Here is a 72089-nt window from a genome sequence, read left to right as displayed (position 1 = left end):
CCGCTGATGGGTTTCAATAGTTGATATCAAGGGTATTGTTGCCTTTTATTAGGACCAACCTGGTAGGGTTAAGGCTCATCCTGATTGGTTGAATTTTAGGAGATAATTCCAGTGTGTAGGGGCAAGCAATCACGCGCTCTCCCTCACAGCTGTTGCCTGGTTCTGAAAAAACACGAGTAAAATAAAAGATACTGCATAAACTCTGCTGCTGTGTTTATTTAAATATAAGTAGGTGTAGGCAGGTGATTGCAGTATAAGCCTGTATATAGGCAATTACTAGGACTATTGCATACATATGTATAAAATGTATACAGTGATCTCTTTCCATTCCCCATTCTTTCTACAGCCTTTAATTCCAGTTTTCAGGCTGCCAAATAGTACACACGTACTGAAATATCAGGGTTTCAATCTCCACCTCTGAAAAGTGCCTCTTCTCAGCCGGATTACGTCTCGCCATGTTGTAAATTGTAGGGGCGAGGCCTCAAAACCCAGAATATATTAATATATTTGAATTACGATCGTTTCCAGCCGCTGCATTTATCAATGTACGACCAGTTGTAATATGATTTCTGCGCTCATTTCTGTGCTGGTTTCTACGTTAGGTTGATAATTAAGGGCCACTGTTTCCAAATATGCGGTGATTACAATGTATCATCTAAATCTAAATGAAACTTTGATTACATTACACAAATTAACAGGCTAGTATGTGCAAGGGCCAAAAAACTAAAACATTTATTAGAGTAAGTCCCACTTTCCAGGCAATATTCAGTGTTAAAGCTACAGTGTGTAGTTTCTGTCTCCCCCATGAGGAATTCTAAGGCCCATCCACATGATACTGGTATTACATTTGAGCATAACATTTTACTTGTTATACAAATGCGACCGTGTCACAAGCAAGCACAGTTTATTTATATGGCCCCTTTCACAGCAGTCACAAAGTGCTTCACAGTCAGAAATAAAATCACTTAACATCTACAATAAATAATACATAAATAAAAGATAAAACACCAGATAAAAGGGACATGACAGGGAGACAGGTTTTAAACACATGCTACCTAAATGCCTGTCTGTACAGATGGGGTTTTAGCTGCTTTTTTAAAGACTCCACAGAGTCCAACGACCTTAAACTTATTGGGAGACTGTTTCAGAGCTTAGCAGCTGCCGATTGGAAGGCACAGTCCCTCCGAGTCGTAGAAACTGACCGAGGTACACTTAGAAATCGCTGAGCGGATGGGTGCAGAAGGTCCATGCAGGGCTCTATAAGTGCGCACCAACATTGTTGTTTTACAGGTGTGAAATAGAGTGTTACAGTGTGTGCTGTTATTCCTGAGCTAGTCTCGCATTGCCAGACCTTCCTCCACAGCGCTGCGGAGGAAGGTCTGGTTAGTCCACACAGCATTCTGGAATGGGAGAAAAACGTGCTCTGGTTTATTGGCATTTCTTTAAACCAAACATTCATCTTGGGCAGTGCTAAGCGCTGGACGGAGCCACGGTGCCTCTGCAAAATAGTCTCGGGAAGGAACTTGTTTTGGTGGAACATGTCTAAGTTCAAAAGTTGTTTTAGTCGTGCAACAGAAAACTCCGATTGGACAGATAGTCTAGCTAGCTGTCTGGATTTACCCTGCAGAGATCTGAGGAGCAGTTAACCATAGTCCTCACAAATCCACCAGAGGTTAGAACGCCAACACAGAGAAAGAGGAAGGTGATGGACATCCGGCCTAAATGAAGGACATTCGGAGGAATTTCCGGCGGCACTGGAGCAATCCTGGAAGTAAAACGTCGTGGATATAGACTATTCCTGAGCCAATGTCAGCCAATCTTGAAATGACACAGATCAGCACACACGGCCTGTTACTGAGTCCATTCACCTGTTAGTTGCTAACATGCTTTCTTTCTTTTTCCGGTGATATAGAACAAGACAGAACAAACATGTGCTAACAAATAACAATATCAAACAATGACAAGGGAACTAGGGGTCATAGTGGTATAAAGAACAGACAGTAACACTAAAGAATTAAGTTCAATTAAAGAATTATTGGAATTGTGTGGGGAAGACAGTGAAAGAAGAAAAGGAAAAGGAATAAAAAATAAATAAATAACCATACTGAGGTTCAGTTGCTTAAATAAAGAGAAGAAAATAAGGCATAGTATTTACTAATTATAATTTTAGTCAATGTTAATGATTGCCCTAATGTTAATACTCAACTTTTCAATGAAATATTTCAATATTAATAATAATAATAATAATAATAATAATAATAATAATAATAATAATAATAATAATAATAATAGTGACCAAAAAAAAAGGGAGGTGAGCAATGGTTGCTCCACAAGTGCCTATAACCCCAGGCAGCACAAACAGGGGCCCCAGTACAGTCCTCTTTATAATTTATTTATTTGTAAATTATTTTCCCCATTTCACCACTTTTCTTGATCATTCTTTTTCTCCTTTTCGTTCATTGGTTTAGCCTATATATATAATAGCCTTGAGCCACTCCCTGACCCTAAGGAGGGCACTGGCTCAATGCTGAGTCCCTCCGTGTTCAACCATTCCCAGACCGTTTTAGGGAGTCTGTCCATCACAGAGTAGCTCTCTTCATTATAAATTAGATTTTAAATTTCACAAAGGGAAAAGGGATATCCGTGCCAATTGCATCACTTGTCCCCAACAGCTAACATGCTTTCCAATGACAAGGACAGCACTCGATTGTGCAGGACACTAATTTAGGGATTAACCGGTATCTGCCGACTAAAGGATGTAGGTACATTTATAAGCGATTCTCCAGATACCCTTTTAAAACAGTGGTGGGTGTGAGAGAGATGGGCGACCGTACATTGGAGCCAGAGGATTAGCACACTCTGCTGATTCTGTGACAGCAGAACTGAGCGCTCTCATGTGGGAGGACTTGTGTGTTGAACCTGTTTTTGAAATCTTTTTTTCAATCGCTGTATTCAAACCCTTATTTCAGTATGCAGCTGAGAGGGCAGAGTGCACAGGATTGTTTCTTATTGCTTGAGTTGTCTGTTTACATGAAAATAAAGGATAACCACCAGACAGGAAGAGCTGAGTATAAACCTATATCAGGGATTTCAGATATCAGTATGCATTTACTACATACCAGGTAACAATGAGGATATAGCCTGGGAACCAGACTGATCTGTGAGCTCATGTTTTTATTTGGTCTAGCAGGTACAATACATCTGGTCACCCTCCCGTTCAGATGGCCATATTCTGGTCGGGCCAATTACAAGTGTTTATCTCATATGGGGCGGGTTTTAGACGATGACTGACAACCTGCAGAGCTTTACGTAAACTACGTGATGACGTCATTTTTGACTTGCGCACCCTCGCGCCAACACTATGGCGAGCATAGAGACAGAGCACATTTAAGTCCCACCCCCACCGAACAGGAAGACAACTCAGCTCTCCATTGACTTTAATTGTGTGAAGTCTCTCCTAGTCAATTTTGTCTGCTAGCAAATAACAGAAAAAAGCCTAAAAGCTGCTGTGTGGTGGGATGCACTAGAAACAATGTAAAGAACCCAGAACTTAAGTTTTTATAAGCTGCCATCCCGAAAAACTGTGCATTTATGAAGACAAAAGTGGATACAGATGCGAGGAATCAGCAGAGAGAATGGGGAGACTGTGGGATCCTAACATTAAGATAACGTTATGTCCGACATTACATGTGTTTGCTAAACTTACAGACATATAGTTAGCCTAAAACTGACATTTGGATATTTAACTTGGTAAGAAAATGTTTGCTGCAAATGTAACATCGGACATAACATTATCTTAGTGTCAGGATCCCACAGTATTCCCATTCTTTCTGCTGATTCCCCACATCTGTATCCACGTTTGTCTTCATAAAGCTCAGTTTTTTGGGTCATACCCACTGTTGGTAGTGCATCCCACCACACAGCAGCTTTTCGGCATTTTTCTGTTGTTTGCTAGCAGACGGAATTGACGAAGAGGAAACCACGCATACAAGTCAATGGAGAGCAGAGAGTTGTTTTCCCCTCCAGTGGGCATGGCTTTCAGAATATGACACAATGCACTCTGTCTAGATAAACGTAGTTTAGCAAAGAGGAGCACTGTTGGGGCATTTTTGAAAAAAACTACCAAGATGGCTGCAGCTGACTATTTTCAAATTCTGATGGCAAAAACGGCAACAGTCTGCAACAGTCGCTTTAGTCTGTTAACATTTGTCTGTTGCTCAGCGCCATGTCACATGTTTCATTGCTCTGTATGGCTGAAGGTATCCCATCGCATCTAGCGGTATTTTGATCCGCGGCTAGTGATGGCCAAATGAAGCTTCATGAATCTCTGTGAAGCATTTTCTTTATTTTCTGAGCCCACTAGATGGTGCTCTCTGTTCATTAAATGGTTGAAATGTAATTGTCATTCCTTGAGCTATTTTCTTTAAACCAAGAGCGTTATCTAGTGGGCTCAGAAAATAAAGAAAATGCTTCACGAAGCTTCATGAAGCTTCATTTGGCCATCACTAGCGGTAGACCAAAATGCCTCTAGATGTGATGTGATGGTGTAGCATCTCCATGCCTTTGAGCGACTGTTGCCGTTTTCGCCATCAGAATTTGAAAAAAGTTCTTCAACAGAAAGTTCCACAAAATGGTTCACGAAGCTTCATGAGGCTTCATTTGGTTCGCCATCTGCAGCCTTTGATAATCGAAAGTTATCTGAGAGGTTCCAGACTAACCCACATTTGGGATTTGGTCTGGCAATGTCAGGCTAAAAACAGAGCAGAGACATTTCCTTGCAGTGGTGAGTTTATAAGAATAACATTTGACATTACACTCAATTTTAGCAACAAGGGCAAATGTTCCTATTTAGAAGAAAACATGTTGTGTAAATTGGGAACTTTTCACTTCAACAATAATGTAATTAAAAAAAAGGTTCTTTAAAACTTAAAAACCACAGCCGCCTGCTGACCTGTGATACCAGGATGCTGTGTACTTCTCAATTAAGATCACTAAGTGGATTTACACTCCAGCCTGTACCTTCCAATATACTGTAAGATCAAGAGTAATTGCATTTGGTAACTGGATCAAATTATGCTTAGTCTTCTCTGAAAGCAAGCTGGCAGTCTGCAAATAGCATCTGTCCTCATAAAACACCCCGAAGAGGAAACAGGAGCGTGTATCAGTTCGGAGCAGAAATCATTTTTTACTGTATACAGTAACTACAACAACTACAACACAGAGTAGTGAGCAAGTGCATTTGTAAAGAGAATTCCATAATGAGACACAGGTTAAGTTTTTGTTCCGCCAAGCTCCACTCTCAATGCTAAATATTTTTTGTTTTCTTTCATTTGTCAGTGCTAAATAAGCTAAAAATGTTATGACCCTAACCCTATTAACTTTAACCTTTATCCAGGGAGCTGAGTGAACACAGGTGTGCTCACTCAGCAATCACCAGCAATCAACCTGGAGAAGAGAGGGGAGGCACACACAACACACGCAACAAACAAAACACAAATCCCTATGTAACATTGAGCACTTAGATAAAATATTGAAATTCAATGCTTTGCCGTCGGGTTAGGTTTAGGGTTGACAAACTTCATTAACAATAATAATAATAATAATAATTATACATTTCTTTTTTAATAGCGCTTTAAAAGGTACTCAAAGTACGGAAGATGATTAGGGCCACGTGTGAAAATATGTATTGCGTTCTGAGTTTAAAGTCAGAATTCTGACTTTAAAAAACAATTATTTGGACTTAAAGCAACACTAGAGCTCTTTTCCCTCTTTGGTCCCCCTACAGGTTGGAAGTGGAACTGTCCATTACATTACATTACATTGTCCAGTTCATTCCAACTACAGATCCGCTACCTGATCTGGCAAACTTGCATAATGTAATGTAATGTAATGGACAATTCCACTTCCAACCTGTAGGGGGACCGAAGCGGGAAAAGTTCTCTAGTGTTGCTTTAAAAAAAGTCAGAACTCAAATACATTTTTCACATGTGGCCCTAATCCTCTTCCGTATTATTTACGGAAAGAAACGAGAAAAACCATAACAAGATCAGTATAAAAACAATAACAACTAGAGATGAATATTATATATATTATATATAATATAGGTGCAGCAAAACCACACAGAAACAAATGGAAACAGCTAAGTTGTTTACAGGTTAAAAGCAGCTTAGAACAGATGGGTATTGAGTGCGGTTTTGAAGTTAGGAAGTGATGTGGAAAGTCTGAGGTGTTGGAGGAGAGAGTTCCAGAGGGAGGGGGCAGCAACGGAGAAGGCCCTTTAAACCATCAACCATTTCAATCTGTTTCAGATGATCTCAGCTGATACGTCCATTGACTGATGCTGTGTGTTGAGAGACCGACCTGCCTCACTGTTGCTTAGCTGGGTGATTAGAAGCCACGCTGGCCAGAAAATAAACAGACCGATTAGATTTAGTAACACAACTGCTCCACAGATGAATCACAGCAACAACCTTTTGCACTATTTTTGCAAGTATTTAGAATTTCCTCCAGGCTGTTTCATTATTCCTCCTGGCTGTAATATTCTTTGTGTGCCTTCCCAGAATGCATTTGATTGATGGTAATGTGCAGGAGGCAGCCAAGTTCAACTTGAACACTTCTGATGTAACTAATGTAACTTTTAGACAATCATTATTTGATCAGCTTACTTTCTTCAAAGTCTTTGTGAGCTCATGACACATACACATTTTCACCTCATCTTTTCATCATGCAGGTAGCTGCTATGGAAACCTTATTTTCATGCTGTATGTACACAAGAGTCCATTGCTGGTGCCATCTGTCACATCGGCTCAATGTCAACATATTTACTGCTTGCTATAACAACAAGCTGTCACATTCCACAGCTATTATAAAGGGGAGCACAAAATCAGATTTTGTCTTTCTTTCTTTGTGTATAAGTATCTCTGCTATGCAGGAATAACAGTGGACAGAAAGTCTTCCATCTTGGAATCTGTGGCATTTTGATCATAAATTCATTCTCAGCTTTTGTAGATGTTAATGAAATGCAACATAGCAAAGTCTGTGTGATGAGTATGGACGGTCTTCATGTTCATTTGTGTTTGCACTGCTTATATTCTTCACACTGTGCTCACTCCTCCATGTGCCCATTGTTCTGAAGTCCTTGACTGTAAATGAAATGATTATATAATAATGATGTTTCTACAACTTTTGCTGTTTAATGCCTTTATGAAATGACTTTTTTCATGGTGAAGGAGTTAATTCAATTTAATTTTATTCATAGTATGAAATCATAACAAGAGTTATGTCAAGACACTTTACAGATAGAGTAGGTCTAGACCACACTCTATAATTTACAAAGACCCAACAATTCCAGTAATTCCCCCAAGAGGAAGCATTTAGTGCAACAGTGGTGAGAAAAACTCCCTTTTAGGAAGAAACCTGGGACAGACCCAGGCTCTTGGTAGGCGGTGTCTGACGGCGCCGGTTGGGGGTGTGATGAACAGTTGCAATAATAGTCACAATAAAAGATAATGGAACTATGACTAGAAATAGTAGTTGTAGTAATTGAGTTAGTGAGCTTCAACTCAAAGATGCAGCCTTCAAGTTCTGCAGTGAAGTCACCCTGTCACATGCTGCTCTGAGTTGCCTCTCCAACTCTGCTCCAGTGATGTATTATGCTGGATATTAAGCTAATATCATGCACCACCAGAGAAACGTGTTTTGTGGCTCACTCGGCAGACTTTGGTGCTTTAACGTTTGTATGCAAGAGAAAATACAAGATGGCAGAATGAGTTAGCATGGTCCTTAGAGTGTGGACTGATGTTTATTTCGTTCCTTTTCCACTCCTTGAAACAGTAACTGTTGTAGAGGAGAGAAATGAATGAGTGCACTTTCTGAACTATTGGTTACACTAATGGATCAATTTAGCTCTTAGGAGAAGTGAAAAGCAAGCCACAGCTGATACAGGTTCACTGCAAAAGTGCTGACAAATTCTGAGGTGATCACAGTATAACAAGAAAAAGCTTCTCTGTAACTCCAGAGAGGCTTTTAATAGCCACGTGTGTGTGTGTGTGTGTGTGTGTGTGTGTGTGTGTATATATATGATCAGCCCATCTTAGCTTTTATCCTCTTACAATGTAATGCTTTCTTTCAGTCTCAGTAAACTTTTACTCAAGCTGTTTTTATTCAAGCTGATCCCTTTAAAGGACATTAATTTTCATCCATTTCTGTATGTACTGTAGGTTATAGATGACCACGGAGCATAGTCAAAACTGAGGCAACATTTTGCAAAGGCAGGAGTTAAGCCCTTTCTGCACTGGAGGACCTCCTAGTGTGTTTTATTCGGTGCATTTGCAGAATTTTTTGCTTTGCTCAGATTTTCTGATTTGCTCCTTCTCTGACTGGGTCTCCATGCTGAGTGGCTAGATGAGCCCCTGGAAGGCAAAATGCTATCAAAGCTCACATTAGTATTTTCCACTGCGGGCATTATCTCAATTGAAAAAAAAAAATGCAGGGAAATCAAGTCATTATGGAAAACTAAAGACACCAAATTACTGACATGTTGATTCATATTAGCATATGCTCAATGTAAAATATGGTTATTTACAGGAATAATTACTCGACAGACAACAGACCTGGTAGATCTGCATGGAATTAAAAACACAGAGGACCTCCGCGATTACAAATGACAGTGGGACACCATGCAGCCCCCTGCACTCAGGCCTTCAGCGGGACCTAACAATGATAAAGAGTAAAAACGTTCCACTTCCGGGATTGCTCCGGTGCTGCCAGAAAATCCGCCGGATCCGTCACCCTTTTCGACCGGATGTCCATCACCTTCCTCTTTCTTAGTGTTGGCATTCTAAACTCCGGTGGATTTGTGAGGACTATGGTTAACTGCTCCTCAGATCTCTGCAGGGTAAATCCAGACAGCTAGCTGGACTATCTGTCCAATCTGAGTTTTCTGTTGCACGAGTAAAACTACTTTTGAACGTCCACACGTTCCACCAAAACAAGTTCCTTCCCGAGGCTATTTTGCAACGGCACCATGGCTCCAACCGGCGCCTTAGCACCGCCCAAGACGATTGTGATTGGTTTAAAGAAATGCCAATAAACCAGAGCACGTTTTTCTCCCATCCCAGAACGCTGTGTGGACTAGACAGACCTTCCTTCGCAGCACTGTGGAGGAAGGTCTGGCAATGCGAGACTAGAATTATAGTGAATTATTTCCCTTTGCCCCTGGAACTCCCTCAAGGACTGCTGGGGGTCCTCCGGACCCCACTTTGGGAACCACTGGTCTAGCATGCATACCATGAAATGGCAATGCTTTGGGTTTGATTCCAGCTAGGGATAATGACAAGCCAGGCTCACTTGCATAATGACAATACATTTCCCAAGCTGTAGCAGTTGAGGGACAATGTTGTGTTGTTCCAGATGCATATTTCAATCAGGGACTGTTTATTATACTGTGTTATTATGGGTGAGGGGAGGCTTATGTGTTTTTTTCTTTTCTTTTCTTTTTTTATTGTTTCTCATCCCAGATTTGAATTAGCCTTATTGTGCTTCATCCCAATCAAGCAAGAAGCTAATTTGACTAAAATGTCCATTTTAATCACCACTATGCATATGCATCTAATTAGTGATTAGTGATTAAAAAGGTTACACGCCTCATTATTTCACAATGGCTCCGTCCCTCTGCATCATAACAGAGAGCAGAACAGCAGTACAGATAAACGTGTCACACGCTTTGCCTCTTTAGTTATTTGGTTAAAGGAGTTGTATCAATAATGTTGTATATAGTTGATGCCTGATTTTATTCAATTTATGGTTAAAAAATGGTATGGGCAGAAATGCATGTCAATCATATAGGCAGTCAGAGTGGGAATAATGGAATGTCGTGTTGATTGCCAGCTCATCATCATGCCAAACGCTCAATCATCACATTGTCTACGCGGAGCTCCTTGATCTCCAATTAACATGTGAATATGTCATTCTTGTATTCATGGATTGGTGGGAGTGAGGGCTGCCAAGGAACAAGATCTTGGTTTGTTTGCCTTTGGCCCATGTGCGGCTCTAAATTCGCCCTTTGTACTAAACAACAGATCACACTGTACTGTATGTCAGTGATTTATGTCACACACACATACAACACAAGTCATCCTGAGGTCCACACACAGCACTGCACTCATTTATCTGCATTTCTGAGAACCCTCTAAATTCTTGGTGACTAGATCTGCCCATGAAATAAAGTCGGATTTTAAAAATGTATAAGTAAAGGAAAATGGATAAAAGACAAAAGTTGACAGGTTCCATTTATTTATCTGCAGGTAATGAAGGATTCATTTCTGCTTATTTGAATGTTATCACAGTTTTTGATGCAAATGACTTTGCCTGCGTTGTCTGGTCTTGCGAGAATGACTAAGTGAGCACAGGTGGCCACATTTGACAGGCATTAGGAGGGAGCTCCAGCAGATTTGGCACATCAACGCAGACAGTTTAGTTGTCTCAGGAAAGCTTTTCATTTTATGCAAAATGCAGGGTAGCCAAACAGATATGAATAGGTAGTAAATGGCCAATGAATAACGAGCAACTTTCAACATTATTTTCTATATTCTTATATATTTTCAGTATTACTGTCTAATATATTATATAATCGAATATGACTATATTTGTATCTAACAATTATCAAATGCCATCATCTAACTATGCTACAGCACCTAACCTATACTGATCTGTTCTGTATTTGGCGACTGAGAAAATCAGCCATGCCTCAGCGGTGGCTCATTTTTAAACTAAGACATACAATAGGGATAAATTACTGCTTGACTCCACTTAAAAGCTAAATATTATTTGGTTATTCTAAGTCAGATTTTCATGTCAAAATTTGAAGTTTGATGAATAGTGCCAAACTGGATTATATAATGTGAATAAAGTAATTGTACTAAATTCAGATTCAGTCTTATAACTCGTGTTTTTTTCCACTCCACTTCATTCCTCATTGGAGTTTTCAACCCTGTTACATATAATAATATGTTTCTTACTCCCGGACATAATGGCAGACATCAGAAAAGTATGGCACATTACAGGAGGACATTGAACAATCTCTACAGGGTGGATATGTAATATATATTACACATTCGGTGGATTTAGCCTAACGGTTACAGAAACCTATAGAGTACACAGTAACACTGTAAACAAGGTGAAGAAGAAGTCGAATACAAGCTCTGTAGTCGTTCAACAGCTGCTGCCATTGTGTCCTTGAGCAAAGCATCAGAATACCAACAGTGACTGTGCAGGGCAGCTTCTACTACTCTATCCCACTGAGATCATTTACTTATTAATCATTTATGTTCCTGATTGAGATTCTGTATTTTGAGCACTGACCACTCAAACAACTCTAAACAGATGTCATTACCAATATTTCCCTCTTTGTTTTCTACCTATCCTACTGAATACCATATTATCTTCATACTAGAAGTAACAGTCTTGAATACAAAACTTTACCTAACTAAAAGTCAACATTGGTACCAACCAACCAATTAAAATATCAAAAAGTACTCATTATGCAGAATCAGAATCAGAAAGGGTTTTATTGCCAAGTACGTTTTTTAACACATACAAGGAATTTGTTTTGGTGTTGTTGGTGCACGTCACACATTCTCTAGATGGAATATTAAAAAATATAAGTATAGGTACAAACAGTATAAGTATAAGTATATTTACACAGTATGTATTAAGTTAAAAATAAAGAATAAATAAAGATATAAATAAAAAATAAAGAGCAAAGAGCATTACAGCAGAGAGAGTGGCATGAAGGTGGAGAGTCAGGGTGGTTTCGGGGCCTTGTTAATAAGGCTAGTGGCGGAGGGGAAAAAGCTGTTCATGTGACGTGAGGTTTTGGTCCTGATGGACCTCAGCCTCCTGCCAGAGGGGAGTGTCTCAAAGAGTTTGTGTCCGGGGTGGGAGGGGTCAGCCACGATCTTTCCAGCACGCTTCAGAGTCCTGGTGGCGTATAGGTCCTGGAGCGGTGGCAGATTGCAGCCAATCACCTTCTCTGCTGACTGAATGACACGCTGCAGTCTGCCCTTGTCCTTGGCTGTGCTAGCAGCGTACCAGATGGTGATGGAGGATGTGAGGATGGACTCAATGATGGCTGTGTAGAAGTGCACCATCATTGTCTTTGGCAGGTTGAATTTCTTTCAGCTGCCGCAGGAAGTACATCCTCTGTTGTGCTTTCTTCACGAGGGAGCTGATGTTCAGCTCCCACTTGAGGTCCTGGGAGATGATAGTTCCCAGGAAGTGGAAAGACTCCACAGTGTCAATTGTGGAGCCACAGAGGGTGATGGGGGCAGGTGGGGCTGGGTTCTTTCTGAAGTCCACAACCATCTCCACTGTCTTTAGAGCGTTGAGCTCTAGATTGTTTTGCTTGCACCAGGTCACCAGGTGGTCAGCCTCCCACCTGTAGGCGGACTCGTCTCCATCAGAGATGAGTCCGATGAGGGAGGTGTCGTCCGCAAACTTCAGAAGCTTGACAGACTGGTGACTGGAGGTGCAGCTGTTGGTGTACAGGGAGAAGAGCAGAGGAGAAAGAACGCAGCCCTGAGGGGGATCCGGTGCTGATGGTCTGTGAGTCGGAGAAGTCTTTCCCCAGCTTCACATGCTGCTTCCTGTCAGACAGGAAGTCAGTGATCCACCTGCAGGTGGAGTCAGGCACACCTAGCTGGGAGAGTTTCTCCTGGAGCAGAGCCGGGATGATGGTGTTAAAGGCAGAGCTGAAGTCCACAAACAGGATCCTGGCGTAGGTTCCTGTGGAGTCCAGGTGCCGGAGGATGTAGTGGAGGGCCAGGTTGACTGCATCGTCTACAGACCTATTGGATCTGTAGGCAAACTGCAGGGGGGTCCAGGAGGGGGTCAGTGATGGCTTTGAGGTGAGAAAGCACAAGGCGCTCAAAGGACTTCATACCCACAGAGGTCAGGGCGACGGGTCTGAAGTCATTAAGTCCTGTGGTCCTTGGCTTCTAGGGGACAGGGATAATGGTTGAGGTCTTGAAGCAGGCTGGCACGTGACATGTCTCCAGTGAGGTGTTGAAAATGTCTGTGAACACTGGAGACAGCTGATCAGCGCAGTGCTTCAAGCTGGATGGGGAGACAGCATCCGGTCCAGCAGCTTTCCTGGGGTTCTGTCTCCTAAAGAGTCTGTTGATGTCCCTCTCATGGATGGAGAGAGTCGTCACTGAGGTGGGTGGGGGGGTGGAGGGGGGGACCTTTATGGAGGGCATTGGTGGGGAGGCCCAGGACCCTGCTGAGGTGGGGGAGGTGGAGGTGAAGCACAGTGGCTGTAGCTGTAGGGAGGTGTCGTGAGGGATGGTGTCAGGACTGTCCTTTTGTCTTTCAAATCGACAGTAGAACTCGTTCAGGTCGTTGGCCTGTCAGTGTTATTATATTATAGCCTTTTCTGAATAAACAGTTCTTGGGTAATCAAAGATGAAAAAGGGGTGAACAACATGTAGGTCCACATCCTGTAGCAGGGCACTGCCGACATGTCCCAGCTGCCTTTTCAAACTCTGTGAAAGTTTCCGGGCTGTGAGACTCTCTCTGTGGCCTTTGGAGTCAGTGCATGATGGTCTCATGCTGATAATGGTTAATTTTCTTCCATATTGCACATTTCCTGCATTTATCAGACAACGAAATGGAAATTTGTGTTACTCCTCTATTTCTATTCAAAAATCTCAGCAGTGGAAGGCATTGATAAATCACGAGCCATCCATTAACTTCATTTTAATAAGATATCCAATCAACAGGGCATGAGGCCATGCACATGGACCTGGTGTTGCTAATGAAAACGGTAGTTTGCATTGGCCCGGACTGAGCCTGGATAACAAACAAATCTCAGCAATTGCATTCTGCTGGAGTAGAGAATGGCTTTTAAATGGAAGAGTAATTTGGGTGTGCATCTTGGCAGCACCAATCACTCAGTGTGGAAACATGGTGAAATTACAAGAGGAGAGAAGGTACATAAACCGCACCTAGTCAACACAAATCAATGACAGTTAATTAAATGGGGAGATGGGGTAAACAGCATATTGAAACACCTTTTAATGGCAACCCACACAGATTTGGCCATTCAGGCTGATAGTTGTAAATAAAGAATCACAAGCATTACAGTAAAGCCTCACCTCCAGGCAGCTTCATTGTTTACCATGATTTATAATTCTTATCTTGAGCCACAAGTCCAGGGTATTGTGGCACAAGAAAAACAAGTCAATGAGCTTATAAATTGAACTGAATTCTGAGTTTGCTCAGCGTGGAGAGTAAACACAGCTTTCAGTAGCTTATCTATAGGGTTTGATGACATTGCAGTCTGTTTTAAAGGAGGCCTGTACTACAAAGCAGGATGTGGGGTTAGCGAGGTAACTTCTGGGTAGATCCTGGGTATTTTTTAGAGCTACGAAGCTGGTTCACTTTTTACCGGGATAAATTGCTTCGTAACAGATAATGTTCAAGATAACAGATCAACCCATGACCACCACCTACTGACCAATCAATTCTCTTTGAAAATTACATCACCATTCTCAGGAGATCCCAAGATCGAGAAGTGGGCAGACACACACAAATATATATATATGAAAGATTGTCATCGGAAGGTCAGATTATCTGTGTCAGCTTCTTGAGCCGTATGTTGCCAGTGTGCACTGTGCAGTGAAGTTGTGGCTTAAGCTGCTGACACACGGTTGGCCGTCAGTTCAAGTTGGGCCAACGATGAGCACCCGTCGCCTCGGTTCAGACGATGTGTCCCACATCGTCGCCGCTAGTAGACCCTCGTCGGCTCTTTTTCGGCTGTGGGTGAGAGGAATCTCTCTGATTGGCTGTTCAGTTTAAGCAAATTAGTGCACAACAAGAGAAACGGAAGTGAGGAAAGCAAACAAACGAAATAAAGACAATTTAAGTCTTTTTAAGAGTTTTTTCTTCTTTTGTAAGTGCACCCAATAAACTGTTCTATTTGGAGCGGTGCAAGCTACTAATTTCCATTATACAGTGATATCATAAGCCTATTAATTTGCTGCAGCTTCAACTGTAGTCATGTTTCCATCTAATTGTCAAGTGAATTTTAAGCAAACTTTTAAAGAAAAAGAAAAAAAAGAAACTGCGAATTAGAAGCGTTTTCATCAACTGGTTTAGAGCGAATAAACTAGACTACGCAAAGCGTAGTTTCGTCACAAGTTGACGTTACGTGTGGTTGTAGAATGCAAACCGTGTATACGTGGTGTGCAGGGCCACACGATTCAAGCTGTTGAACCAATTCGGCAATATACCCGACGTGGCTGAGGCACAGGCTACAGCGAACCGTAACTCCACTATGCACCTTGTGCCACAAGTGTACGGCACACTGCATGGGACCAGTATCCCGATCCTTCCCCCATCCGATGGATACCGGGACTATAGTCATGTTCGCTACGTCACAACTTTTTCGGCAAAGCTGTTTCCATCTCCAACTCTTTTTGAAAAAGGCAAAAACCACCTCAAGCGAGCGTAAAAACTTTGTATGCGAATTTGAGGAAGTTTTTCAGAATTTTTCCGTTTCCATCAACATTTTCCAATGCGATATTTCAAAATGCGCATACAAATACGTTGATGGAAACATGACTTGTGTTGCTTTTCGCCTGGTTTAACATAATTTTACTTGCCTAATATCATAGTTTGCTCTTTGCTCTGCTGCCAGTAGAATTGTCCATGATTGGTCACATGCTGCAAAGCCGGCCCCTTTTTCTAACGCACTAATGGCTAAATTGGGGAAGTTTGACTTATGGGATTGATAACCGAACTTGCTTCGTAGAGGTCTGCTGTTGGGTTCACAGGAGAAGATGGTCTAACCCTTTTTGAATGTTAAATGTTGCAACACTATCTTACTATTTAGAAATGCCCCCAGCCTATAGTACTGTATATCTTCATAACAGCAGCACATAACTGCTAATGGATCACTGAGTACCTAAGTGAGCTGAGTGCGAAGAAAATAGTATTTAATTACCCTGAAACAATTAAACTTACTGCCACTGGCCCACATACTGTCAACAGCCTGTTAGCATTTTCCAAATGAATGAACCGGTTACCCTTAAGAAATACAGGTAGTGCCACTCATGCTGTAAATTAGCCATTCCAGGGTTCCTACTTTAAAGATAAGAGGGTAACATAACATCAGAGTTGATTTAGTTCAGTAATTCCATTCAAAAGGTGAAATGTGTATATTATATTCATTCATCACACACAGTATGAGCATGTTGGGGCTCCTTTTGCCTGAATTACTGCAGCAATGCGCCGTGGCATGGAGTGGATCAGTCTGTGGCACTGCTCAGGTGTTATGAGAGCCCAGGTTGCTCTGATAGTGGCCTTCAGCTCTTCTGCATTGTTGGGTCTGGAGCATCGCATCATCCTCGTCACAATACCCCATAGATTTTCTATAGGGTTAAGGTCAGGGGAGTTTGCTGGCCAATTAAGAACAGGGACACCATTGTCCTTAAACCAGGTACTGGTAGCTTTGGCACTGTGTACAGGTGCCAAGTCCTGTTGGAAAATGAAATCTGCATCTCCATAAAGTTGGTCAGCAGCAGGAAGCATGAAGTGCTCTAAAACTTCCTGGTAGACGGCTGCGTTGACCCTGGACCTCAGAAAACACAGTGGACCAACACCAGCAGATGACATGGCACCCCAAACCATCACTGACTGTGAAAACTTTACACTGGACTTCAAGCAACGTGGATTCTGTGCCTCTCCTCTCTTCCTCCAGACTCTGGGACCTTGATTTCCAAAGGAAATGCAAAGTTTACTTTCATCAGAGAACATAACTTTGGACCACTCAGCAGCAGTCCAGTCCTTTTAGTCTTTAGCCCAGGCGAGACGCTTCTGACGCTGTGTCTTGTTCAGGAGTGACTTGACACAAGGAATGCGACAGCTGAAACCCATGTCTTGCTTACGTCTGTGCGTGGTGGTTCTTGAAGCTCTGACTCCAGCTGCAGTCCACTCTTTGTGAATCTCCCCACATTTTTGAATGGGTTTTGTTTCACAATCCTCTCCAGGGTGCGGTTATCCCTATAGCTTGTACACTTTTTTCTACCACATCTTTTCCTTCCCTTGGCCTCTCTATCAATGTGCTTGGACACGGAGCTCTGTGAACAGCCAGCCTCTTTAGCAATGACCTTTTGTGTCTTGTCCTCCTTGTGCAAGTTGTCAATGGTCATCTTTTGGACAGCTGTCCAGTCAGCAGTCTTCCCCATGATTGTGTAGCCTACAGAACTAGACTGAGAGACCATTTAAAGGCCTTTGCAGGTGTTTTGAGTTCATTAGCTGATTAGTGTGTGGCACCAGGTGTCTTCAATATTCAACCTTTTCACAATATTCTAATTTTCTGAGATACTGAATTTGGGGTTTTCATTAGTTGTCAGTTATTATCATCAAAATTAAAAGAAATAAACACTTAAAATATATCAGTCTGTGTGGAATGAATGTATACATTATACAAGTTTCACTTTTTGAATGGAATTACTGAAATAAATCAACTTTTTCATGATATTCTAATTATATGACCAATACGTGTTCTAATTATCATCCACTGTTGAGTTGGAGACCTTTTGTAAACAGTTTGGAGTGTATTGTATTTTCTCACATGACACATTGAAAATGACAGCGTGGTATGGGTTGGACCGCTGTGTCTATACGCTACCTCCTAGGCATTCATGTTTTAATGCACTATTGTTGACAATGAGCTTTTTTAGCCATCGCAGTGATGCTGTACTTTATTGTTTTGTACAAATACTAAATTATAAGAGCATTGCACGGAAGGAAATTCATCAAAGGTATTTCTATTTCAATTTTTTTAGCTAAATGTTTTTCCAAGGATGCATTTGTTCATTTTTTTGGTTGTCTGAGCGGTTATTGGAGCTATCACACCACAATCTTTTTCAAGCTGTGAGTAGCTCTCCTTTGTATTTTTCACTGTGGGACCAAAGTGTCCATCAACCACAGCTCGCTCTACATTCACGTTTGTGGTTAAGCCCTACCCTCTCAACCCCTGCCATCAGATTTAGCTACTGTTGCCTGTAACTGCAACACAGCCCAGTATCATTAACAGTAGGAATTACATCAACATTGGAAGTTTTCGCTCCTCTTTATTTATATCCGCTGCCACTGCAAGAAATAGTGTGCCATATACTGTATGTAGCAAGGTGGAACTTGAGGGTGTGCATGTCAGGGTCGAGGATAGATGTGCTGAGCATCAGGACACCAGAGTTCATGTCCTGTCACAGACCAGTAATTAATGTTGGCCTTTTAGTTAACCACAATCTTATCACAAAAAATGATGTATAGTTCCATGAGAACATATGGTAGAAAGTGGGGCGTTGGTCACCTGGGTAGCTTAACTGGTAAAGCGCGTGCCCATATAGAGGTTCACTTCTCGATGCAGTGGCCGCGGGTTTGACTCCAACCTGCGGCCCTTTGCTGTGTGTCATTCCCCCCCCTCCCCTTTCATGTCTTCAGCTGTCCTATAAAAATACAAGCCTACAATGCTCAAAAAACAATCTTAAAAAGAAAGTGGGGATTTGTAACAATATACAGAATCATCGGACTTGTGATGTGGTTGCTGCAACGACATTCAACAATCACATTTGTTTTCCGTTAGAAGCTGACTTTTGAAAGGCAGAAATCGCAGCACATCAGATATTGGTATTCACCAAGAGCTCAATCACCCTTTACAGACATACTGCAGTCATTTTTAAATTAGATTTTATTGCTTTAGGGCACTCCAAATCTTGGTTATTTCACATTCAAATGATTTGCCACAAATAAGTACCAGCTAAAGGATGATGATGATGATGATGATGATGATGTTTAAGAATCTTAATTTTTCTGTGAAGAAGCTGAGACTTGCCTCCTTGAAACTGCACTGCCTCGCTGCTCTCCACCACAGAACCCGGTCTCACGCCAGTTCGTGAAATAGTCACGTTATTTTGATTTATTGATTTGTGTACAGGTCATGATTTTCGAACGTTACCATTTCACGAACTGCCATGACACTGGACTGCTCTGGGGGAACGGGGAAATGAAACGCCACACGCCAGCGACAATAATGGGACGGACCACCACACGCGGGATGCAATCCCAGGGCACAGGGACACGATCCCTCTGTGGCACGCAACAACGGGGAAAGGAACCGTCATACGCAGGAGACGCCGACAACAACGGGACGGTTGTTGTTAGGAAGAGAATAACGGGGAAAGGAACTGCAACACCTGGGACGCGATCCCCGGTCTCCTGGGTGAAAGTCCTGTGTTGTTTGACCCATCCACCACCACAACCAACCACCCTGCGCGGATTTTCGCCTTATCAATACTACTCGCTACTGTAATAGTTCTGTGATTACGAAATATGCTTCCCATTGAAATACATTACTTTAAAATGTGTGCTCATCACACGAAAATAACGACATGAACGTGTTCAGTACACATATCAATAGATTCAATAATGTGACCATTTCACGAACTGCCATGAGACTGGGCTGAACCACGACAATTCTACATCAGGGTTTCTCAACGGCTCCATTCAGGATGAGGCTTGCTTTTATCAGAGTGGGGCTTGGAGTGGTCCCCACGCGGTGCACTGAAACAGTGGATAAGATAACTTGCTGCAGTTGATGATGCAATTACACCAGGCCCCTGAGGAAGCTGCCCTGACGGAGCACTGGCATAACTTGGTTTGGAATTACTGCAGCAGAGTTTTATAATGAATACACCGGTAGCATATGCCATTTGATGATGTGATGTTTTATCAGCTGCCGCAAAATTATTATGTCCTAATGCTTAGCTTGGCTTTTATAGGGGGCAAGAAAGACAACACAGTAGACTTGTTTTTTCTGGAAGTGCGCCATAAAAGCTCTGAAAAATGGGAATTTGTCTGAGGACAGAGTGAATGGAACTCTAATATTCACCCATTTTCCTGTCTGAAGGATTAGCTATGGGGTGATCATCACGTTATATCAGTGATCAATAATAAACAGAGTGCTTTGTCCCTCTCAGATTCATAAATTGCACTTTTTGGAGTCTCATTACTCGGAACAACCACGGCAACATGTGATTAATTACCATCTTCTAATTAGACTTGCAGTAGGAATATTTATCACATTTTCATACTGGTATTCAGATAATTCTCTCTCCCCATCTGCTTTCACACACAAACACACACACACACACACACACACACACACACACACACACACACACACACACACACACACACACACACACACACAGGGAGTGTGAGAGAGAGGGAGAAATCTGAAAAATCTGTTGAATTGAAAATAGATGGGCCACCAGCCAGAGGAAAATCAGTATTTAGGGCTGGATACTGGCTGAAGAGGGACATCAGAGTTTATGAGACATCTTCACATATAAGTCAATAACCTTACCAGCGCTGTGGGGCTGAAGGTTAGAGTCATAAAATGTACCCAAATATATGTGCCATAAAAATGAGGCGACCCTCTTCAGGGCTCCTTAATGTGCCACTTTAAAGTGAAACACAGTGGAGCAGAAGGCATTGGGTTCTCAGCAGGCGTGTCCTTCACCTAGCTCTGTGTTGACATTGCTGCTTTGTTGGAGGAGATGGAGTGTTGCACGCAGCCATTTCATGACCTCACTCCGGCAAACATTCTTTTTTATTCAGTCTTTTGTGTTCTGCGAGCAAAGCCTTTAGCACAGTGTGGACATCTGAATCTTTTTCTGAGCCCATTTTGACTGCTTGCAACACTTTTATGAATACTCTGGCAATCCTCAGCCCGCCACTGATAACACATTTTTCTTTATTTCAAATGTCACTGACAACAGCTACTTCAGGGGCTATTGTTTGGTCCTGAAAATGTATTCAATTCTCAATCTGGATCAGATAATGAGGAGAGCTAGAGGTAGGCTGCATGGTATCATAAACAGAGATTGCAATTTAAAAAAAAATTTTTTAGTTTACTGCATCTGTGACATCAGTGATAGCAAATAAAACAAGTCACGGGTATGCAGAGACATGTTGATGTATTTAAGTGTTACCACCCACGTAGTCTATATCCACAAAGTTCCACTTCCAGGATTGCTCAGTCCTGACGGAAATTCCGCTGGATTTCACTCATTTAGGCCTGATATCCGTTGCCTTGGCCATTGTGTTGACGTTCTAACCTCTGGTGGATTTGTGAGGACTATGGTTAACTGCTCCTCAGATCTCTGCAGGGTAAATCCAGACAGCTAGCTAGACTATCTGTCCAATCGGAGTTTTCTGTTGCACGACTAAAACTACTTTTGAACGTACACATGTTCCACCAAAGTTCCTTCCTGAGGCTATTTTGCAGAGGCACCGTGGCTCCGTTCACCGCTTAGCGCCGCCCAAGACGATTGTGATTGGTTAAAAGAGATGCTAATAAACCAGAGCATGTTTTTCTCCCATCCAGGAATGCTGTGTGGACTAGCCAGACCCTCCTCCGCAGCGCTGTGGAGGAAGGTCTGGCAATGCGAGACTACCACCCACGCAACCAAAAGCTATGTGTCCCATGAATCCAGGTGAATCCAGCACATCATAATTACACATGAACCTCCAGGATGTGACCAGCAGTTTCCATGTTCCCACTCAGTGATCTTCTGATCCATCCTCTCGTCTGATATTGGCATCTTGTTGCTGAGATACAATGCCAGACGTGTAGTAATTAAAGGTGTTAAAATGTCTTCCGAAAAGAATTGAATCAATACATGCAAGCTATAATTTGGTCCCGAGTGAATGGCTGTATAGCTGAGGTGTTTCTTGAGTGCGTTTGAAGTGAAAACAAGCTCCAATGTAAGCCCTGCTCTGTAGTTGATTGAGAAATAACATACAAATACCCTGAATGATTCCTCAGTCCTCACGTATTTCTTTTATCATTCTTCAGATGACACGCTAGTAGCTCAGATTTATTACAGTAACTGTGCTAGTAACATTTTAATCATGCAATGTTTCTTTGTTTTTAATGGAAAGGCAAACAGACATGTTGTGAAGAAAACATCTGTTCCACTTTTTGCAGCTGTATTAATCTCGAGTTTGTTCGAGCGTAGGCATACTCTAAACCTCTTTATGATTTTAGTTCTGTCTCAGAGTTTACGTTGTCCCAGATATGATGGTTCTATAGCTCAGATCACTGGAATTAAAAGCTGAATGCTTCTGGAAAAACATAATTGATTTAATGACAGCTCAGAGGAATCAACGCTTCCCGTGTCATTTCAGTTCTCAGTCGTTGTTGTGTGTGGTCTCGTCTTAACACACATTTGAGAGCAAAGCGAGTTTCTTTTCTGGACGTTCTGACTGTTTTTTATTCAGTGAGCACTGCAGGAGGACAGACTCACACCAGGTGAGTCTGTCCTCCTGCAGTGCCTCTGACAGGTACAGATTTGAAAAATGCACAACGACAATCTGGCAGCTTGTTGTCTTTCTGCTTGACTTCGCTGTTGGCTGAGTTTACCATGGCCCTGAACCTGACACCTACTGGATTAAAGAGTTTCTAACTTCTTGCTCTAAGCAAAACAATACCCTGATAAATAAAGGTAGAGTCATCTGTTTTCTTAACCCTTTAAATCCTAGCCTAGTTCTAACTTATTCTTTATTTACAGGCTTGTGGCTAATGTATGTCTGAGCCAGGCAGGCCACATACTACTATCAGGAAAAAAAGCTGCTTTTCAACCTATTCAATAATACCATCAATGGACATGGGAGTGGCAGCATACATGTTTTTAAGGCACCTTTTATAAAAGAAAAGTTTTATGCAATTTCAAATATTGTTTTTGCCTGTATATTCATAATTTCAACACATGGCAAATGTATATTCTGTATATGTAAAGGAGAGTGTCAGTGTTCCAGGGCCAATATAGTGTATCAGAACCATGCTAATGGGACGCAAAATGGGCAAAAATATATATGTTGATAGTTTAAAGCAAAAAAATAAAATAAAAATGTAATGGTTGTTGTCACTCATAGTTTTTATTTGTCTTATTTCAATTTGGAATGTTGTGGGTCCCATAATGCATTGCAAGATGTGAACAGAAGTACAGCAATATTACGAGCCATTTTTTCTTAGCTTATACCTAGCCCCTTTCAGCCATGCACCTCTTTACGTAAACCTGGTCACTTTCATGTAAAAACTGGTACCAGTCTTATAGGTTGGATCTGTAACATTTCCATAACACTTGGCACAAGTCTGAAGTGAATAGCATCTGATTAATGTAAAGGCTGCAGCATCACAAGATAAAACACGCACAGAGCGAGAGATTAAATGCACATCTTGTTCCGCCATTAGACATGTATTATCTGTTCATGTCTTGTGCACAAAAAAAGAAAAGAAAATCAATTAAATAAAATATGAAACACAGTGAAAGTTGACTTTTTAAGGTGTGTAGGTGATTTCTTACACATCACAGCAATAAGAACTAAAATACACCCAAACACAGTGAGCAACAGTGTCTCCCTACATCTTCAACCTTCATTGATGCCAACTACATGGGCAGAAGAACAGAGTTTACGAGTAGTGTGCTTTGACAGACAATGCAGAGCAGGACACCCAGAGGGCAATAACAGCACAGAGAGCCAAACAGTAAAGGCAAATTAAAATAAGAAAACAAAAGACGCAGAAACATAGTAGAGAGCATACAAGTGATGATAAAAAATAAGAAGGGTAAAAACATGTCAATAAAAATAAAGATAAAAATAATAAAAAATAATACAAAGACATCACATGGAAGCAAGTCTATAAAAATGGGTTTTAAGAAGTGATTTTAAAGAGGTCACTGGTGACCTGCAAGCCTGCGAGTCTTATCTCCTGAGGCAGCTCGTTCCAAAGCTAAGGGGTCCTGATGGCAAAATCACAGCCACCTTTAGATTTTAGCCTCGACTTTGAAACGGCCAGAAAGGCCGCAGCTAAGGATCTAAGGTTGCCAACTGGCTCCTATGGGTCAACATTACTGCTACAGGGAATAGTGTTTAGCGAGAAGCCGCTGCTGACGGGCGCAGAGCTTCGCCAGAGCTCCAACTGCTGTCTGTCCGCGCAACTGTCTAACGGCATCAGTATGAAATTGACAGTTGGTTTTAACACCTGATGCGAAGTGTAGGCCTATAGGAGTACACATGAAAACCCTGGACAAACAGTGTAGTTCTGCTCCGTCTTTCTGCTGTGCCCCATTCACGTAGTGTTTAGTTTTACACTATGTAGGTTAAACTCTGCAATTAATCACATGTATGCATGAACTGTGGTGGTCCATTACACTGTAGTCTCAACATCACTGATCATTTTTGATCAATAGAAGGTAGAAAACATTACACTTCACAATGTTTTGTATCCATAACATGATTGTGTTATTGTACATATTAGCAGTAAAAGCAGTAGCCTCTGTAAGTCAATCCTACATTTTTCAACTTGGGAGCAAAATGTGCTCCTTGGGGGAAAAAAAGTGACCATAAAGCCCTGTTCATGCTAATTAAACAACTGGACTTTGTCGTATCCGGCCCATGTCCCGGATGTGTGGGCCCCTTAATGGACTACTGAATATAATAATATTCCATTATATTTTGTATTTTAAATTGTTACCTGCCACCAGAATTTTGTGATTTCCTTGCCATAAATATAGATGTTTTTACCATAAATCGGTGTGTATAAAAGTCTTTTACCCTCAAAAGTTCCTGGGGGAGACCAGACCCCCTGACCCCCCCTGCTTTATGTGTTCCCCCAAAGGCCAAGTCTGAGCAAGGAAAAACCCTGCAGTATAATTACAGACAGCCATAAAAACATATTAAAATTGATTGAGTTAGAAAATTTAAACAGATAAAAAGATGGCGAACCAGACGGACAATATGTACAGTGTGAACAGAGAGAAACACGGACAACCGAACAGACAGACAGTGACAACAAAGAACAACATACTGTAGAGAATGACAGTAACAGCATACAAACAGCATAAACAGACAGACAGTAAGTGTACATTTGTTATAAACCTGTGCTCTTTAAAAAGTAGTAAGCATTGTTTGCCAGTTTCTTAAATTAAATGTTTAAAAATCTGTTACATAAGGTACTGCTTATATTATTTCACCATCTGTACACAAATGTAATTAGTGAATGCACGTGTCCGTGGGTGGGGCTGCATGGTAATGTGGGCTGGTGTAACTACGGTGCCAGGGCTGAATTTTTGTCCCAGTCCGCCCCTGCGTCCCGCTCCCATTTGGTTCCCTATGTTGTCTAAAGTTATCAGACTCTGCTGCCCCCCCCTGTAGCATGTTTGGTTAATTGCGGTCAAATCACTGAGGTTGCCTCGGAAATTTAGGCTACACTATACACGCATTACCTGCAGGCCTAGGCCATTTCATTATGTAATTCCTAACGAAGATCTTCTCACACTCAAAACACACATTTATTGATTTAGGGTAGGTTAGAAGAATCGCTGCCTTCTGCATACTAAGTAGCCTAGGAATGCCTCGCAATCTATGTCCACACTCACTGCATTGCAGCATCATTTTTTTATTTCATCTCCGGCTCCGTACCGCTCCCGTTGATTTCCACGCTCTCTTCCGTCCCTATCACGTTACCTACAGTGCAATTGACGGGACTCCCGCGGGAATACCATGACCCGCGGGAGTCCCGAAAAATTGTCACCCTCTAGTGATGAGTGTCTCTCACTCTTAATAGTCTATTATTTAAGGCTTCAATGGCAAAATACGTTTTAAAATCCATTGGTGATACATCCTGGGAAAGAACAGAACACACTCTGATTCCTTTCCATCAGAACATTTATAACTCCACTGCTATCTCTCTCTGTCTCTCTCTCTCTCTCTCTCTCTCCCTCTCTCTCTGTCTCTCTCTCTCTCTCTCTCTCTCTCTCTCTCTCTCTCTGTCTCTCTCTCTCTCTGTCTCTCTCTCTCTGCTCTCTCTCTGTCTCTCTCTCTCTCTCTCTCTGTCTCTCTCTCTCTGTCTCTCTCTCTCTCTCTCTCTCTCTGTCTCTCTCTGTCTCTCTCTCGTCTCTCTCTCTCTCTCTGTCTCTCTCTCTCTCTCTCTGTCTCTCTCTGTCTCTCTCTCTGTCTCTCTCTCTCTCTGTCTCTCTCTCTCTGTCTCTCTCTCTGCTCTCTCTCTCTCTCTCTCTGCTCTCTCTCTGGCTCTCTCTCTCTCTCTCTCTCTCTCTCTGTCTCTCTCTCTCTGTCTCTCTCTCTCTCTCTCTCTCTGTCTCTCTGTCTCTCTCTCTCTCTCTCTCTCTCTCTCTCTCTCTCTCTCTCTCTCTCTCTCTCTCTCTCTCTCTCTCTCTCTCTCTCTCTCTCTCTCTCTCTGTCTGCTCCCTCACCAGGTGCCAGTACCACATGAGCGGTGTGTCTCTTTCTGTAAATGTCCTGTCATGTCTGACTGAAGCCTTGAGGAACAATGATGTAAAAGATACCCACTCACCCTGTCTGAATGACAAAAACATCATTTTAACAGATAGCTGGAGCCAGCAATGCTACAGTCTGTCTCTGAAAATGGCTTACATTTACATATACATCTAACACGTTGTTATCTCATGTATAAAGATGCAGCTGTAATTGAAAGGTGAGGGTTTTATTTTAGAATAACTAACATTCAGCACATGGATAAGTTGAATATATCTCGTTATGTTTTTTTTCCTCAGCAAGGGGACTCCTCTGACCTTAACATGACATAAGTCAAGCTCCTCTAATGACACTGTTAATGGTGCACACACACACACACACACACACACACACACACACACACACACACACACACACACACACACACAGGTGAAGTGCTGCAAAGTGCTAATGCAATGCAAGGCACAGGCCAGACTGCTAAGCTCAGGGCCCTGCTGGCTGGGAGGGAGGGAGAGGGGAAGTCTGCTTCCTGACACAGTCATTCATTCCCGTTTACCATTGCTCCGGAGTGAGCAGCCCCGGCAATAGGGGAGGCATAAATCCAGGCTGGAATCTCTCAGATTGCATTGGAATGGCCCTTGAAACAACCTGCACGGCTGTCACCATAACTCCATTGGAGCGATCTATCGTCTAACGGGAGCCACTTGAGCCTCCTTTGCAATCGAGATAACGCCCAAGGCAGGTCGACCTGGCAAATGATGTGAGGGGTTCTTTTCCTCTTTTGCCTTATAGGCGTAATACATGTATACAAGGAAATGAATTGATACACATACACCCACCTCCACTCTACTCTAGCTCATTTGCTTGTCATGCATCTGAGTGAAAGATTTGTCAAGGGCACAACCAAAGGGAACGTGGCAGGGTGTATCTCATGTAACAGGGAAGCAGAGCAGATGACAAAGTCTGGTAATGTTTTGCATGTATCCACGGCTGCATCCCAGTCTCACTGACTCCCAGCCTCCAGTTCAATTCAGTTTATTTTATCAAAGAGGACAGTGCAAGTTAATAAAACACATACTTTCCCATGGGTTCAAAAAGCCAGAATTAGCCAAAAGGCTATCTTTCATCTGTAGTCCCCTGGCCTCGATGTTAAAAAAGGCTTTTTAAAATACAAAGAAACAAAATGAAGACAACACAAGCAAAATAAAACTAAGCACAAAACATCACAGAAACAGAAAACAACAACCCAGTGTCTATTTATGCAGCGCACACTTGTCTGAGTGTTTGAGTTGTCGCCATATTTGGGAAGTTCACAGGAGCAGCAAAATGTTTTCTTGTTTGCATGTGATTTCAGCTGAAGCACATAACACCTTAATTAGGAATTCTCCAGCACGCATTTGCTGACTTCACAGCAAATGGCACGAAAGTGCACTGTTTGAGAATATCTTCTATTGCAGTTTAAGAGGCACTAATTGAAATTTGAAAGCAACCGATAAACTGAATTAAATAGCTCTATTCTTAGCAGGTTGGATTGCAAAAGAAACCTATTAAAGAAAAGGTAAATTGCAAGCAGGCAGATTTTCTGGAAAGAACTCCAAACACCACGATCACTGACTAAAGGCACTAGTGCTGTGGCAGCTTGGCTGTTTTGTCATTATGCCCACATGTTCAGTGGTTCAAATAGGTCTGGTGTTGTGTTAACTGATGTGTCCCCGAAAAAATCCCGAACCAATAAGAACTTTGCTGTCGAGATTGCGAATGGGGTTGTCATCTTCCTGAACCAGAGCCAGAAAAATAGCTACATCCATGAAAAATAACGACAACACAAAGACAAATGGCCACACAAGTGGCAACAAGAGTGGATGAGATCAACACAGCTGGAAGTAATAACTCTTACATCACCATATTTCTCTGATTATTGTGCAAAATGTTACCTGCTCTTAGCAACCATTACGGACACACACATCTGTGGGAGCATTGCGTCACACGGTTAGGCCAAAACAAAGACACTATCCTCCCCCGAAAAACGCCCACAAAAGTCGTTTGTTCAAGCGGCAATTATGACTTTCATTTACGTTTATAATGAGTGGCCGGGAGCAAAGCACAACGAAGGGTAAAGTATAAGAGCGCCAAATTTCCCATGCTGTTCTCATGAACCATTCATACATATAGACACCAAGTATAGCACTGTAATCGGTAAGCATTCCACATATTTGTTTCTGTATGCCCCACAAGGACTGCTGCTGTATGGGCGTGGATGGGTGGGTCATGGAACACTGGGCTTTCAAGCCTGGGAGCAGAGTTAATTTCCCAGGGAAAAAAACTAAATAACCCAGGACACACGTGTTTGTTCCTCAGAAGTGTTTTAATCCCAACGATCTTTTACTAGTTGTTTTGGTGTCTAAACTTAAAGCTATGGTGCGTAGTTTCTGTGTCCCCCATGAGGAATTCTAAGTAATGACAACAAAACTGTGATATGTGACATGAGTCCCCCACCCCTCCTCCACACAGCTGCTAGTAGCCAAGGATTAAAAAAACTAAAAAGTCTTCAGAAGAGGTAATTAACTTTGCTTGATTTTCTGCACGGGAAAGTCACCAAACGCCACAATCTTCTGAACATAGTCATACTCATTAAGTCAAGAACATCTAAAAAGCTTCTTGCTCTTGAGTTCCCTGTAAGTATAATATGAGAGCCATGTGTCAGGAAAGGAGACATGCAACCTGTGTGCCTGATAATATTATTTCAACAAAATAACATTCAACTTGGCTTGTTTTGTTAAAAATGTCCCTATTTCAATTAATAATTCATCAAAATGAAACAGCTTAGAGAGGGATGGAGTATGACATTCTTTATGCTTCTCAAGGGTGGCATAACAAAGAAGATATAGAACCCCTGGTATATCCTGTAGTTTTTCTTTTTGAGTAACAACACTGTATTAGTGTTAACATATTCATATAACATGCATACAAGTAATAACTGAGGCATTTACTGTATTTGATAGATAATAAGAATAAAAATAGAATTAATTAGAAATAACATAAAATGTAACTTAATATTTACCCCCGAAGACAAATAAAACATTGAAACTTAAACATCAGAAATACACCAAAACATCGACTGTAAAGGAGAAACACAGCCAAACATCTGAGCACCCCCACAGTCACACACTTGCATTTTAGAGCAAATGAAACCCATCCATGTAGCCATCAGGGGGAAGCAGCCAGGTATGCTTCTGCATTCTTACTCGAACAGCTGTGTGTCTACTGTGGCTGTGCGCTTCATGTCACACGATTCCCAACTGCCATATGGCACAGACTCTGCCCCTCCCACCATAGGGCCCATTTAATAGGGATAAATTGGACTCATTTGTCTGCCCAGTTGGCATGGCCTAACAAAGAGCATACATTCTTTAACAGAAAATTAATGATGGGGACATTTGGGGCTAATTTTTCCTGTTCGGTGATGAATCTTTGCTGCTGTAGCTGCCGCTAATGGATGAGGCAACACCTTCTCTAATGAGCTACTCCTCGCCTCATCCTTTCAACTTGCTTTGCTTTTGTACAGATTGTGTAATTGCGAAGCATGACGTACATAGATTGTGGATATGATTTGGATCTATGAAATGTGTGAACAGGGGGAAATTATGGCTTGTGTTCTACAATTGTGCTGGCCTGTTACAATTGCTTGTTGCCAGCTAGGTGATCAGGGACCTGACTTTATTCTTGAATGTGGAGTCTGTGTTACTTGTTTTTGCCTCTTGCTAAGAGGTTTGTTCACATACTCATTACTGTCAAAATCTTTTTTTGATGCCAAAATGAATGCCAAATACCCATTGTGTTTTCCCTATACATTCATTCTGCATCGCAAACCACCATGAACTGCAGCGACACACCATGAACGAGGCAACTGTCTCTGGTTAGTTCATGTCTGTAACGGCAGGACAGTCGAGTGTGTTAGCTAAACTGCTACAGCAGTTGAAACATTACCAGTAGCGGTTATAAACAGGCTCTGTGGGAATGGACACACTAACACACTTTCAACATGGCGCCGACGCATGGTGACACGCTACGAGCCTCTCTCACGCCACGCTTAGTGTTTGTTTTAACTTTACTTATAAGTTGGATAATTCAGCCTACGTCCTCCTTCATCACTTATGACCGCCAGACTTCATTGGACATCAGACAAAATGCTCCAAAATTGTCTACAACATCTATGATACCTGTGGATATCATTAAAACATCAAAGACCTGGCGCACTGGTTACCGAAGGCGATATGGGCAGAAGACGCGGGGGACTGCCGGTGAGGCTACGGAACTGACCTACACGGCCTGCAATACCAAGCATGCTGCTGGCAAACTTGCAATCCATCAGCAACAAGATGGATGAGCTCCGCTGCCGGGTCACTGTACAGCGAGATCTGGGGAATTGCTGTTTGTTCTGTTTTACACAGACGTGGCTAACATCGGACTATCCGGACAGTGCCATAGACTTGGACGGCTTCTCCGTATTTCGTATGAACCGGGTCAAGGACACGACTGGAAAGTCGAAAGGTGGGGGTGTGTGCTTTTTGGTGAACAACTCGTGGTGCAATGATGTGGAAGTGAACTCCCACTGCTGTTTGCTGGTCCTCGAACATCTTATTATCAAATGTCAGCCGTTCTACTCACCTCTAGAATTTCCATCAGTCCTACTCACTGTGGTATACATCCCTCCCCAAGCCAACGCCAAGGCAGCCCTGGAGGAGCTCTGCGACGCTGTCAACAGGTGTGAGAGGCTGCACCCGCAAGCCCTCTCTGTCGTAGCCCGCGACTTCAATCACTGCAATCTAAAGTCAGTGCTACCGAAATACTACTAACACATCAGCTGTGTCACCAGAGGAAACAAAGCTCTCGATCACTGCTATTCAACTGTCAAGGGAGCTTATAAATCTGTCTCCCGGCCTCGTATCATTCCTTTGTACTGCTACTCCCTGTGTACAAGCAGGAGATAAAGAGGGAGAAACTCATTGTGAGGACAGTACAGCGCTGGACTGCTGAAGGTGAGCTCATGTCGCAAGGCTGTTTTGAATCTACTGACTGGTCAGTTTTTAGTGATTCTGCTACCTTGCATGAGTACACTGAGGCAGTTACTGACTATGTTAAATTCTGTGTGGACAGCTGTAATCCCACATGTATTTTCAAATGAAAAACCGTGGGTAAACAGTGATGTACGCGTGAAATTGTATTGTATTGTATGTATACAAACCTAGTGGCGTCACAACAACTTCTGCTTCCTTCCCAGACGACTTGAACATTTTTTTATGCTCATTTTGAATGTGCTGCTGAGACACTGGCGCTGGGTCCATCTCCAACTGGGAATGTGCATGTCAAAGCACCTCCAATTAGGAACACACACACAGACACATCATCTCCAACTGTACATCTGTTCAGCAGGCAAGCACATCAGGTCTCAATCATTGACACACGTAAAGTTTTTAAATCTGTGAAAATAGAGAAGGCTGCTGGGCCTGATGGCATTACTCCACGAGTCTTAAGGACATGTTATAGCCAACTTGCCTCTGTTTTCACTGACATTTTTAATTTGTCACTCTCTCTTTGTGTGGTTCTGAATTGTTTTAAAAACTCAATCATAATTCCTGTACCTAAGAAAACAACTGCCACCTGTATGAATGATTTTAGACCTGTAGCATTGACTTCTGTGATTATGAAGTGTTTTGAACAGCTTGTGAAGGCATATACAGTGGGGAGAACAAGTATTTGATACACTGCCGATTTTGCAGGTTTTCCTACTTACAAAGCATGTAGAGGTCTGTAATCTTTATCATAGGTACACATCAACTGTGAGAGATGGAATCTAAAAAAAATCCAGAAAATCACATTGTATGATTTTTAAATAATTAATTTGCATTTTATTGCATGACATAAGTATTTGATCACCTACCAACCAGTAAGAATTCCGGCTCTCACAGACCTGTTAGTTTTTCTTTAAGAAGCCCTCCTGTTCTCCACTCATTACCTGTATTAACTGCACCTGTTTGAACTTGTTACCTGTATAAAAGACACCTGTCCACACACTCAATCAAACCACAATGGCCAAGACCAGAAAGGGACATCAGGGATAAAATTTTAGACCTGCACAAGGCTGAGATGGGCTACAGGACAATAGGCAAGCAGCTTGGTGAGAAGGCAACAACTGCTGGTGCAATTATTAGAAAATGGAAGACGTTCAAGATGATGGTCAATCTCCCTCGGTCTGGGGCTCCATGCAAGATCTCACCTCGTGGGGCATCAATGATCATGAGGAAGGTGAGGGATCAGCCCAAAACTACATGGCAGGACCTGGTCAATGACCTGAAGCTATGTGAGCTGGGACCACAGTCTCAAAAATAACCATTAATAACACACTACGCCATCATGGATTAAAATCCTGCAGCGCACGCAAGGTCCCCCTGCTCAAGCCAGCGCATGTCCAGGTCCATCTGAAGTTTGCCAATGACCATCTGGATGATCCAGAGGAGGAATGGGAGAAGGTCATGTGGTCTGATGAGACAAAAATAGAGCTTTTTGGTCTAAACTCCACTCGCCATGTTTGGAGGAAGAAGAAGGATGAGTACAACCCCAAGAACACCATCCCAACCGTGAAGCATGGAGGTGGAATCCTCATTCTTTGGGGATGCTTTTCTGCAAAGGGGACAGGACGACTGCACTATATTGAGGGGAGGATGGATGGGGCCATGTATTGCGAGATCTTGGCCAACAACCTCCTTCCCTCAGTAAGAGAATTGAAGATGAGTCGTGGCTGGGAATTCCAGCATGACAACGACCCGAAACACACAGCCAGGGCAACTAAGGAGTGGCTCCGTAAGAAGCGTCTCAAGGTCCTGGAGTGGCCTAGCCAGTCTCCAGACCTGAACCCAATAGAAAATCTTTGGAGGGAGCTGAAAGTCCGTATTGCCCAGCGACAGCCCCGAAACCTGAAGGATCTGGAGAAGGTCTGTATGGAGGAGTGGGCCAAAATCCCTGCTGCAGTGTGTGCAAACCTGGTCAAGAACTACAGGAAACGTATGATCTCTGTAATTGCAAACAAAGGTTTCTGTACCAAATATTAAGTTTTGCTTTTCTGATGTATCAAATACTTATGACATGCAATAAAATGCAAATTAATTACTTAAAAATCATACAATGTGATTTTCTGGATTTTTGTTTTAGATTCCGTCACTCACAGTTGAAGAGTACCTATGATAAAACGTGATACATATTGCTTTGTAAGTGGGAAAACCTGCCAAATCGGCATTGTATCAAATACTTGTTCTCCCCACTGTATCAACAACAGCATACCTGTCTCAACTGATCCATTACAATTTGCATATAGATCAAATAGAGCTGTGAATGATGCCGTATCCCTGGCTTTACATATACTGTGCTTCAACATCTAGAGGGCAGGGATAAGTATGTCAGGATGTTATTTGTTGATTATCACAGTGCCTTTAATACTATTAGACCTTCTATTGTAATACCTAAGCTGTTAGACCTGGGCCTCTGCAATTCCATCTGCAGGTGGATACAGGACTGGATACAGGCCTCCCCCAGACAGTTAGAGTTGGCACTACATCCTCAGCCTCGATAGTGTTAAACACTGGAGCACTTCAAGGCTGCTGTCTCAGTCCTCTGTTATACAGTCTGTATACCTATGATTGTATTGAAAAATCCCACTAATAGTATTGTGAATTTTGCAGACGATACTACTGTGATAGGACTCATTGACAGCAATAACGAAACTGACTACAGGGATGAGGTGAGTAATTTGATCATGTGGTGTCAAAGAAATAATTTGTCTCTTAATGTGGGGAAAACTAAGGAGGTCATCATAGATTTTAGAAAGACCAAACCCACACATACACCTGTCTTTATTAACAACTCTCCAGTTGAAATTGTCAACACCTTTAAGTTCTTAGGCATCCACATCTCAGACTCCCTCTCATGGTCCTTCCATATCAGCTGTGCCATTAAGAAGGCACATCAGAGGCTTTATTTTCTGAGGCGTCTCAAGAAATATGGTATGTCCTTTAACATTCTACAGAACTTTTACCGCTGTACAATTGAGAGTATATTGACAGGCGATATTGTAGTGTGGTTTGGCAGGGTTACTTCACATGACCTTAATCTTTTGACAAAAGTAGTCAAGACTGCATCTAAAATCATTGCGGTTCCACTTGAACCGCTCCAACACATTTACTGGAAACGCAGCACTAAGAAGGCACGACGTATTATGCAGGATTCTAGTCATCCTGCACAGAATCTCTTCTCCCATCTTCCATCAGGGAGACGTTTGCAGAGCATCCCAACACGCACAACACGTTTTAGGAATAGTTTTTACCCCCAGGTAATAAGGTTATTGCATGATAGCACAACAGGAAGGAGGGCTGTCGTCTGAATTTAGTCACTATGTCTATTGTGCTTGGATATTTCTAGATTTCTTTAAATGCCATTTATGTTTTTAAAATTGTTATTATTGACTGGTGCTGAGAGAGTGCCAAGGCACATTGTATTTCATTGCTGTGGTACTTCGTACTAATATGCATATGACAATAAACTTGAACCGAACTGAACTGAACTTATAGATTCAATGTTTTTAGCTGAGCTGGACCAGAGAATATTCAGTTAACACAGGTCGGTGATGCTGTTTTGCCCTCATTGTTCTCCGTGAAGTTTGCAGGAAGTGATGTAACGTAGCTGTGGACTTTGTAAAAAAAGAGCCTTTTGATTGCTTGTAAGAAAATAACAGGAGAAACAGGCGAACCAGCTATAAAGTGACATTTAAAAAAAAAAAAAAAGAGCTTTGCAGTGGATCCAATTCATGCCGATGTGAAGAGTGGTACCTGATAAATATTCAAAACTTGAAAGTGTTAAATTGAGAACAACCCATCCGCCAGGCTAAAGCAGTCAAACTAGAGTAAAACACTGACTGTCAAGTAATCAATGAAGATTAGTTTCGCATTGCCTGACCTTCCTCCACAGCACTGCATAGTCCACACAGCATTCTGGTATGGGAGAAAAACGTGCTCTGGTTTAGTGGCATTTCTTTCAACCAATCACAATGGTCATGGGTGGTGCTAAGCGCTGGACGGAGCCACGGTGCCTCTGCAAAATAGTCTAGGTAAGGAACTTGTTTTGGTGGAACATGTGGACGTTCAAAAGTTGTTTTAGTCGTGCGAGAGAAAACTCAGATTGGACAGATAGTCTAGCTAGCTGTCTGGATTTACCCTGCAGAGATCTGAGGAGCAGTTAACCATAGTCCTCACAAATCCACCAGAGTTTAGAATTACAACACAAAGAAAGAGGAAGGTGTCAGACAACCGGCCGAAATTAGTGAATTTCTGGCAGCAACGGAGCAATCCCAGAAGTGGAACGTCGTGGATATAGAATAATAAAGATGGACAGTGCTATGGCAGGACTGAGCACACAGAGGTTGTTTTGTTTTTATCTTTAAAGGTCAAACCAATTCCTTCTTCAAAACTAATATCAGTATAATGGCAAACACATGATTATGGCAACATGTGCTCTTAGCTGGGCACTCTACACCTTTACCTTCTTTATCATTGGCCAAAGAAGGCTATTCTATTTTCAGCCTATTAACCTTTATTTGAGTACTCAAAGAAAGCCTGGCTGAGTCCTTCGTCGAGCTATAAGGACATTGCAATAAATAGACCATAGGAAGAAGCTAGGGAGTTGAAAAGAGCAATCTTTGCCTACCAGGACACAGTGGGTTGTTGAGGATCTATGTGAAAAAGTCTCAGATGGGAATTCAATTTGTGCTAATGCTGTTGGCTCCGGCATGCTCTATTATTCACAGATTGCTTTATTCTGATGGGGAGAGCCGAGTGGTATTGTAGGTTGCAGTGGGAGATTATGTTCCATTAGTTCTTATGTTTTATCTAGATGGCCTCCGCACACATCAAAGTAGCTTAATTCCAGTTTGATACTTGTCAACCTGAATAAACCATGAATAGCCAGCATTGCAGAAAATCTCTTCAGCCAATAATAACCCATTTAAGGTTTTGTTTTAATGATCAAGCCCATGTTTTATACAGAAGATATGCCTGCTGATGAGGTTGAGGCGTGCAGGTTAACATTTCTTTCATCTCATTCCTTGGGTGGATTTTCCAATAGCTTTCACGGAGCAAATAGCTCTAATACTCATGCTCTCAATTTTATCTGCCAGACAAGGACATATTGATCTCTGTTTGCTTCTGAATCTAAGTAGCACAAGAAAGGTATTACAGTTGAATATATTCAGCCGCCATGCAACAGCACAGGGTGCACAGTGGGTAGCTTCAAAAGCACGGCCGTTATTTTGGGCTAAACTGTTAGCAATGGTTGGAAAAAAGAGCGCGCTGTCACTCTTCCATCACTTTGAAACATGGTTAAAAATACAATAAAAACTGAAACCGTCAAAAAGGCAATTTGAAAAAGTCTCCCCATTTCCTTCTGCTGCTCACACTGCACCTGTACGTTACCTGAGGGTAGTGATTACAGCTGTGCTCATGACAGCTTGTGGATGAAGCAGCTCTGTGTTTATTGCTGTGCTCCCTGTTAGTGTGTTATTGAGCAGCAGCTGGTCCTCTAAAGAGCGCCTCCCTCTGACTTGGTTAGGTTCTGGAGAGCCATCCGCAGCACTGGGCCTCCACTGCTCGGCCCTGAGACACTCACCATGTGATTAGCCTGAAAATCACACGCACTTTTGCAGGGCAAACAGTAGACTTGCCATCAACAGGCGAGGAATGTGTATTCCATGTGATGCTGGAGGTTTAAACTCAGGGATCAAGGTTTCCCCGAGGATAGTCTACTGTATTTTTACGACGTTTCCCTTCCAGGAATGTTCAGGTGCCGCCGAAATTCTGCCGGATTTCACTTGGCCGGATGTGTTACCTTACGCTTTTTGGGTGCCTGGGTAGCTCACCTGGTAGAGCGCGCGCCCCTATATCGAGGTTTTCTCTTTGACGCAGCGGCCGTGGGTTCTACTCTGACCTGTGGCCCGTTGCTGTCAATCACAGTGGACATCGCTTCTTATTCATTTTTATTTGAGATTGAGTTTAAAAGTCTGCATGGCATTACCTCATGATAATGTAGCCTACCTTTGACAAAAATGGATTGATGTAGATTATGACGGATAAGGATAAGTTTCTAGAGTCTGACAATTGATCTTCATTCTTGAAAGAAAGGCACACAATTATTTAAATTTATATTGGATGTGCTATTTTTGTTTGTTCTTTCTTGAAAGATTATTAATTGATTATATTGATTTAAAAGAAAACATTTTCTTCAAAACATGGAAACTAGATGAGTGCCATTTTCTATAGGCAGTATTAGTACGGAATGCAATTAGATGCCAATCGTACAGTAGAGTGGATCAGAAAGAGAATGAATCTGCTTGAGGATGGAGCTCTTTAGTTTTATTTCAGGTATAATGTAGCATCGCTCAAAAACTGTCATTATTTATGTTATTTGCTGTGGTGATACCACCTGTCCCCTTCCAGAGAACATTTGTCTGCTTACATTTTCTGGTGATGAAATGTGCCATGGTAGCCATCACTGGCCATCACAGAGAAACATATTGGGGATATTTTCTTCCCATTTTGCCTGATTCCAGTTGAATTCTTTCTATGCAACCTGGTTCTCAGGGATGGACTGGGAATAAAATGGGCCCTGGACCTATGACCACCCCAATAAAACTCACCTGCAGATATGTCATCCATCCATCCATCCATTAAGACTAATCCAAAGTCTTGCGTTGTCCCCTCAACTTCTTCCGGGACACGAAGTCCGCTCCCCGGCTTGAAGCCTTGTGTTTTAGGACTGGCACCCGACCTCCTCCCTATGCAGATCTTTGCTGTCTTATACAGTGACAGTTAATATCAGGCATACTGGAATCAAATACGTAAAATACATATAACCTACAGTGCATTACTTTTCGTAGCTATATGGTTGATGAAAAGAGCCTGGCAGGTCAGTAAGCACTCACACACACATCACACAGTCTTTGAAACCATTTCTCTGAAAACGCAATTTTGTAGTTAGATGTTAGAAATAGTATAATTGAGGGGAGATTAATGTGATTTGCCTCCTGAGGCCTTGAATCCCTGCGCGATGGCGGAAAAAGAAGCCCTGCCACGTGGCACAATGTTCTTTACTTATCAAAGGAGTTCATTTTACTTCTTTGTTGGACTGAAAAAGCATTTCTAGGTTGCCTGTACTTAAAGACTACCTCAGATATAAAAAATGAAACATATCTCTGAAATGTTCGCTGACTAGCGTCCCTGTCTGCAGACTATCTGGATGGAAAAGGATAAAAAAAACGAAAATCTCAAAACCACAACTCAATCGATGGTTAAATCACCTGAGCGATGGATGTGGAATTGATCGAAGGTGCATAACTGGGGATGGCCTGCTGCTGCAGACAGGTATGACCGTAGCAGCAGCTCTGTTGGAGGTGACTCTGTCCATCTCGAGGGGGAACAACACAAATAAATAGATTGTTTTCCCTCGCGCTCTGGCGCTGGGTTCCCAGGGCTGAGATGTTCCCTGTCGCGCTCTGACAGATTTCCACAGCTGACACCAACAATCTGTCTTCCCCCAGATTTGAATTGATGTAACGGTCCCTCATCTGTTTCATTGCAGGGGGATGCCATAGCTCTGAGTTATTTAATTTACCATGCATTGATTGGGTGTGACACAAATCTTAGCATTCATTGTCTTATATAACATGACAAGACATATTGTTGCAGAGGAGTCTGGTAAATTTGCAACATTTAAACAGCTTTATTTCACTGGCAGCTCCCAGAAGGCTGTGGATTGATAAAGAGGTCCAGTCCTCTCTGCTACTGCTGTGACATAAAATGAGCTTCTCTCAGGGATGGACTCTGCATTGCCAAGAAAGGTGGAAAAAACACATTCAACAGTCAGCATCAGCACAAGGCAACCTAAATGAGTTTGTCAGTAATTGGTTTGAAATTTACTGTAGATTTGTCATTTATCTTTAAATAAATTGGTGCTATGGCCCATCAGAGTGTGATAAAGACATATGTGCTGTTGCGACACTGAATGAATTCCAGTCCATTTAGAAATGCCAAATGTTTCTCCTCCTGCTCTCAGTGCCTCACTTAGCCGTCGCTGGAATCAGTTCAAATCTCCATTTCCACGTTTTACTACTGTATAAGAGATCAGAGGTCTGTCTACAGCATGTTTAAAACTCAAGGCCCGCAGGCCAAATCCTGCCCCTCACAAATTTTGATCCGGCCCACATGTCAATTCAGGTTTACGATAGATTTTGGCCCGCCTAGTTGTGCGCCAAACAAAAAAGACTGGAAACGGTTTTCAAACTGAAATTACACCACACTTAAAGCAGATTTTGGCAGATTTACCTACTTCCGAGTCTCAGAAATTCACACACAAGTTGAAGAGTTTTCATATTCAGGGTGTGAAACAGGTTGTTGTGAGTCGGCTGTGTAGTTGCCTGAATTTAAAAATGTAATGAAAAATGCATTTTTTTATTTCTACGATGGCTAAGGAACTTTTTTCCTGACTTTTTTAGGGCTTTATGTGGACCAAACTGTAAATAAAATAAATAAAATCATGTCAATAAACATCACATGTCTGGCCCTTAACGTTTTTCTGATTTACCAGTGTGGCCCTTAGTGAAATTAAGTTTGACACCCCTGATCTACAGTGTGACCGTTTTAGACAATGGAAACATTCAAACTAAATGCTCACTGGAGCTGTTAGACAGCTGTTAGTTCCAATGTCCCCCAAGTAAATAACAAATTAAATGCAGGAAATATTTAAAACAGAAACTATATTACAAAAAGATACAACTTTATATGATAGATGAAACAGAGTCTCCGGTAGTCATTATGACAGCATTTTAAGAGTCTGAGTTATAAATATGCATTGCAATTAATGGGCGGCTTTGTTCTTTCATTATCTGCTTCTCTCAGTGTTAACATAAGATTTCCATAGTTGTTCATGAAAATAATTGTTTTACTGCCTGTGCACAAACGGTCACGTCTCTCAGTGGGCACATACCGCTGATTCAGAGACAATCTCTTGTTTGAATTAAACTAGTGACAATTCAGTACAGTAATAATGACATGTTTCAGGTTTTGTAAGAACAGGTCTTTTTACTTTTAGTTTTTAGCAACACATTTGGGTGAAATCCTGTGCATCCCTATGTTTATTTCCACTGTAAGCTCTTAGCTTTAACTTGTCATATGAAGGGGAGCTCGCCATGGTAACATTGGTCTGTGATTACTTAAATGTTGAGATCAATGGGCTCCATCCACTGTCTTTATATTTATAGCCCGTTTAATATTTAGATGGGAAATGACTTTCATTTCAGTAAGCTGATCTGTGCACCCTGGCCTCGGGATGCAGTGTTCACTGTTGGATCTATAACGTGCTTTGCAGAAAACTGTCTCCACTTCCATTGTACTTGAAATTCAATCAGTGTTTACACCACACACTCCATTTCAATTGTACAGAGTGTTGCATAATATACTAATTAAAGCCACTTCACTCATGATGATAACATTTCTAGATTAAGGCACAATTCAAATGCACCAAAGTCAATCTTCTATATAGACTTTCATGATATTTATAACTTGCACGTTGCTTACATAAACTGCAATTCCTTTTGGTTCCATTATAATAATAAGGCTGCAGTACAGTAAGTCATATTGGAGTGGTGCAATCCTCCCCTTCTCCATCTAGTTACACACAGCAACCGCAATGGGATTCATTTATCAAGGTCCACAGACATTTAAACAAACACATTGTGAATGTGTGCAATCAAACATGTTTCAACAGCAAAGCAGCCCACATTTTGATTAAACAAACATTTGGCATCTACATTATGTCCTGTCATTAGATTATGTCCCTGGTTTGACTCAGTGTTTGGTTGTCTTTATATGATGGAACTATCCAAGGCCTATTATTAAAAGATGGCATTGACATTTGTGGAGTTTGGCCCACCCGTCACCTTATGCAATATCAAATGTAAGTCTTGACAACCAATCTGTATGTGTTTATTATTAAGATGCAAACACTTGAGTCATTTAAAGATAAGGCTGTCTTTGTTCTGTATTTATTTTGTTTTAACAAATCTCATTAAAAAAGACAAAACCAAAGATGTCAGTGGGCTCAAATCAGCCTACGTTAAAACAGCGCTGTCTGTGGCTCTCAGCCCAAACACCATTGGTTCCAACTGAAGACATACCTTTAAAAACGACTAATACATATATAGTTTCAATTAAAAAAGGCTCAGCCATTTCTTTAAACAGCCGGTCCCTATAGTTTTTATCAAGTGTTACTCAAACAGGAGGAAGTAGTGCATTTGTTAGGGACCTATTTTCAGCTGAGGATGCTACACATTTGGTGCTGTAGTGAGTATTGTGGCAGCAGGATGGTGTGTGTGTGTGTGTGTGTGTGTGTGTGTGTGTGTGTGTGTGTGTGTGTGTGTGTGTGTGTGTGTGGAGGGGGTGGGTGGTTGTTGAGTAAAAATAAACTCCAGTGTGTGTGTTCATGGTAATTATGGAACATGTCAGCCAGTGCAACAGTGTGGCTCATTGATTTAGTTTTAGGACAACAATGGAGCTCTATGGCAGTGACTCTATGGCAAAGATATGTCAGGCTTTGATACACACGATACTGGTTAGTAGATACATTCACTGCTGGTTTGGTGTTTTCATGGGATTAGTTGACAATAACAAAACCATAGAATATCACCAGACTTTTCGTTTATATCCAATATATATCCAGATTTCTAAGACCCTTTCTAGTATAGTTTTTCTACAATGTACTGTATATATGGAAGAAATATTTTTTTAAAGCGAAATGGCAATCAAACAACATTGTTTTAATTGAATATTATTCCATTTTACCATTTGTTTGAGTGACATATCATTAATTAACCTGCATCCTCATCTACACTTACGTATGCTAAACGATTAACACAGGCTATCAGAAAGTCTGTGTATTCCTTCAACTGCCAACAACCCTGCTTTCTTTTTGTGTCATACTTGCAAATCTTCACTTTATGTTCTGTGCTTAATTCACTTTTACATCACAAGGTGCTGGAGTATGGAGTGGGAGATAATCCGCAGGGACAGGAAGCAAAGTGCGGGGCTTTCGGAGCTCTGAATATTTGTGAGATCGCTGTTTAACATAAAGACATCAGACACAGATAATCTCCATGCTGATGTGCCATTTCAAAGATTACTATCTCGGAGCCTGTGCCTCGTGCCAATGCAGAGCAGAACATTGTTGTTAAGACAACACTGGGCATGTGTGCTGCTGCAGAAGTCAGTTTGCATTAGTGGAGCTCAAGTACATCAGCGAGAACCTCTTAATAGAACTTTGCCTGACAGTAGCCATTTGCAGGTGGTTCTCATGAACAATTCATACATATAGCTACGAAAAGTAATGCACTGTAATTCTTATGTAATACAAGTACTTTGTATTTAGTAATGTATGACTTTCACCCAGGAAATGGGTGTTCATATCCAGGAAGTACTAACAAAGAGTATAGAAGTACCAAGAGGCGAAACTCAATAGAACGTTGTGTTGCATTGGTACTTCTATACTCTCTGGTACTAATTAAGGGAAGCAGTGTTTTAACCCAAATCACAATTATTTTCTGATCTTAACTAGACGTTTTGGTGCCTAAACTTAACTGTAGTTGCTGTACAACGGTCACCTTTTGTCAGCTAAAGTCAACTGCGACGGCTGCTTAACGTAACTGTCATGTGACTGGCGGTCGCTTTAATTCCGTGGGATATTATATACAAATTATTTAATTATTCAATTAAAATAAATTAATAGGTAACTTCTTTCTAAATAAACACTTCCACTGATCCTTGATGTGAAGACTGCATAGATGATTGATTGATTGATTCATTCATTCATTCATTGGATGATTGATTGATTGATACCAATGCTGATATTAAACCTCGGCAAGCACAAGGCAGCAACCCTGTCTGTCTGATGGTTCCCCCAGCCCTACAATAGTGGTCTGGTCTTTGAGATACTCGGTTGTTATAGATATTAAGCCTGTTCTCATTAACCATTCGTTCAAAAAGCTAAAAAAAGTAAAGCACTGTAATTCGTAAGCATTCCATGTCTTTTTTGCTGTATTATTATTATTATTATTATTATTATTATTATTATAAGAACACGGCTGGCCCCGTAGGGAGAAGGTTGGGGGTGATGGGTGATGGGTATTAAAACACAGGACTTTCAAGCCAGAGAGCCAGTTCGCTTCCCGGGGAAAACTAAAGTCTTTCACCCAGGAAATGTGTGTTCCTTAGGAGAGTTTTAATCCAAAACGCGATATTTTTCCTAATCTTAACTAGTCGTTTTGGTGCCTAATCTTAACTTTTGTCGTGGCAAAACACTCATTATTTGTGGACTAAATTTAACCGTAATGTCTGCTGAAACGACCAACAGCTCACGGTGCTCTGTACCCGGCTCACAGTCACCTATTCTTGGGTAACTGAACCACCACTGCTGATACAACGGAGGTCTGTAGCCAGTGTCACGAAGCTCTGTAGCGGCTTAAACAACTAGCAACTGCCACTCGGCGTCATGGAGCTTGTAGCCAGCTGGCGTCAAAATAACCAGCCGGCATCTTATAATTTTATAAGATATCATACGTTTTGGTGTGCATACATTTTCGTATATATATTTCGTAATATCATACGGACCCGTTCATGAGAATGCAATGAGATATTATGAACCACACTGAGTTGTAGTTGTATGGTTTTGTCCTTCAAACCAGCCCGGCTGTTTTACGAATTGTTGTTTGCCAGTGTGTGCTCTTGAGTTCAAGTCCGACACAACTCTCAACTATGAGCATGATGCAGAGAAGGAATCGGTAGGCCTGATGCACGTGAGGAGAGCAAAGGGATGAAACTGCAGGTCAGCTGTTCGAGGATTTCTATAAATGTAATTATGAGATGTGAGGGACCTTGGTGCCTGAAAAGAGCTGAATGATGTTTGATTCTTGTTCTGGCTGCATCCAGCACAAATTAAGCCCTTGCTTATGTCATCTACTCCACGGCTTTTGAGGCAAATATCCATACTTAAGCTGCAACAGCCCCTTCCATCTAGCTCTTCTTCAGATAGTAAAATACAGCTCTTCCGACCTTCCACTCTAACAATCTTTCCGCATTTTAGCTGGGGACACGACACAAGTCCTTAGGGGAGAAAATTGATCCCCTTGCTTATAGTCTTCTAGCCTTTCTCCACTGTCATTGAACAATCCCATTTTCTTGTCTTTAAAAGGAATAAAACTGACTTGGCAGGCTGCTTTTTTCTTTTTTGTCCTTCTGTGTTGTCATTGTTATGTGGCCTGGTGTTGGCTGAACCTTTGCAGAGCTCACTGCAACCACTGCATTAATCCTCTCAGTTTGTAGGGGGCAGAGGCACAGAATCAGAAAGAATTCAGACTGGTGCCCTTGCTCTGCTATTGTGGAGTGGATTAATAGAAAACTGGTGGCACAACATTAGCAACTAGGCTAATGCTGCCGGGTGTGTTGCCATGAATAGGAGACAACACAGACTCTTAGAAGCTGTGGTGAAAATGAGTCATTCTCCGTCTTCCTCTTTGCTCTTTTTGATCTCCTCATACACTGTGCCAGCATGACTTGGGGTTTGTGCAATAAGCTGCTTCGTGGGTGGGATGATTTCTCATGCGCCGTCAATGTCAATGAAGAAAGGATGGCAGAAAGATAAAAAAAATAAATATATATATATATATACAAGCTCAATCTTCCTGATGGATAATTTGGAAATGGGTAAATGTAGCATGTGGGGATGAGAAAACAAAAAAGAAACAAGCGATAGCCACTTGATAGAACAATCAGTCTTAGCTGTTGAATTATTTGCAGCTCTACTGTCCTCTAGAGGAAAATGAAGCACATCACAACTTGTCTCCTTGATAGCAAAACTGTATGGCAGCCAAAGGACGTTTGTAGAGGAGGGGGGCAGAATGCCTGAACACTGATAGATGACTCCTTTGCATTCGTTTATTCCAATGTTTTCATTGCAGCTCTCATTCATTTCCCTTTATTCAAGTTTTACAGATATTCAGAGTCTTTCGTAAGCTCTGGGATTTCTATCAAACAGACAGCAAAATGCAGGGTAAGATGTGTTGATACATATTTTACGATAAGATACAGAATGTACAGCATCACTCACTTTGTTCTCTCTGCCCACCCTGAGGGTGCAGACTCTGTTTACCTGAGCACAAAGCACAGCTCACTGACCTTTTGGACACATATCAGGGGAGTTTTTTTGTGGAGTTAATACTGCATTTGCTGTCTATGCAAGCTGCTCTGTAAATTGTAAATAAAATGCTACCACTGGCCCATTTTACTGCAAAACATCTGCGGTGGAATGTAACTAAGTACATTTACTCAAGTACTGTACTTAAAGCTTTAGTGCATAACTTTTTCATATTAATGAACGTCCGTTACATTTAAGCCATTGCCAAATGAGTTGCTACAAAGCTAATTAAGACTATCAGCTCCACACAACTCTCTCTGTGTTTCTCAGTATGACTATGTTCAGAAGATTGTGGCGTCTGGTGACTTTCCCGCTCTGAAACTTGAGTGAAGATAATAAGCTCTTCTGAAGAGTCCACCATGTTTTAATCCTCTGTGTCCTCCTTGGCTACTAATAACTGCGTGGAGGAGGGGGGGGGGAGCGGTGCACGGTCACAGAAGGCTTGTATCATGTGGACGCGCCGACAGTTTTGTTGTCATTACTTAGAATTCCTCATGAGGGAGACAGAAACTACACGCTATAGCTTTAAATCCAAATGTTGAGGTACTATCTTTTCTTTTCATGCCACTTTCTACTTCTACTCCGCTACATTTCAGAGAGAAATATTGTACTTTTTACATCTGACAGCTTTAGTTACTAGTTACTTTACACATTAAGATTCCTGCACACAAAACACATGTAGTTTATAAAATCTGATGTTTTATTCTAAAGTAAACTAACCAATAATATAACGGCCTACAAGTCCAGCTGAAATGATTAGACCATTAAACACACGACCGTTCGACTTCCAGCTGGTCATTTCCAGTTTCTAAAAGGGAGGATTTTTCTGCACTGAGTACTTTTAATACCTTAAGTACATTTTCCTGATGATACTTACATATTTTTACTTAATTTAAATGCAGGAATTTTACTTGTAACAGAGGACCGAAGTACGGAGGTGGACTGGTAGCTGGAGAGGTGCCAGTTCACCTCCTGGGCACTGCCAAGGTGCTCTTGAGCAAGGCACCAAAACCTTCCCCAACCGCTCAGGGTGCCTGTTCAGCAGTCACAGCCCACTCACTCTATAATCTCTCCATTAATACATGAAAAGGACCTGACCATGTGTGTATGTACTTCAGGCCTGTGTGTAGTGTGTAATAACAACAGAGTGTAAATTGTAATTTCCCCATTGGGGATCAATAAGGAGTATTTAAATAAAATAAAATGAAGCCTACTGTATGTATGTGTATTAGGAGTTCGTTACAGCATGTTTCTAACATTTGTTACTGCAGGAAAAGTGACTAGACAGGAAAAATCCACAGTATCTTCTTGCTGGATATTATAAAACTAAAACAGGACATATCTAGCCTAGCTTCCACTCCATTCCTCAATACAACAACTTACACTGAAATAAATGTGCAAGAGGGCGCTCTCTTAAAGTAACAGTATGCAATTACCAAAGACGTTCTGGACATAAAACACTACATCACAATACAATACAATACATCTTCTAGGAAAAGATTTTTTTAAAAACTATGAGAAAAATAACGGGCTCATCTTTGCCTCATAAGGAACTAAATGTTTTCTGGGTACTCCTTGCCTGCAGTGTTGATGTGGACAAGATGCACATTGTTGCTTAACCACTGGAGAATCTTTAGAAAGACATGTTTATAATAAGGCATCTCATCTCATTTTAATGCCACAGGCCTCAATTATTGTTGTTTTTCCTCATGGATCCCAAGATAGTTAGACTTTTAGTTTGGACTGAAGAGACTCATAGAACTCACAATGGCGACAGTAATGTATTTGTGATTCCAACAGTGATGGACCCTCTCCAGAGCTTCCACCTGTCCAACCATCCCGCTCTGAGAACAGTCATATAGCAAAGTGGCTATATCATCGGCTGCCTTGTAGATGCTCAAGGTTCTATTGCCTGTGGTTTTGAACTGAGCCCTCTGGGTATTTTGCATGTTAATTGGGATGTTAAATCCACAAAAGGCCTGTATGTGCAGTATAGTACGTGGTTTGAATATAGCGTGTGGGAAGCATTGCTACACACTCATAGTGTTAAACTATAATTACTATGAGCATGTCCAACCTGCTAAATTGACAAGCAAAGGCTGCTTTCAATATAATACATTGGGGAATTTCCATTCATCTGCCTATCATGAAATGTGGCATGGATTTGATGGGTTTGGTGCGGATAATGGATATAGACAGCTACGAAAATTCAAATGCAAATTAATACGTCTAGTCATGTATCATAAAATATAATGCTATATAAGGGCAGAATCAGTCATGGATATGAGATTCAACATGTAAGAAGACAAAGTTACATTAACTTCTCTTTGCAGGTCATTGCAAAGACAGTGAGTGATGGATGCAGCAGCCGTCTTTTTGCTATAAATGGGTCAGTAAACAAGTAAGACTCATGAGCTGTATTGTAAGTGACACGCGGATTATACGTAGAAGACAGTAATTTGAAATATTGGCTAGAGAAGTATATTTTCCACATATACGGTATTATTTGTTTGCATATATATATATATATATCAACCCAGTCTCATGGCAGTTCGTGTGTGTATATATATATATATATATATATATATATATATATATATATATATATATATATATTTGGCCAGGATTTGGGGATCCTATCCATGTTGGTATGAAGAAACTCCAGTTTTGACTTGTATTTTGGGTCTCTACTGAAACATGTTTACATGCTTTAATGTTCCAAAAATACATTATTTTTCTCATACTATCTGAAACGCTCCGTTTTAGTGCCTGCCTCTTTAAGCCCCCCCTCCTTAAAAAAAGCCCAGTCTGCTCTGATTGGTCAGCGTTTCCGTGTCTTCTGCATCTGCGCTCTCTGAGTCTCTGCACCGCCATTGCAGCCGGGGAATGATTGTAATGGCATTTTAGCGCCACTTTAGCGCCACTTTCTACCTATATATATATATATATATATATATATATATATATATATATATATATATATATATATATAGTATAGTTGTGACATCTCAACCGTACAGAAGTCCTGACGGCTCGTTTAAAGGCACAGTTTCTGAATATGGGCTGTGTACATTTCTCTGTGGTTTGAGCGTTTTGATACTTTCACAGTATTTATATAGACCCTTGACCTGCTTTATAATCAATAAAGACATGGAAATCTCACTTTTTATGTATTGGAGCTAACATAACCTTACTAGACAGGGTGTTTCAATGTTCTCTCTGGTTGAAAGTTCCAAATTTGTGGATGTGGATTTGGTTGAGCAGCAAGTATCCTCTGTTACCCTGTAACCACACCCAACAGCAGTACACTTGTACATCACTGCGACAAGCTAAACCACCAGAAGTCAGCAAAGACAAGATTTCAAGGGGGTGTTAAGCTACTCTTTAATGATTGGAGGAAATATGTCCGTCATCAAATCATTAAGAGTAAGAATAGGAAGGAACGCTTTTTCAAACCCCACTCTTTGTTAGCAAATGTTATTTCCTGAAATATAGCTTATTGGGTGTAGTATTGGGCACGTATTTCGTACAATACTACAGACTTGGTCAGGCCTGCTTGGATTGTAGACTTCTGTTAAATAATGTTTTCATGCTTTGGCACTATAATCAATATATTAATGCTTTATGGAGGCTGCTGTCCCATTGGTTGAGGATCAAGAGGTAGTGTAATTTACATTGTATAATCCTACACTTGTCATCGCAGTCTTGTTCTTGACATTGAGCTTGGATGAATCTCTATTGGCAGAGTTCAGCACAATAACTGGTACCTTGCAAGTAGTTGTTTTTTGAAAACGAACCTTATGTAAGTATGAGTAATGTAAAACTAAAGATAGGACATGCACAGTATATTCTGCAGGAGCTTGGTGAAAATGTCACAGCAATCTTGCCTTACAGTTCATGCTCCTTTCACAATGTTTCCTTTAAAATTTCTCTATATACCCGGTTGTGTTTCAAACAATAGCTCTATGACTCAGTAAGACATTTATCTTTCCTCAACTTTGCATTAAGACACATTGTAGGTATTTACACTTTAAATTCCACAAAAAGATCAGTGAATGCGACTTTACAGAACAATCCTCCTTACCGCCTCTGCCACAAAGACTCTCCCCTGTTTTTATAGCTTTTGTAGCTTAGCAACAGCTTGGGTAAGTGGCTTGGAGCTGGACCGTAGAGGAAGGAGGGTTAATGGACCAGCATGTAGAGTCTCTTGCTCCCACGTGCTTCCCATTGTTATTGTCTCTCTCATTTTAATTGTGTATTTGTGTCTTAATGACACACATCTTCACACATCATCCTGTCAGTGAGCAAATACACATGTGAGCATCGCCTTCAGTGCTGCTCAGCAGAAAAGGGGGGAGGGACTGAGAAGTTGTCGATGTTCAAATTTTTTGGCTAAGTCCTGGATCTTGACAATCCTACCTACAGCACCTTTACCTGGTACAGACATTTATGTTACATGCATATACATATACATGTATATTCAGTTCTGTCCTGTAACTAGCCTCTACCACTACAGTACGTTTGTAAGCAATAGCTCACAACAGGCCGTGGTGTGTTGTGATTATATCACAGCTACAGTACACAGCTAAAATAGATTTTTATTAATAAAAAAGTTTTTACAATAAAATAAGTCCTCCATATGACTGGCATGGTTGCCTGCACATACCAAGGTGGTTGCTATGGAACATAGGTAAGTTAACGCTACAGCTACACTAGCAGCTAGGCTATTGCTGTTGCTTAACGCTAAAGGGTTAGTTCGGATTCCCGTAAAGTCGCACAATAACACAAAGAAACTCACCGATCCAGGCAGCGGTAGAACAGCAACTTCCATGTTCTGTGAGGTAAAACAACTGTTTTTGTCAAGGGAGTCTGGTGGCGTTGAAGACAGCAGAGATAACGCCTAAAGGAGTACTTTGCCGATTTTACACCAGCTCCGTGTCAAGGCTGTGTGTGTGCAGATAAACAGCTTCCCTCCATGGCACCAGCTATCAGTTGTTTTTTTTCTCAGACGCAGACTGATACTTACTGTGCAAAGGAATTAGAGGTCATAGCTGTGTTATGTGGTTATTATATCACGGCTATGAACCAATAGCTTGATTTTAGCTCCCCGTTTTTATAACATTTTTCAACTTATTTCACACTTATTTTCACATTAATATCTAAATTTGGTAATTGACTGCATGAGGAGGGAGTGGTTTCAACATGACAAAATGACTTCTCTTATGGAGCGTGCAGGGGGAAGAAAAACCACTTACCAGCACACAGACCCGGATCCAGCTCTCAGCTGTTGTACATCCAGCAGTCTGCTGTGTTTGGAGGGGAGAAGCCAGTCAGAGACCTGGTTCCTGATGCTGCTGTAGGAACTGCTCTCATTTGGCCAGGGTGCTTGCTCAGTAGGGGAACTTCTGCATGAATTAGGCTCTACAATGAGACAAGGAGCAACTGGGCAGTCCGAGTGTACCAGGGGAAAATAGTGATTAACATAATCCATGGTGTAACAGTGAGATCTACAGACTAATAGTGAGGCCAGAAATGATGGTGACTGTGGTTCACAGTGGGAGTTGGCAATGAATAATCACGTTATCACAACCCCGTTCTCACTCCCAACTCGTAAAATACGGACGCTTGGTCAGTGTCTCTCAGCGTCAGATACCAACGCAAAAATCCCCCTTCAGCGTCTGTATGGAACGCACCGGGCAGAGCAGCAGCTCGACCGCGGCGCTGTAAGATGACGTAGTGTTAAGACAGACAACGGTAGAGAGTAGTATGAAAGACCGAAAATCTGTGTGAGGAGGTAGGTTGGGGTGGTGGATGGGTCAAACACAGGACCGGGGTTCATGTCCCGTTCTTGTCCCGCATGTCACTGAAATGTACATTTTGTAACCCCACCCACCATCTTTTCCTGAACATAACTGTCCCATTCTCGTGCCGCATGTCAGTTAAACCTACGTCCTGACGCAGAGCATCAAAAAGTGACGCCAAAAGTCCCAACCAAGCGCGTCTACATATGATGCTAAAAGAGACTTTTTGGGTCAATAACAAATGACAAAGGCACCTGACCAAGGGACGCTATTTGATGCGATGGGAGTGAGAATGTTGGTTATCACCTGACATCTGTATGTTTTCATCATCAGTCATTAGATCAGTCAATTTTTTCAGGATACTGTCTGTCTGCTTTCTATCTGTCTGTCTGTCTGGCAGTGATTCTGCCACCTGTGAATAGGACATAACACATATTGTTGCACAAGAGTGCAGTGCAAGAGATTCATGGTGGAACAACTCTTTGTTTTAGCATCGCACTGTCACTTCTCAAGTAGTGTGTGATTGCATTAAAAATATATATTGATAATGTGTCTTACAATTACATTCAGCCTGAACACTTTCGCTCAACACAGCACAAATCTGGTCACTGAGCCAGAGCGAGGCCTTCGATCCTGCTCACACCAGTCTTTGGAAGGCAGCAATGTGCCTCTTGAAATTATGCAGCGAATCTTGAGTGTGTTGATAAGCCGCAAGATCACCGGGAGATGAATCGAAGTCAACAGTACGCTCCGTGGCTGTGTGAATATAATAGAAATCAAATGTGGCTGAGGCCATGCAAGAATGTTGACAAACGCATAAATCCATTTCAGTGTTCTCAGGAATTGTACAAAAAGAAAAGAGATATTGAGTTTGGTGGCATTTAATGTAACTTCAAAAGATTCAATGCTGTGTAGTGCTGTAAATCCAAAGTATTTATACCTGCAGCAGTAGACCTTGGAAGAGAGCAGTGAATGCAGAGTGCACTCTTCTTATTCATTTATATGTATTAGTCTTTGCCTACTTCCCAGAGTGAATCACATCCCTACTTCAAGTGTATTCCCTTTTTCACTGTATCAGTCATAATTGACTTTTTTCTACTTTTTAAAAACACATTATCCTCTTCAGTGCAGCATCATTGCTTTGGAGACATGAGAGTGTACAGCGAAGGCTAAAAGCATGAAAAGATGCATTACTGTTGGCAAGCCTGTATTACTTCAAAAAAGGTGTGCATCTTTATGAAGCCAGATGCCAGGATGAAGTGAGGCGGCAATTTTTCATACAATAAAATTTACAAATAAAAACACTGTAAGATGAAAAAGTTTGAAACGTCCTCCAAACCATACATAATCGTCAACAAAATAATGAAAACTAGGTGGGAAAAAACATTGTCGTTAACTGAAATAAAAATAAAAACAAGGCATTACAAAAAAACAATAACTATCGAAAACTGTAATGTACGACGGAGCATTAGGGCCACATCAAAGGAAAAAAAATAAGGAGGAAGATATTTTTTGAATTTATTTGGCATTTCGAGAATAAAGTCGAAATGTCGAGAATAAAGTCAACTCCTTTATCACTTCATTATATTAGAGCGACTGTCGGCCATGCCAGCTGCCATGTAGGCAGCATCACAGATATGGGTTACATCCTTAGTGCCGCGCTCGCCTGAGCTCCACTCCTTCAGGATCAAACAAGTTGATCAATTGTCTTATTGTGTATTGTGATACAACATATCCTCTCTGTATTGCACGTAGGTGTAACCATGGATACCCTTGCATCTGTCCATTACAAGCTATTTCAGTTTGCAGGAATACGGCCACCTCTTCCCAGTTTGTGTGGTTTCTCCTCCTGAAGAGACGCAATTTTCGGCACAATCTCTTCAAAGTCCTAATACTTCTCACCTGTGGGAACATAGGGCTGTGGGAACATTGGGCTGTGGGACCATTGGGCTGTGGGAACATTGGGCTGTGGGACCATTGGGCTGTGGGACCATTGGGCTGTGGGAACATAGGGCTGTGGGAACATAGGGCTGTGGGAACATAGGCACGCTCCCTACTGGGAACCCAGAAATTCCGACATTCCATGGCAAATTGAACACAGCATAGTCCATGGCGTCATGGCGGTACTGAAAGTCTGGAGACAAGCACGCTATTTGATTATGACTTATGTGTGTCAGATAAAAGCAAGTGCCTTGCAATGGAAGGTGGTAAAATGTATTAAAGGGAAAAATCCTACAAATTTGAAAGTACATTTGAGAAGCGCGCACAAGGAGGCTAACCTAGCTTACCTTAACAAGGAGAACGCAAAGCCAACCCACAGGAACCTTTCATAAATTAGCATTCCTACCGTTGGCAGGAAATAACGTAACGTAACCTCGTTAACGTTGGGAAACGGTTGCAGTTTTGTTGCGTTTAGGCACAAAATCTACTCGGTTATGTTTAGGCACCGAAACTAGTCTACTTAGTTTAGAAAAAGATTGTCTGGGTTTGGGTTAAAATCAGCACATCTTTTACATTACCTAATTTCCGGTTATGCATATGACACAAAAGGTGACGTTGTTCCGTTGTTCCGTTGTTCCGTTGTAGTAAAGTAATAACTTTCTGTTTAGTTTATTTTCAAACGGCACACGGCAACAATTCACTTTTTTGATCATGACGTTAAATGGCGTGGGCTATAGCGGTTCTAGAGTTAACCTGAGAGGGCAAAAAATGTTAAGACTCCTGGTGGCGCTGGCTCTCTCTTTCCTTTCTTTCTGAAAACAATCCATGGTGACACTGTTTGAAAGATGCAGGAGAGGAAGCTCGCTCCAGTGAAGCAGGCCTGTGGGAACTGAGAATAATCGCTTTGACTTGTGAACTAAAGTGCCTTAACCTCCCTGTTGTGTGCTGTATTGTTTGTGTATGAAAAGTACATTTCTATCCTGCTGGATAGAGTCGTAGTCTATGCCATGTTGAGTCCTACTGAAACATTCCCCCGCTCCCAATGGGTTTACTGACAGGGAAATAAAGAGAGAGACAAGCAAGTTTTGAAACACCTGCTGCAGAGGGAAGGCCATTTCCACTGCAGTAATTTATATTCACCAGAGCTTGCATTGCCGCCAGGTGTGAAGTTTTCTGTGGGCTACATTTGTAGGAACGGTAACGAGGTCAGTCTCACAGTGCACTCCAAGGTGCAGAAAGGTACTTTTCAGTCATGTTGATACAATTCCATGTGTAAAGATATACATGCCCTCGAATGGCCGCCAAAGAACTGTTCTGAGTGACCTGCGGGCAGGTGATAAAAGACAGTAGAGAGCACAGCTAGTTTTGCCAAAGGCATCAAGGGGAAGGCTTTTTTTTTTTTTTAAAGACTTTCCATCACCGCTTTTCACCCTGCTCAGTGGTGCAGCAAAAACATTTATATCCATTCGAATAACTCTGAATCATTAAAGGAAAAGAAGGGAAGTTTGGGATGCCGCCCTGTGGCTGGGCCAAAGGGGATGAAGTTGGATCGGAGGTGATACGCAGCGCATGCTTGGATTGCTTTTGCCAGGTGAGTTAGAGTTCACTTGAAAAGACAAATTGTTCACACAGCACTGTGGCTGTGAGCTGCATAGATATAAGATCATGTAATAATGCAATTAGGGTAATAAAGTGAGCGTTTCAAAATAATTATAATTCAGAAATAAATTAATAATTTCAATAAACATACATTAGTGGACTCGATTTAATTGAATGGTTTCATCTGAGTATGGAAAAAAAAACTTCACAGTGCTGAAGGCTTTAATTAATTCATTTTAAGTTCACAGTTTTTACTTTGTAAAGTAGCATAGTAAAATATTTAGCATGTATAAAAAGTTGTGGTATTCTCTTTTGTGTAAAAGGTAAACAAGCTACAACTACCAGGGCAAGTTTATGGCAAAGAGTTTATGCGAGCATGCACAGAATCAATATGGCGGCCGGCTGGTATCAAATGATCTTGTCTTACAGTTAAACGCTAAAGCTGAAATATGTTTCTGAAAACATTTGAGGCAAGGAATAGATTATACAGTAACATAATCTTGGTTTATATTTGATCAGCGCTGTTTAGGTTTACTGTTTCATCAGATTTTTTGCAATACAGGGAACAGGATGGCGTCCGCTTCCTGTTCAAAATCTCTTGTATTACTACTAAACCGTGCACTAAATTTATGTTTCTGAAAGGATTCAAGGCGGGGAATAGGTAACCCGCCTCTATGCTCTTTTTGTCTGTATGCAGAAGTACAGTCTGTTGTCATAGCAACAGCCCTAGAGACAGCAGGAAAAACTCTGAGTTACGTGTTTTTCTGCTGGCCTGGTAAGATGGAGGTAAGTTTACCATAGTTCATTTACACATACTTCCAACATTATTATGATACAAAGCTGATTGAAAATCGGCAAAGTAAGGACGATGTGGTTGTACGTCAGTAGCTGACATTAAGCGCAGACGTTGTATTCCTTTTAGTCCGTGTTTGTGTTGGCCTACTATTTCCTTTTCTCTTGGCCCCCTGTACTTGTGTAAATCGTCCTTGTGTTTCTATTCTAAATTAATCTAAGTTAGTACTACGTTGGTTGCTACAACAACAACTAGCCACTTTAAGAAACTGAAAATGTTTGATTTGAAGAAGACCCAAGACCCCAACATCATCAGAATAAATAGAGATGTGCAAATGTTTTTCTTATTTCCAACTGAGTAAGAAACTGGCATAAGAAATATACATAAACCACCTGATGAGCAGGTACATGTGTTTTTAATATACAGTTTCATTTCCAAAAGGACACTTTGGCACTTATTTTTCTCACAGCATGTTTCATATGAACATACCCGTGCTGGGCACACAGCTGATGCCCACATGTAAATGTATTTACAGCTCAAGGCCCTGCCTCCACCCCCTCTCTCGTCTAATGCTCATCTCTACATATTCAAAACTAAAGTCTGTTTATTGGGATATTTCCTCACCACTTCCTCCAGGGAACAGTTTTGTATGGATTTTATGTTAATAAATGCTGTTTGTCTTCCCTCAGCCAACAAAAAGAGGTTGGGAGTGAGAGCATAAGAGTGCATGCACCAATTCTTTTATTCATAATGCACATACAGGGAGGATGCTTGCTGGTGGATTAGACAGTACTCTCTGGTCTCCTGCAGCTGTCTGACACTGCCAAAAAAATGCTGTTTTTCTGAGTCTAGTTATCATTCCATAGGGAGATCCAGGCATGCTTTCTTCACAATAGCAAGCATGAATTGGACTGTTGATTTTAGTCTGTAGTCTGGTATTGCCTGTCAGAGACTCTGATAGGCTTTGATTGAATGCTATGGCCAAAAAAAGCACATTTACATACTATTGAAAACTCTGCAGGGAAGCAGAAACAGGACAGACAAAGCTGAGGATATTTCTTGTTGAGCACCAGCCCCATCTTCTGTTTGTACCAGGCAAAGGCACTGCTGTTTATCTTCATCACATGAATACCAACAGTCTGCGAGAGAAGCAGGAAAAACGAGGGTTACTTTGGTGTCAGTTCGGATTGCATATTCCATTAATCATTACTGATCAATACCATATCATTTCATTCAGGCTCTCTGACAGAATTGTGAATCATATGTTTGCAGGCATTTGTGTGAATAGAGAAAAATCAGCCTGATGCGAGCTTCTGTCACTGTCAGAATTAATGTAGCATTACCTGAACGTGCTGGCGCATGATTTGCTCTGTTGATTTAGTTGATATCAAGGTTTGCAGCGCAGACTGCTCCAGTCTCAGCAATTTGAATGATTACTTCAGAGTTAAGCCAGAGCTACATGTGGCATGAGGACTCGTCCGTGATTGGTTGGAATTCCTGAGCCTACACTGGAATGCTCACATTGTCACTCTACGGAGAGGACTTATTTATTCAAATTGGATTGTGATTTAGAAACAAAATTATATATGTACAGCATTTTATTGTATATAAATATGATGTTTGTTTTTTGTCAGCATTTTTATCTCACTATCTTATATCTGTAAAGATGATTTTGAAAGGACAATTGTTATAATAATGCAGGTTAGGGGAATTTAAAACTTTATTGAGCTGATAAGACAGCATAAATGTAAATTTGGAACTAATGCACACACGCACTTTTCAATCTCAGTTTAATTTAGGTAGGTATGTCTAGACCACACTCTATAATTTACAAAGACCCAAGAATTTCCCCCAAGAGCAAGCATTTGGTGCGACAGCCCTATGAAAAACCTTTTTACAGTCAGAAACCTCGGACAGACACTGACTCTTGGTGGGCGGCCATCTGCCAGAGACACAGATACAGATATACAGAAATATGATTCATAATAGTATAGCAGTTGGTATGATGAACAGTGGCAATTATAGTAACAATAAACATAATAATACTATGACTAGAACTAAATGTAGTGGCAGTGCAGGGCGTCAAGCAGGACCATGGCAGCAGCTGCAACCACAATACAGGTGCCACCCCAATCCAAGGAAATAAGCAATAAGAAGAGAACAAGATTTTTTCTTGAGGTTTCTTTATCCATGGCAAAATAGCAAACAAAAGAATTAATAGATCAGGCCTCCTGCTGCCTCTAAAACCACAGACCCTCCCTGGTGCATGCTGGTCCTACTGTATATCTGCTGCCTATATAAAGCCTCAGGAGCCACTCAAAACAAATAATAGCTAAAACAACAAACAAAGTAATAAATAGCTCCTACACTTATCATTTATATTAGTTGCATTAGTATATTATTAGTAGTATTGTTGGAATTATTAGTTTGATTGTAATAAGGGAGGGTTCAGGGGCAGAACTAGCAGTTTCATGTATTTTCCACTTCCAGTATCAGCCAGACATCTCGACATAAATGATTTGGAAATGAGTGGAATCTTTTTTTTTTAGGTCATTTACCAGAAGGATTTTCCGCATTCTAAACTGAACGACAGAGAATGAATGTGAATGTGAACGTGTTCTGATGGATATGTGCTACAGTGTGAGTGTGATAAGCTGAATACTAGATGTACTCCCATTACTTTCCACTAGCTAAATTAACTGCTTGTTCATGTGAGGAGCCAAAGTGTGAATGATCAGCATATGGTTATGGAGATGTATGGTGGTTTGACACTGTAGGAGGCATTCGAAAGTTTGTAATACTTAAGACTCCCATCATGCATCATCACAGTGAATAGATGCCAAACTACCAGCTACTTTTCAATTGAAAGAAACTACTACAGGCCCAGCTAGTGAAGTTCAATGACGTAGAGACTATTAGCATCCATCAGGCCTGGGACTAGCTCACGCATCATCAAAGCTTTCTGTACATAGTGTCTGCCAGACTCTGTGTCTCTCTCTCTCTCTCTCTCTCTCTCTCTGTCTCTCTCTCTCTCTCTCTCTCTCTCTCTCTCTCTCTCTCTCTCTCTCTGTCTCTCTCTCTCTCTCTCTCTCTCTCTCTCTCTCTCTCTCTCTCTCTCTCTCTCTCTCTCTCTCTCTCTCTCTCTCTCTCTCTGGGATCTAGGGAACTTTTCATATTTAATGATTGGTAGTATAGCAACAGGCGGAGTAAAACGACTCTCTTTTATGTAAGCCTTTCTTTGTCTTATTGTCAGTGTTGTTGCATTTCAATAATCATACGGTTATTCTAATTCAAACATATCATTTCAATTGTAATCACAACCCCCCCAATAAACAAACCAAACAAAAAAAGAATCAAATTCATTTTAGTATACTCTTTTTTTTTTCAAATGTGGAGAGAACTGATCATATCCACATTAATTGAGACCGAATCAGTTTATCTTTCCTCTGCCAGCATAGCACTTAGTCCCAGTTTCAGCATCAGCTAATCAAACCCTGTGGATCCATCTCCAGCTTCATCCAGTGGCCTGTTAGCTCACCGTACTCTTCCTCGAGCTCAAAGCCTCTGTTTGTTGAAACATACTGCTTTTTTAACAAGCTGTGCTGTGCAGCTTAGTTCACACAGAGTTCAGTATGCACTGGGTGGCAACAGACTGTGATGGTAACCGTATAATATACAACTCAAGTGGTAGATTTTTAGAGACACTGACAATTACATTTGAGCAAACTTGCCTATAAATACTTTATGTCCCCTGATTGTTCCAGATATTGGTTGAAATCCCCTTGTTTGTATGGCAGTCAGCACACATTTATCAAGCACTTTCTGGCTGTTAAAAGTTACGTTGACAATCATCCACAGCAACAAACTGCAGCAAAAAAAATGTTTTGTAAAATAATAAAAACCCTCACAAAATAGAAAGAGGGAACGGTTTGCATATGGACTGTTGGGACATGTCATTACCAATATTTTGGGAGGACAAATATGGCCATATATTTGAGCCAACTCGTTCGCATTATCTTTGAAGTGAAGACATGTTAATGATGATAATTCAGATGTGCCCTCCCAGAGGCTACGTCTCCGAGATGACCTAGCATGCTAGCAGTTGATAGGCTGAAAGGGGAGGGGCCGATCTGAAGGCTCACGCCATGTGTAAATATATTTACTGTCAGACATGGAGGAGGCTCCAGTTATTTTGATTTGTAAAAAGTTTGGATAGCATCCCCTCGCTTACACAGCTTCGCTCTGTTTGGGACTGTTTCCAGTCCAGACTTGTAACGTAATGCACAGCAGACTACAGGGAACAAGCTTGTCCGCTAGTTGACAGGGCTGGATGGTGTTGAAAACACTGGAGAAGTCAAAGAACATGACAGAACATTGCAGTGAGTTGTGATCCAGCAGTGGTTGGTATGGTGACAGAACAAATGCACTCTCATTTCCGCCTATTTGTGTATCATTTGATAAAAACTAAAAGTGACCAGCTGTTTTAGTAAATTACTTTTAAAAAACAAACCATTAAGCCATTTTTAAAGATTTGTGTCATCAGTAGGAACCAATGGGCTTGGGGCTAAGAGCCACAGACAGGGTAGGGAAGTCAGAAAGCAATGAGAGACGGACTAACACATTGTTGTTTTAGGTCTTATCATATTCTTTGCCAGAATTTGATGACAGTTAATTAGACAGAGAACAATTCCAGCCTCATCCTTTAACAACAAAGTAAATGCATTGTGTCCACACACCCCGTTACTATACAATATAAACTTGATTAGAAATGTATCCAGGAAGCATATGCAGCCGTCAGGCAGGCGGCCCTGAGCTTGGCCAGTGCTGTAGCATCATCATCAAAAATGGATTGCCAGGCTATTTGTGGATAGGGAAGCAACCAGATGATGTGTTTACTGTCAATTTGAAGGAGTAGCGTGTCCAGTTCAGTAAGTCTTAGGATGCCTGTTTCAGAAGCACTTCCACCTTAACAGGAAGACAATGCTGGAGAAGATCTGTACTTTCTGTCATGAAAACGCACACATTGAAAGATGATGGACATTGGCACAAAGGAGGAGCTGCTTAAGATTAAAAACAAAAATATCTCTACTGGGCTTAAAGAGCCTTAATGGTTGGACCCCAGTCTGCTATACTGTATAAAGAAATACAATAGTAATCTCCAAGAGTTAGTCATCCCACAGAACACTCTATTGTCTGTACTGGTTAGTGTATATGCTGAATATGAATATAACTGCATAGGCTGCAGTTTTGAAATTGTATGCTGGCAGATCTTAAAGGTGCAATATGTAATAAATGTACTGTATTAAATAAAAAATGACCTCAATGCGTCTTCAGCTATTAAGGAAACATGCTATGTTGAAATACTATCTTTTCTGACAAATATGCTAATGCAAGTATTTTCTCCTTGTTTGTTTTGGCCTGTGTGTTGTTATCAACTACCCAGTTTGACAGCCAGGCCGGGTTGCCAGATATTCCTGTTAAAATGTAAACCCAACGCGCTACAGCTGTAACATTAGTACAGCCATGAGAATTAGCCAGAGTTGGCTAATTTCCTCCTGAACTGGTAAGCATTAGCTTCAGGCTAATTTATCACGGCTACAAGGGACATGTACTCACATTGTGCTCTCTCCTTATGTGCAGCATCACTGGGCAGGCAGTTAGAAGGGGAGGGAGGACAGGGCGCCAGGCTGCCTGCGGCGGAGCCGAGATACAGCGGGACAGTGGCGTAACGAGCCAGCACTGGGCCCTTAAGCAGGATTATCAAGGCGGGCCCCCCTACTACAACACGTGATGACTGGGCAATGTCCACGAGTAGGCTACCATCAACAGGACAGGACAGGATCATAGAGACACAGCATATAAGAGATGAGATGACAAAATCAGGAGTAGCATACGCGCACCACAACAACAACAAAACACTGGTGAATGCGCACCATAACACATGAAAAAAACACACAGGGGCAGTCCCTCCAGGATTTCACGGCCTTTTTTTTAGATTGTTGCGGCCCAAAATGCCTGATTTTGCGGGAGCTTTTGTAAAAAATTGCAATAAAAAAAAAAAAGGAAACTTGCTTTGGGGAGAATAAGAATTATTACTATTATTGAATTACTCTGGGCTGAGATTTCACTGATTTACACTGTATAAGAACCCAACTCTGCATAAGGAGTCAGGTCAGGGTGATAAATAGGTCACACACACAGACTGTCTGAAACTGTGTGAAACCAAAAGTCAACGGTCACTTTGTTACAGACTTAAGTCCTTGACACAGTTACACGTTACGGCTCTGTTTTCAGGATTCAGAAAATCTAGCCCCTGACTGGAGACTTTGGCCAATCGCTGGTCATTAGATTGGTCTGAGACAGAGAGTGTTCCTATTGGCTGTTCTGTGTTCTATGCATATGACTGTGCGACAGAGAGTGGAGAGGAAGAGCTTCAGGAAGAGCTCTTACTCTACGTCAAATCCTAGCGTTTTTTGCTTTCTACCTACTGCAGCTTTACTAAGTTTTCAGTTTAGTTTTCTACTTGTACTTGTCTGTACAGAAACATTGTAGAATCTAGACATTGTAAGGAATGGTTTATTAGACACAACTACTAAAACCCCTTAATCATAGTTGTTTGATTTTTTAAATCACCGGCTGATTGATTTGATGGACTGCACCTGTAGTTGCAGTGAAAGCTGTAGTTTCTTAGCTTCCAGCACAGGGTTGGCCCTAAAAGATGTGTGCAAGCTTTACCCTGAAATAATAGGATGCTCCTGTTTCATATATTGTCCATATTTTGACCCCAATGCAATTTATCATAAGCATAGGAAATCGTGCTAAAGGTTTGCTAATTATTTTGGAAATGATTAGCAGGGAACAAGAGAATACTGCTGTGCACTTAAGTTTCATCTTTCTCTTCGACTGTTCTAAGGTCAGACAGGCATCAGATGAAGTATAGGTAGTAATCTATTTTACTAATTAGCATCCTACATTTTTGAATGCTTGTTCTGTTCAACGCCAGTGTTATCAGTGAAACAGCATTCACAGCATCTGAAAGTTAATGTAATGATTAAAAGACAGCATCACCAGTGAAGGCAAATTTCATTGTCACTTCATTGCATCCCACACACACGGTATATACTGTACATGTATTGTGGGTCTGTTTAGTTTTAAGTCCACAAATCAAAAAGGAGAGCAATGGAAGGAACAGCCCTAGTGCTTTCAAACTTTACATCCACTCTCTAAATCTCAAATTCTGAGCATGATCCACAGGCACCAAATGGCCTCGCCACCACGTCGGCCCTGAAGCAGAACCCTCCCACATTATCCCACATTGTCTCTCCCCTATCCCTGAAAGCACCCATTCACTTCAAGTCCCATTCATTAGAGCACATCATACCACCCAAGAGCCAGCCAGCCAGGTCTCTGAAAGGCCAAGGGAGCCATCCTGAGCATCCCCTCATTCACTTATTAGAACAAGACCTTTCTCTGCAAAGGAGCAGAAATCCATTGCTCTTCCTCACCCAATCTTCATTAGGATTTCACCCCCCCCCCCCCCCCCCCCCCAAGCCACACACGCCCACATCATGACTATCTGTGTGCGGTGTTTGGCCGGGGGATTAAAACCTCTGAGTGCACCTTTAGGCACTCTAAAGAATTAACTGAGGTTCAGTATTATCAGCCTACGTACATGCCATAGTTTGCTGCGAGTCTATCAGCCCTGAGGTGAACGACTTAATACCAGCCTCATTAATAGCATAGTCCATTACTGATAAGGGTCCCCCTTGAGACGCGCTAATTAAAAGCAAATGGGGGTGTCAGAGTGGGCGAATTGGACACATTTAGTGAAACTTTAAGTTTTCATAGCAAAACAAAAGCCTGGCTAATCTGGCTGCCTCTTGTGTAAGGTTCTGTGTCTGCCCTGACGCACCTACCAGGGTGCTTCAGGTATTTATTACTGCCGGCCATATTAAGATTTGAAAAGGGCACAATGATTTGCACAATGATCCCGCCAAATTAGATTTGTCTATGTGTGTGTATCAAAGGCATGTGTGTGTGTGTGTGTGTGTGTGTGTGTGAATGTACATTTTAAAACTGAAACTGAATGTAGTCGCCCACTTGGTGGCAGAAGAGCTCTACTGTTGGGGAAAAAAGTCTCTTTGTTGCTCTCTCCCTGTGCAGAAAAAAGAAATAAGAAGACAGCAAATCAGTCGCAGATGTCATGAGTATCACACTTGTTCTGTGCAGATTGACATACCAACTCTGCTGTTTTCCGTATGTCAAATACGTTGATGAGGTATTGCGGAGGAAGACAAATACATGTTCCTGTTGGGATTTCGTCTTCTTTTCAGAGAGGTATTCTGTCTATTGGGGGAGCTGGTCTCTGGATCATTGTGAATATTAGTTCTTGAATTAATCCTGAAGGTACTTGAAGTGTAGAGGTAATGGCTGTAGCTATTTATATTGCTAACTTTGAAACGAGTCTAATGGCAAATGCATTTAGAAGACCATAACACTGCAGCTACAGCATGACTGCAGCAATGGTGCTAAGCAAGGTTAAACGTATTCCTCTGTTACTGGAAACCACAAGTAATCTGTGTCATATGCTAAAAGCATTTTGGCAGGGGGAAATTGTTAGGCTTATAAGAACCATGTCACCCATCAAAATTCCACATCTCCTCCAAGCGTCATATTGATGCACTTCAAAGTTATTCTTTGTTGTTTGGCAACCAAAAAAAGTCCTACCTCTGTGGATTTTATGTTGAGGGATACAATGTTTGAGAAATGACTTTCATCCTTGAAAAAGGGGAAGAATAAGTGACTGTCAGATAATATTGTGTGTGGCGGTCCACGTGCAGAAACAAACATGCATGCCTTATAGAATGACTCGAGCAAGCAGAAAATAAATTTCCTGCTCCATGCACTCCGGTTGTCTCTGGTTTCATCCCTATCCATTTCAGTGCCGCTGCTAATGCTGTCATTGATAGTGAGGGCAAGGTCTGTTCATACACAAACCATTCCTCCTCTGGGAAGAATTGATTTAATGACAACATCCAGTAGCTGCAATCGATGGGGCAGAAGGAAAGGTACATTATGAGGAAAGGAAGACAGATAATGGAGGATCACAGAGCCAATTCCATCACTCTAACTAGCATCCTTGAACACTCCTCCCCTCCTTATTCCAAAAGTAGCCAGTGGAACAGGCCATTGCCTGAACCACAGACTGTAAATAAAGATGGACGAAGCGTCTCCACATCCTCTCACCGTACAAAAGTGCAGCCAAAATATCCCAGATACGGGCACCGCCATCTTGTAATTCTGGAGCCAGAGTCTGCGCAGTAGTGATCGGGCGGTGGAGCAGCACTATCCAAGTCTCGCCCGTACACCCGCCCGAGTCAATCTCAGCTGTCAATCATGATGTTTCACCCCGTTTTTATAGCATCAAATTCAATTCAATTCAATTCAATTTTATTTATAGTGTCAAATCATAACAGGAATTATCTCAGGACACTTTACAGATAGAGTAGGTCTAGACCACACTCTATCATTTACAAGAACCCAACAATTCCAGTAATTCCCCCAAGAGCATGCATGAATGCGTAAGTGCGACAGTGGCGAGGAAAAACTCCCTTTTAGGAAGAAACCTCGGACAGACCCAGACTCTTGGTAGTCGGTGTCTGACGGTGCCGGTTGGGGGTGTGATGAACAGTGGCAATAATAGTCACAATAAAGATAATGACTAGAAGTAATAGTTGTAATAGTTCATGGTGTCGTAGAGCAAATAACTGATGAAAACCAAACTGATCAGAAAAATGAACATCAGCGTAATAAGAACTACCTAAAATGACAGAAACCATTTTTTGGAAAAGATTTATTTGACGTGTACTTCTATGTTTTTGTTTGGTTTATGGCGGAGCTTATGATCTATACTGCAGCCAGCCACCAGGGAGCGATCCAAATCTTTTGTTTGCACTTAGATAGTCTATGCATCAAGCCCTGGTCTGAACATGTCTCATTGTCTTCCCCCAGTAAATTATTGCTACACCCCTTTAGTTTTGACCCACTTGCTCCTTGCCACCCAGCAGAGTCACATCTGGGATCACAGTAGCATGCACACTAGATGATGATCATTTCCGTTTACAACCCCTCTAGTTTACCCCATGTGGCTCCTCAGCAAACTGCTGTAACTGTGGCTGTGGATGATAAGAGATAAAACATGCTGTTGTTTTGGCCTCTTCTCCATTTTATAATCAAGCACAGACACACACACACTTAAGATACAGCTGCCTATTTAAAGTGTTCTCAACTTTAGAAGTGTAGAGTCTCTCTGTCTTGTATCTCAGGACCACATCCACTCTAAGCACATTTGATCAGCTGTCTCTTTCAAATTGCAGAGGTTTAATTCTTCTCACAGTGTAAAGATGCATTGTGCAACCCACACCCACCATGACATTGTTTATGAGATACAAAAAGCTTCAGCAGCTTTCATGATAATGAATGTCAATCTGCAGGGCATAGATTCTTTTTTTCACGTGTCCCAGATATTATGACTTCTGTTGTTTTGCATCATTTATGATGTTGCGTATTTATATAAAACATTTGTTTCACTTCTGTATCCTCAGCTCATTCATGGGGAAATTATATGTACCCTTATACACTCCTTGGCAGCGCTGTGGAGGAAGGTCTGGCAATGTGAGACTTTTTAACCGATAACACAGGACCAGGAATTCTCAGCTCAGGCAGGTGGTTCAGAAGCCTGGTGGCCCCCACAGCTGAGGCCAGATTGCCTGTTGTCTTCAGTCTCTACCGAGCACTGCCTGAGGACCTGAGGCTACCACCCACCAAACCAGTCAGTGTCCGGTGAGGAGCTACTGGCAGCTACAGCGTGGTTTAAGTGTGTGTGACGGCTGCAACTGTTTGTTTAAAACAACAATGGTGGACGTGATAGACAGATGGTTCATCCAATCACCTGCCAGGTATTTTTTTGAAAGTGCCTGCTCTTTTCCTTAGTCTTCTCACATGGTTCTGTTTAACAAACCATCTGGCGCTTCAGGTTAGAGTGCAATACAATATACATTTAACTTTTCTTAGTTCATTAACCCACTTTGCTATGCAAATTCTCTCCCAAAATTTCAGTGACAGTGCTCTGATTCATGGAAACCACACAGCAAGGAGTCACTTTTCCATCACAACTGAAAAGTCAGAGCTGTAATTTTTATAGTCAAGCAAAGTCCTTGATAATAACTGCACAGTGTGACTGGTTGTGTTTGATGAGTGAGCCCTGCTCTGACTACCAGACAGCCTGCAGCTTTCCCCTTGCCCGTTCAGTTCTTGTTGAAAATGGATGACTTCTGGGTGGCAATCACTTTCTGTGTGTAATGGCCCCTAAGGTAAGCCCCAACACTTTACTCTCAGTGAGGCCATGATGTATGTAGAATGGCTAGTACAGATTTCTTGCATCTGTTCAAAGAACAATGGCTATCTCAGCACTCTTCATAATTATCGTACTCTGGACCCGAAAACAAAAATTGCATTTGAACGTCTTTCCATTTTTACAGCGATAATTGCAATGCTGTAGCAGTCTTCCTAATATGTGATTACATCTGAGAGCCTGTCAGAATGCACAAAATCCATCATTTGTCTGTGCTTTCAGCCTTAATAACCCCTGACAACACCCCACGGCGTCATTCTGTTTCCCAGAACAACTGAACTTCAGCTGTGCTGTCAGACAATGCAGAGCAATATTCCAAGCTTTTCTCAAGTCCACTCGGGTTGGTTTAAAGCTGCCATTGGCTACTGCGGCTGTGTTTCTCTTCCCTTTTTTCCCCTGAGCACTGAGGAGCCCAGGTGTTGGCAGTGAGCAGCTTGCATGGCAGCAAAGTGATATTTTGATGAGATGACAGTCAGCTCGCTTTGCAATTCTGCTGTGTGGCACAGCATTGTGGCCCGGCGCTCCGGTGGGACAGGCAGATCCATGGGTCTACACAGCTGGCATCTGCTGCTGCCAACTGCGGCAGCTCCCCATCACAGATGTTCCTGCAGCCAGCACATTGGCAGCAGCCAGCCCTTTGTGTTGACCTCATTCATGAGCTCAGCTAGCCCCAGATGAAAAGTGGAATGTTGCAGCCGACAGTGAACCTGTTAAAGGAGTGTACTGAGTTCATGGGAGATTAGCTTGTTAGAGAAAGTGGAAGTAAAGAGGACACAGACACCAAAATTACCCAAGTGTCCCCCGTCAAGTGATTGTAGCCAGGGATCTACAGATACAGTATCTTCAAGGCCGATACAGATTAGTAGTATCTTTAAATCAAAATTAAGATTTTGGAATGTTACAAACTCCAACACAAAACTTTGTTTAGATGCTATAAACATAAAAAAAAATGTAATGAGAAACTTTCAACATTACGCAGTAACAGTGTTGTGGGCGGGACATGAAGTCAGACTCAGTGGTGAGTGAAACCAAAGCAGAGGGACAGACACAGAGCTGTAGCCGAGCCAAAGTAGAGATTTTTTTTAATTCATTAACTTTATCGGAAAAATTACAACACAAAGAAGGTGGAAGGTAACGGTAATTTCCGGCGTCACCTGAACAATCCCAGAAGTGGAACGTCATCGATATATAGACAAGTCTCCTCATACAACACCAGATGTACAAACAGAGCATACAGTCAGGTCCATAAATATTGGGACATCGACACAATTCTAATCTTTTTTGGCTCTATACACCACCACAATGGAGTTGAAATGAAACGAACAAGATGTGCTTTAACTGCAGACTTTCAGCTTTAATTTGAGGGTATTTACATCCAAATCAGGTGAACGGTGTAGGAATTACAACAGTTTGTATATGTGCCTCCCACTTTTTAAGGGACCAAAAGTAATGGGACAGATTAACAATCATAAATCAAACTTTCACTTTTTAATACTTGGTTGCAAATCCTTTGCATTCAATTACAGCCTGAAGTCTGGAACGCATAGACATCACCAGACGCTGGGTTTCATCCCTGGTGATGCTCTGCCAGGCCTCTACTGCAACTGTCTGCAGTTCCTGCTTGTTCTTGGGGCATTTTCCCTTCAGTTTTGTCTTCAGCAAGTGAAATGCATGCTCAATCGGATTCAGGTCAGGTGATTGACTTGGCCATTGCATAACATTCCACTTCTTTCCCTTAAAAAACTCTTTGGTTGCTTTCGCAGTATGCTTCGGGTCATTGTCCATCTGCACTGTGAAGCGCCGTCCAATGAGTTCTGAAGCATTTGGCTGAATATGAGCAGATAATATTGCCCGAAACACTTCAGAATTCACCCTGCTGCTTTTGTCAGCAGTCACATCATCAATAAATACAAGAGAACCAGTTCCATTGGCAGCCATACATGCCCACGCCATGACACTACCACCACCATACTTCACTGATGAGGTGGTATGCTTTGGATCATGAGCAGTTCCTTTCCTTCTCCATACTCTTCTCTTCCCATCACTCTGGTACAAGTTGATCTTTGTCTCATCTGTCCATAGGATGTTGTTCCAGAAATGTGAAGGCTTTTTTAGATGTTGTTTGGCAAACTCTAATCCGGCCTTCCTGTTTTTTGAGGCTCACCAATGGTTTACATCTTGTAGTGAACCCTCTGTATTCACTCTGGTGAAGTCTTCTCTTGATTGTTGACTTTGACACACATACACCTACCTCCTGGAGAGTGTTCTTGATCTGGCCAACTGTTGTGAAGGGTGTTTTTCTTCACCAGGGAAAGTATTCTTCATCCACCACAGTTGTTTCCCGTGGTCTTCCGGGTTTTTTGGTGTTGCTGAGCTCACCGGTGCGTTCTTTCTTTTTAAGAATGTTCCAAACAGTTGATTTGGCCACACCTAATGTTTTTTTGCTATCTCTCTGATGGGTTTGTTTAGATTTGTCAGCCTAATGATGGCTTGCTTCACTGATAGTGACAGCTCTTTGGATCTCATATTGAGAGTTGACAGCAACAGATTCCAAATGTAAATAGCACACTTGAAATGAACTCTGGACCTTTTATCTGCTCCTTGTAAATGGGATAATGAGGGAATAACACACACCTGGCCATGGAACAGCTGAGCAACCAATTGTCCCATTACTTTTGGTCCCTTAAAAAGTGGGAGGCACATATACAAACTGTTGTAATTCCTACACCGTTCACCTGATTTGGATGTAAATACCCTCAAATTAAAGCTGAAAGTCTGCAGTTAAAGCACATCTTGTTCGTTTCATTTCAACTCCATTGTGGTGGTGTATAGAGCCAAAAAGATTAGAATTGTGTTGATGTCCCAATATTTATGGACCTGACTGTATATACTGAATCTTACTGTAGCAGCAGGGGGCTCATGTGCTGTGTCCTCACTGTCTTCATGTAAGCTTGTAAATATGTTTTTCACAGCATGATGCCGTGATAATCACTTAACGAGAGGAGATTAATTAAAAGAATATATAACAGGATCTATTATATATATATATAACATCTGTCATATTGTTATGGTTGGAATGCTTGCTGTTTGCTTAAGGAGATTTTAGGTGCTACACGTACACCATCACTACCCCTACAGTCAACACCACTATCCCCCCGCCACCCTCAACGCCTCCAATCCCATATGTGCACAGAGGCAGACGCAATTATTTCCACCGAGACAGAGAGAAATGACATCAGGACTCTCCAAAAGCCTCTGCATTCTGTCACCTAGTGTTCGCTTTTTTCATTTCCATGATTCCCTTTATCAATTAAGTCTGCTCCCAAGATTGTCTCCGGCAATTTCATTACAGTCAATTAGCCTGGAGAGAGAGGAGAGCTTTCCAGTCAGCGAGGGAGCTGCAGACAAACACCATGCATCTCAGCCTCTGCATACCAAACAGTGACAGCAGGAGGCTGCCGGCCAAAGAGCCCTCCGACGGGCTGAGGACGTTTACCTCTCTAAAGCCTAATAATGTTTCTCAGACGCTCAGTGGAGACTGCACAGACACACTGCTGGGGCTTTGTGCTGCAGATATTTGTATAAAGAAAGCGTGTGATGGGCACATTGGTGACCGTCAATGCAGCAGCGTTTAAATCATCTCCTTTGTCGGACGGCGTAACACAAGCTTAAGTCAGCATTCAGATGTGTGCAGTGGGCAGCAACACAGCTCAAGGGAGAATATTCATAAAACTAGCTTTTATGAAGACAGGTCTTTGTGATCTGTCAGCAACGTAGTATGTATGGGGAAGCATTTTTTATCATTAATGTGCTAGCTGAGCTCAAGAGGCCATTAATAACTTATTTAACAAATCGAGTTGTAAAAAAAAGAAAAAAGGATGTACTGTAGATGAAGAATATGCTGTAAATGTTGACTACAGTATGCGCCTGTACATATCTGAGTATTACACCATAGGGCTAAATATTAATGTATTCCGTTCTTCCTGTTATTTTCCTGCACTTTCTCTACCTTTTACCTTTTGTAAGAATCATAGAGACGCAGAATAATAAGTATTTTTGGTCATGTTGTAACATTCTTAACTTGCACAGATTAGTCTATATCCATGGTATTCCACTTCCGGAATTGTTCAGGTGCCGCCGGAAATTCCACTGGATGTCTTTCAATTTCGGCCGGATTTCTGTCACCATCCTCTTTCTTTGTGTTGGCGTTCTAACCTCTGGTTGATTTGTGAGGACTATGGTTAACTGCTCCTCAGATCTCTGCAGGGTAAATCCAGAAATTTTGCAGAGGCACCGTGGCACCAAGACGATTGTGATTGGTTTAAAGAAATACCAATAATCCAGAGCACGTTTTTCTCCCATCCCAGAATGCTGTGTGGACTAGCCAGACCCTCCTCCACAGCGCTGTGGAGGAAGGTCTGGCAAAGCCAAACTAGGACAGATATGTCCTCAACATACATCCTGTGCCACGTAAAGATCATCAAAACCTGTCCCTCATGTGTATTCACAGTTATTGAATTACACACTATAAGATGTGTTCTTCAGTGAAATCATACAGCGCCGTTATACAATGTTATTAAGCATTCATTAGCTGTTTATAACAGTTATAGATGCTTCAGAAGAGGCTTTAGGAAATCAAAGCTTTAGAATTTTATTATAGTGTGTTATAATTTATGTACAAAGGGTTTATATATTGCTCATATATGTTAAATGTGCGGATACATACAATAAATGAAATTATTACGTTTCTTCATCATCTACCTGCAATCTATTTGCAATCGCACTGCCTCTAAAAGTGATTTTGCATTTGGTCTGAACAGCTTTTAGAATTATTATT

Source organism: Sander vitreus, chromosome 13 (assembly GCF_031162955.1).
Source record: "Sander vitreus isolate 19-12246 chromosome 13, sanVit1, whole genome shotgun sequence".
Classification (NCBI taxonomy): domain Eukaryota; kingdom Metazoa; phylum Chordata; class Actinopteri; order Perciformes; family Percidae; genus Sander; species Sander vitreus.
Note: the sequence above shows the minus strand (reverse complement) of the source record.